The 72,089-nt window shown below is 35.4% G+C and overlaps 3 protein-coding genes across 3 annotated transcripts; all 3 read left to right on the plus strand.

Annotated features, from left to right (window-relative positions):
- The first annotated feature begins 19,280 nt into the window (after window positions 1-19,280).
- On the plus strand, window positions 19,281-23,973 carry LOC139868381 (uncharacterized). The gene is made up of 11 exons (XM_071856715.1): window positions 19,281-19,430; window positions 19,942-20,086; window positions 20,350-20,452; window positions 20,570-20,663; window positions 20,756-20,883; window positions 20,998-21,142; window positions 21,239-21,438; window positions 21,543-21,825; window positions 21,956-22,024; window positions 22,373-22,453; window positions 23,755-23,973. The coding sequence occupies exons 1-11, from the start codon at window positions 19,281-19,283 to the stop codon at window positions 23,971-23,973; spliced, it is 1,617 nt and encodes a 538-aa protein (XP_071712816.1).
- Window positions 23,974-23,987: 14 nt separating this feature from the next.
- LOC139868382 (uncharacterized) lies at window positions 23,988-31,027 on the plus strand. The gene is made up of 13 exons (XM_071856716.1): window positions 23,988-24,092; window positions 24,257-24,377; window positions 24,891-24,962; window positions 26,327-26,578; window positions 26,895-27,017; window positions 27,105-27,338; window positions 27,523-27,669; window positions 27,773-28,217; window positions 28,344-29,284; window positions 29,383-29,540; window positions 29,721-29,827; window positions 29,924-30,567; window positions 30,945-31,027. Exons 1-13 carry the CDS (start codon window positions 23,988-23,990, stop codon window positions 31,025-31,027), a joined length of 3,432 nt encoding a protein of 1,143 aa, XP_071712817.1.
- A 14-nt stretch (window positions 31,028-31,041) lies between these two features.
- On the plus strand, window positions 31,042-32,619 carry LOC139868383 (uncharacterized). Its single transcript, XM_071856717.1, has one exon. The coding sequence runs from the start codon at window positions 31,042-31,044 to the stop codon at window positions 32,617-32,619; it is 1,578 nt and encodes a 525-aa protein (XP_071712818.1).
- The last annotated feature ends 39,470 nt before the right edge of the window (window positions 32,620-72,089 follow it).

Consider the following 72,089-nt stretch of genomic DNA (forward strand, 5'->3'; position numbering starts at 1 on the left):
AAAATAGAGTTCAATATGAAACCATAGCAATTTGATTCACTCAAAACGGATTTAAAATGAAGAAGTTATGGGTAAAACAAGATTGGATAATTTTTCTCATTTTAGCTACGTGAAAATTGGTAACAAATCTATTCCAACCATAACTTAATCAACTTGTATTGTATATTATATAATCTTGAGATACCATAGACACGTATACAATGTTTCGACCTATCATGTCGACACATCTATATATATTTTGGAACAACCATAGACACTCTATATGTGAATGTTGGAGTTAGCTATACAGGGTTGAGGTTGATTCCAAAATATATATAGTTTGAGTTGTGATCAATACTGAGATACGTATACACTGGGTCGTGGATTGATTCAAGATAATATTTATCAATTTATTTCTGTACATCTAACTGTGGACAACTAGTTGTAGGTTACTAACGAGGACAGCTGACTTAATAAACTTAAAACATCAAAATATATTAAAAGTGTTGTAAATATATTTTGGACATACTTTGATATATATGTATATATTGTTATAGGTTCGTGAATCAACCAGTGGCCAAGTCTTACTTCCCGACGAAGTAAAAATCTGTGAAAGTGAGTTATAGTCCCACTTTTAAAATCTAATATTTTTGGGATGAGAATACATGCAGGTTTTATAAATGATTTACAAAATAGACACAAGTACGTGAAACTACATTCTATGGTTGAATTATCGAAATCGAATATGCCCCTTTTTATTAAGTCTGGTAATCTAAGAATTAGGGAACAGATAGATCTATTGGGCCTAACAATCCCCATCCAAAGTACCGGATGCTTTAGTACTTCGAAATTTATATCATATCCGAAGGGTGTCCTGGAATGATGGGGATATTCTTATATATGCATCTTGTTAATGTCGGTTACCAGGTGTTCACCATATGAATGATTTTTATCTCTATGTATGGGATGTGTATTGAAATATGAAATCTTGTGGTCTATTATTATGATTTGATATATATAGGTTAAACCTATAACTCACCAACATTTTTGTTGACGTTTTAAGCATGTTTATTCTCAGGTGATTATTAAGAGCTTCCGCTGTCGCATACTTAAATAAGGACGAGATTTGGAGTCCATGCTTGTATGATATTGTGTAAAAACTGCATTCAAGAAACTTATTTTGTTGTAACATATTTGTATTGTAAACCATTATGTAATGGTCGTGTGTAAACAGGATATTTTAGATTATCATTATTTGATAATCTACGTAAAGCTTTTTAAAACCTTTATCTATGAAATAAAGGTTATGGTTTGTTTTAAAAATGAATGCAGTCTTTGAAAAACGTCTCATATAGAGGTCAAAACCTCGCAACGAAATCAATTAATATGGAACGTTTTTAATCAATAAGAACGGGACATTTCAAAGGTGCCACCCTAGGGGTTAGTGGTGCGAGGTGTTAAGTGCCCTAATGGATGTTATGAACACCGATGGCGTTTTCGCGAGCGCCGTTCCCTTGTACTATTGGTCGACCATGGTTACTTGTGTTGTAAGCATATTATATCATTTCAAGTTATATTATTATGCGGTTGTTGCTAGCTTGTGGTATTGGAGATTATAGCTTGTTAATGTGACGATAAGCTAATTGTGTTGCTAGCATGTTTGCGGTTTGTGTAAGTGTATGCAAGTAGGTATAATTATATATGTATTCGTATAATTATTGCATTCACTAAGCTTTTCTTACCCTCTTCTTGTTTACCATTTTATAGGTTCGGTTTTGGACAAGGGTAAGGGCATCGTATTGGACTAGAGATCCCGCTTGATGCTAGGAGATGCTTTTGGCTTTAGTAGCTCTTGGAGTTTGACCGGTAGTTGGGTAGTTTAATCCCAAACTCCATGCTCATTGTGTAGTTTGGAACTTAAACTTTTTGGTGGTCGAAACTCTAAACTTGTATTAAACTTGTATTTTGGGTCGTGTGGGCCTCGCTTGTAAAACATCATTTTTATGTTTGATTCGTGTTAGTTTTACATATATAAGTTTTTTGTGAAAAGCGTTCGGTCTAAAAATGTCGGGAAGTGGTCCATCTTTTTGCGTGTTAAAAACAGTTCGGACAGAAGCTGGAATGCTCTGTGCGCGCCGCGCACTACAGGGGATGCGCACCGCGCACTCCCCTGTCCAGCAACTTTTAATTTTTTTTTTTTTGGACTGTTTATGGTCGGTTATCGGGTTGGGTTGTTACAGCAGCCAACATTTGTTGAAATTGTACGGGAGTCAAAGTAACATTTGGAAGAGCGTTAGCACCATGAGTTGATTGAGCCATTGATCTTCAATACAAGAAACAGTATTAGTTGAAGAGTTATGGTGCTAGTAAATTTATAAATTTTCTAAATAAATGCGCAAGATTCACACAACGCGTAAAAGGATAAATAGGGGAAACAACGAGATGTATTAAAACACTTGAATTTCATTAAACATCACAAAGATAACTAACATCTTTTTATTAAACATGAAACGAAACAAGAATAAACACAAAATGAAACAAAGATAGTAGTTTTAGGCAAAGCCTTTACAATGAACGAAAACTAATACGAAAATAGAAAAAGAAATCCTAAGATCTAATTCCTCTTAGGAGATGGGGGTTGGGTCTTGAAATGTTCCCACAGAAGATCCTTGAAAAACTGCACCTCCTTCTCCAGTTCCTCAATCCTTTGATCTTGAAGCTCAATTTTTCTATCATGTCTCTTAGCAGTCTTTCTGAAGATGTTATACACATCATATGAGTATGTTGACAATTCCTCTTGTTGATCTTCAAGGGTACTAAAGTGACCATCAAGAAGTTCCTTTAACTTACCAAACTCTGTCTTCACTTCATGTAATTCACTCTTTACCATAGCATGTTCAACAAAGTTCGTGCAAAAAACGAGAACAGTGGTAAGATGAGGTTCTTTAGATGAACTTGAACTCTCGGGTTTTGATGTTTCTGGTTCCTTTCTTTTTAAAGAAGGAGGTAAGGCAACAGAGGGCTCGGACTTGGATTTTTCCTCAGGTTCTTCCTCAGAAGGCTCCTCCTCCACTTCTTCCTCAATCATCTCTTCCACAAACTCTTCCTCCTCATCATTCCCATCATAATTAGCATTAGTGTGGGATTCTTCCATAAGAGGGAGTGTGGTGGAGTAGCAGGAATATAATATGGGTGAGTTGGTGATAATGGTGGGGAAACGGGTCCATAAGTAGGTGTTCAGATAGATCTTTCAGAGTCGGATCCCTCGGAGTCAGAAATGATGATCGGGTTATGGCGAGACATCCTAAATGAAAAGAAAGAGAGATGATTAGGTAGGTTCTAAGGATGACGCAAAAGCACGAATAAAATGTAAGGGGAAAAAGCACTAGAAACTAAAACAGGAAAGGTTATAGACCTATAGATTGCTAAGGCACCTAACTAACACATAACGCACACATAAAATGCAATTCTGGTTCTCTATAACAACATGGATCTGATACCAATCTGTCACACCCCCTAAATGGGATCGGGGGTCACAAGTTGTAGTGACTCGAACTTTTCCATGTTCATATATATATATATATATATATATATTAAATGAAATTGTTATTTACATGATTAAGTGTTTCCAACATGTTAAGCAATCAAACTTGTTAAGACTTGATTAATTGAAATAGGTTTCATATAGACAATTGACCACCCAAGTTGACCGGTGATTCACGAACGTTAAAACTTGTAAAAACTATATGATGACATATATATGGTTATATATATAGTTAACATGATATTATGATAAGTAAACATATCATTAAGTATATTAACAATGAACTATATATGTAAAAACAAGACTACTAACTTAATGATTTTGAAACGAGACATATATGTAACGATTATCGTTGTAACGACATTTAATGTATATATATCATATTAAGAGATATTCGTACATCATAATATCATGATAATATAATAATTTAAAATCTCATTTGATATTATAAATATTGGGTTAACAACATTTAACAAGATCGTTAACCTAAAGGTTTCAAAACAACACTTACATGTAACGACTAACGATGACTTAACGACTCAGTTAAAATGTATATACATGTAGTGTTTTAATATGTATTCATACACTTTTGAAAGATTTCAAGACACTTATCAAAATACTTCTACTTAACAAAAATTCTTACAATTACATCCTCGTTCAGTTTCATCAACAATTCTACTCGTATGCACCAGTATTCGTACTCGTACAATATACAGCTTTTAGATGTATGTACTATTGGTATATACACTCCAATGATCAGCTCTTAGCAGCCCATGTGAGTCACCTAACACATGTGAGAACCATCATTTGGCAACTAGCATGAAATATCTCATAAAATTACAAAAATATGAGTAATCATTCATGACTTATTTACATGAAAACAAAATTACATATCCTTTATATCTAATCCATACACCAATGACCAAAAACACCTACAAACACTTTCATTCTTCAATTTTCTTCATCTAATTGATCTCTCTCAAGTTCTATATTCATGTTCTAAGTGTTCTTCATAAATTCTACAAGTTCTAGTTTCATAAAATCAAGAATAGTTCCAAGTTTGCTAGCTTACTTCCAATCTTGTAGAGTGATCATCCAACCTCAAGAAATCTTTATTATTTATAGTAAGATATCTTTCTAATACAAGGTAATACTCATATTCAAACTTTGATTCAATTTCTATAACTATAACAATCTTATTTCTAGTGGAAATCTTACTTGAACTTGTTTTCGTGTCATGATTCTGCTTCAAGAACTTTCAAGCCATCCAAGGATCCTTTGAAGCTAGATCCATTTTTCTTATTTCCAGTAGCTTTATCCAGAAAACTTGAGGTAGTAATGATGTTCATAACATCATTCAATTCATACATATAAAGCTATCTTATTCGAAGGTTTAAACTTGTAATCACTAGAACATAGTTTAGTTAATTCTAAACTTGTTCGCAAACAAAAGTTAATCCTTCTAACTTGACTTTGAAAATCAACTAAACACATGTTCTATATCTATATGATATGCTAACTTAATGATTTAAAACCTGGAAACACGAAGAACACTGTAAAACCGGACATACGCCGTCGTAGTAACACCGCGGGCTGTTTTGGGTTAGTTAATTAAAAACTATGATAAACTTTTGATTTAAAAGTTATTCTTCTGGGAAAATGATTTTTCTTATGAACTTGAAACTATATCCAAAAATCATGGTTAAACTCAAAGTGGAAGTATGTTTTCTAAAATGGTCATCTAGACGTCGTTCTTTCGACTGAAATGACTACCTTTACAAAAACTACTTGTAACTTATATTTCCGACTATAAACCTATACTTTTTCTGTTTAGAATCATAAAATAGAGTTCAATATGAAACCATAGCAATTTGATTCACTCAAAACGGATTTAAAATAAAGAAGTTATGGGTAAAACAAGATTGGATAATTTTTCTTGTTGTAGCAACGTGAAAATTGGTAACAAATCTATATTAATCATATCCTAGCTAACTTATATTGTATTATACATGTATTCTAATAAATTATGTAATCTTGGGATACCATAGACACGTATACAAATGTTTTGACATATCATATCGACCCATGTGTATATATTATTTGGAACAACCATAGACACTCTATATGCAGTAATGTGGGAGTTAGCTATACAGGATTGAGGTTGATTCCAAAAATATATATACTTTGAGTTGTGATCTAGCCTGAGACGTGTATACACTGGGTCGTGGATTGATTCAAGATAATATATATCATTTTTTTCTGTACATCTAAAGTTGGACAACTAGTTGTAGGTTACTAACGAGGACAGCTGACTTAATAAACTTAAAACATCAAAATGTATTAAAAGTGTTGTAAATATATTTTGAATATACTTTGATATATATGTACATATTTGTTATAGGTTCGTGAATCGACCAGTGGCCAAGTCTTACTTCCCGACGAAGTTAAAATCTGTGAAAGTGAGTTATAGTCCCACTTTTAAAATCTAATATTTTTGGGATGAGAATACATGCAAGTTTTATAAATGATTTACAAAATAGACACAAGTACGTGAAACTACATTCCATGGTTGAATTATCGAAATCGAATATGCCCCTTTTTATTAAGTCTGGTAATCTAAGAATTAGGGAACAGACACCCTAATTGACACGAATCCTAAAGATAGATCTATTGGGCCTAACAAACCCCATCCAACGTACCATATGCTTTAGTACTTTGAAATTTATATCATATCCGAAGGGTGTCCCGGAATGATGGGGATATTCTTATATATGCATCTTGTTAATGTCGGTTACCAGGTGTTCACCATATGAATGATTTTTATCTCTATGTATGGGATGTGCATTGAAATATGAAATCTTGTGGTCTATTGTTGCGATTTGATATATATAGGTTAAACCTATAACTCACCAACATTTTTTGTTGACGTTTAAATCATGTTTATTCTCAGGTGAATATTAAGAGCTTCTGCTGTTGCATACTAAAATAAGGATAAGATTTGGAGTCCATGTTTGTATGATATTGTGTAAAAACTGCATTCAAGAAACATATGTCGATGTAATATATTTCTATTGTAAACCATTATGTAATGGTCGTGTGTAAACAGTATATTTTAGATTATCATTATTTGATAATCTACGTAATGTTTTTTTTTAAACTTTTATTGATAAAATAAAGGTTATGGTTGTTTTAAAAATGAATGCAGTCTTTGAAAAACATCTCATATAGAGGTCAAAACCTCGCAACGAAATCAATTAATATGGAACGTTTATAATCAATATGAACGGGACATTTCAATTGGTATCCGAGCGTTGGTCTTAGAGAACTAGAAAATTTGCATTAGTGTGTCTTATCGAGTTTGTTAGGATGCATTAGTGAGTCTGGACTTCGACCGTGTTTTCTTTAAAAATGATTGCTTAACATTTTTGTTGGAAACTATATATTATTAACATGTAAATATTATGTGATATATTAATCTCTTAACATGTTTGATATTGTGTGATAGATGTCTACCTCTAGCACAAATCCCATTGACTCACCTAATAATAACGAAGAGTCGAATATATATTGGCAAGATAAGTTCTCGAAGAACCGGAAGAAGAAACGGAACTGGAAGAAGAGGAACCAGAAGAAGAGGAACCGGAAGAAGAAGAGGTTCCGGAGGGGGAATAGTAGGAACCACAGAAAACCGGTCAAATAAAAGAAAATCCTCAACCAATGGACCAAAGTTAATAATGGTCAATGGTGTTTCCGCTAAGGAAGCAAAATATTGGGAAAATTACCAATTTTCCGATGAATCGGATCCTGATGAGGATTTCGATGATGTTATAGAAATTACCCCGACCCAATTTAATGAGGTAAAAGAAAATAATAAGGGAAAAGGCATCAAAATAGAGAAATCTGATTCCGACCCCGATGAACTTTATATGTACCGTCAACACCCGTATTTTCAATATCGTGACAATATCCCGGGAACCTCTAAACCACCAGGTTTTTCTAAACCAATGTGGAAAACGACGACTCGTATTAGAGGAACATCATATATCCCTAAAATATTAGGAAAAAGAACCAAGTCCGAAGAAGAAGAAAGCAGTGATTCAGATTAGAGGGGTGTGAGCATGTTGTGTAATAAATGTATTGTAGTGTGCTAGTACTTTTATGTTCTATGTAAAAATTACTTGTATTGTTTGTTATTACGAATCTAATCCTTGTCTATTTTATAGTATAAAAACAAAATGGACGTTAAGGGTAGACAACCGAATATTTTAGAAGACCTACCAGAGGATATGATTGAGGAAATCTTGTCTAGAGTCGGTTAGAATTCATCAGCACATTTAGTTATGGCGAAATTAACTTGTCAAACATTTGAAAGACTTTCCAGAAATGCCTTAGTTTATAAAAGGCTTTCATTTGATAGGTGTGGTATATCACATTGGGGAGACTTTAAGTTACGCCGTGTTTTCTTTAAAGCGAAATTTTACGCTACGGGTTAAGAACCTATTTTGACTCAACATATCCCAACATAGGATTTCGTGAATTAGAAAGAGCTTCTAACATGCAACATAAAGAAGCATGTTATGCTTACGGGTTAGTGATGTTCGCTTCTTACCAAAGTGAGAACAAGAACATCGGGCTACAACTATTAAACAAAACGTTCCCATAAGTGACTGAGTCGGTAATTGGGGTAAGAAATGAGGTTTTTAGGTTATTACGAGACTATTGGTCATTACGTAACCTTCATCCTTTTGACGACATTACAACATGCTGCCTAGCCAATGGCCATAATGGTTATGTTCCACAAGACCAAGGATGGGAAGTAGTCCTAGTAAAATTAGAATGCATGACTTGTTTCTGGACGTATGAATTACGTGTATTTATTGCCTTTGCTGAATGACTTGTGTACTAGCTAGAATTATCTTCACAACTATCTTGTATCAAAGTTATTGTGTGCTATATTTCATGTTATATGTAAAATAAGTGGTATTGTAAGTTTGTAAAATATTGTGTAAAAGTTTGAACGCGAAATATTATTATAATAAGTTTTTCATATAGAATTGTAGTAGTTGAATTGTATATTAGCTACTAAGTATGAACTTAACGGGTAGGTACTACCCGAATTTAAACTTATAAAATGCTAATATGAAGAAAAAGCTTTTATAAATGAGTTCATATTATGCTACGAGATACTATTGACTACTCTTAATATTCTGTATGATTAACTTGTTTCATTTGACTATTTTGAAGGAAATGGCACCGACTACTCGACACACCTTGAATATGAGCGAAGAGAAATTTCGTACCTTTCTTGCTTCAAACATAGCCGCAGTACAGGCCGCGCTACATACCAACAATAACTCTGAATCTAGCAATACAGCTAACGGCGCAAGAAATCATGTAAGATGCTCCTACAAGGAATTCACTGCCTGCAAACCTTCAGAATTTGATGGGACCGAAGGACCAATCGGATTGAAACGGTGGACCGAGAAAGTTGAATCTGTCTTTGCCATAAGTAAGTGTGCTGAAGGAGACAAAGTTAAGTACACTACGCATACCTTCACAGGTATTGCATTAATATGGTGGAATACCTATCTAGAGCAAGTGGGACAAGATGCTGCTTACGCGCTACCGTGGTCAGCATTCAAGCACTTGATGAACGAGAAGTACCGTCCCAGAACCGAGGTCAATAAGCTCAAGTCAGAACTTAGAGGGTTACGAACACAGGGATTCGATATTACTTCGTACAAAAGACGATTCACAGAATTGTGCCTATTGTGTCCGAGAGCATTCGAAGATGAGGAAGAGAAGATCGACGCGTTTGTGAAAGGGTTACCGGAGAGAATCTAAGAAGATATAAATTCACACAAGCCTGCCTCCATACAAAAGGCATGTAGAATGGCTCACAAACTAGTGAACCAGATTGAGGAAAGAATTAAAGAACAGGCAGCTGAAGAGGCCAACGTGAAGCTAGTCAAAAGAAAGTGGGAGGAAAACGGTGATAAGAGTCACCAAAACAACAACAACTATCCCAACAATCGCAACATCAAGCGCAACTACAACAAACGGCAAAACAACAACAACAACAACTACAACAATCATTCCAACAACAATAACAACTGCAACAACAACAACAATCAGAAGCAGTTATGCCAAAGGTGTGAAAGGTATCACTCGGGGTTCTGCACCAAATTTTGCAACAAGTGTAAAAGAAATGGTCATAGTGCGGCAAAGTGTGAGGTCTACGGACCGGGGGTTAACAGAACGAAAGGAACAAATGGTGTCGGAATGAGTAATGGCGGAACAAGTAGTGTCGGGGCATGTTATGCCAATGTAGTTTGTTATAAATGTGGAAAACCGGGCCACATTATTAGAAATTGCCCGAACCAGGAGAACACGAATGGACAAGGCCGCGGAAGAGTTTTCAATATTAATGCGGTAGAGGCACAGGAAGACCCGGAGCTTGTTACGGGTACGTTTCTTATTGACAATAAATCTGCTTACGTTTTATTTTATTCGGGTGCGGATAGAAGCTATATGAGTAGAGATTTTTGTGCTAAATTAAGTTGTCCATTGACGCTGTTGGATAGTAAATTTTTACTCGAATTAGCAAACGGTAAATTAATTTCAGCAGATTATATATGCTGGAATCGAGAAATTAAACTGGGTAGCGAAATATTTAAGATTGATTTGATACCAGTAGAGTTAGGGAGTTTTGATGTAATAGTTGGCATGGACTGGCTGAAGGAGATGAAAGCAGAGATCGTATGTTACAAAAATGCAATTCGTATTGTACGAGAAGAAGGAGAACCCTTAATGGTGTACGGAGAAAAGGGCAACACGAAGCTACATCTTATTAGTAATTTGAAGGCACAAAAACTAATAAGAAAAGGTTGCTATGCTGTTCTAGCACACGTCGAGAAAGTACAAACTGAAGAAAAGAGCATCAACGATGTTCCCGTCGTAAAAGAATTTCCCGATGTATTTCCGAAAGAATTACCGGGACTACCTCCACATCGATCTATTGAATTTCAAATAGATCTTGTACCAGGAGCTGCACCAATAGCTCATGCTCCTTATAGACTCGCACCCAGCGAGATGAAAGAACTGCAAAGCCAACTGCAAGAACTATTAGAACGTAGTTTCATTCGACCAAGCACATCACCATGGGGAGCTCCTGTTTTGATTGTCAAGAAGAAGGATGGTACATTTAGGTTGTGTATTGACTACAAGGAGTTGAACAAACTTACCATCAAAAACCGTTATCCACTGCCGAGAATTGACGACTTATTTGATCAACTACAAGGCTCGTCGGTTTATTCGAAGATCGATTTACGTTCTGGATATCATCAAATGCGAGTAAAGGAGGATGATATTCCAAAAACTGCTTTTAGGACGCGTTATGGTCATTACGAGTTTATGGTTATGCCGTTTGGATGGACTAACGCACCAGCTGTGTTCATGGACCTTATGAACCGAGTGTGTAGGCCATATCTTGAAAAGTTTGTCATTGTTTTCATCGATGACATACTTATTTACTCAAAGAAAGATCAAGAGCACGAAGAACATTTGAGAAAAGTGCTAGAAGTATTGAGGAAAGAAAAACTGTACGCTAAATTTTCAAAGTGTGCATTTTGGTTGGAAGAAGTTCAATTCCTCGGTCACATAGTGAACAAAGAAGGTATCCAGGTGGACCCGGTAAAGATCGAAACCGTTGAAAAGTGGAAACCCCAAAAACTCCGAAGCATATACGTCAATTTTTAGGATTGGCTGGTTACTACAGAAGATTCATCCAAGACTTTTCCAGAATAGCAAAACCCTTGACTGCATTAACGTATAAAGGGAAGAAATTTGAATGGAATGATGAACAAGAGAAGGCGTTTCAGTTATTGAAGAAAAAGCTAACTACGGCACCTATATTGTCATTGCCTGAAGGGAATGATGATTTTGTGATTTATTGTGACGCATCAAAGCAAGGTCTCGGTTGTGTATTAATGCAACGAACGAAGGTGATTGCTTATGCCTCTAGACAATTGAAGATTCACGAGCAAAATTATATGACGCATGATTTGGAATTAGGCGCGGTTGTTTTTGCATTAAAGACTTGGAGGCACTACTTATATGGGGTCAAAAGTATTATATATACCGACCACAAAAGTCTTCAACACATATTTAATCAGAAACAACTGAATATGAGGCAGCGTAGGTGGATTGAATTGTTGAATGATTACAACTTTGAGATTCGTTACCACCCGGGGAAGGCAAATGTGGTAGCCGATGCCTTGAGCAGGAAGGACAGAGAACCCATTCGAGTAAAATCTATGAATATAATGATTCACAATAACCTTACTACTCAAATAAAGGAGGCGCAACAAGGAGTTTTAAAAGAGGAAAATTTAAAGGATGAAATACCCAAAGGATCGGAGAAGCATCTTAATATTCGGGAAGACGGAACCCGGTATAGGGCTGAAAGGATTTGGGTACCAAAATTTGGAGATATGAGAGAAATGGTACTTAGAGAAGCTCATAAAACCAGATACTCAATACATCCTGGAACGGGGAAGATGTACAAGGATCTCAAGAAACATTTTTGGTGGCCGGGTATGAAAGCCGATGTTGCTAAATACGTAGGAGAATGTTTGACGTGTTCTAAGGTCAAAGCTGAGCATCAGAAACCATCAGGTCTACTACAACAACCTGAAATCCCGAAATGAAAATGGGAAAATATTACTATGGATTTCATCACTAAATTGCCAAGGACTGCAAGTGGTTTTGATATTATTTGGGTAATAGTTGATCGTCTCACCAAATCAGTACACTTTCTGCCAATAAGAGAAGATGACAAGATGGAGAAGTTAGCACGACTGTATTTGAAAGAAGTCGTCTCCAGACATGGAATACCAATCTCTATTATCTCTGATAGGGATGGCAGATTTATTTCAAGATTCTGGCAGACATTACAGCAAGCATTAGGAACTCGTCTTGACATGAGTACTGCCTATCATCCAAAAACTGATGGGCAGAGCGAAAGGACGATACAAACGCTTGAAGACATGCTACGAGCATGTGTTATTGATTTCGAAAACAGTTGGGATCGACATCTACCGTTAGCAGAATTTTCCTATAACAACAGCTACCATTCAAGCATTGAGATGGCGCCGTTTGAAGCACTTTATGGTAGAAAGTGCAGGTCTCCGATTTGTTGGAGTGAAGTAGGGGATAGACAGATTACGGGTCCGGAGATTATACAAGAAACTACCGAGAAGATCATCCAAATTCAACAACGGTTGAAAACAGCCCAAAGTCGACAAAAGAGCTACGCTGACATTAAAAGAAAAGATATAGAATTTGAAATTGGAGAGATGGTCAGGCTTAAAGTTGCACCTTGGAAAGGCGTTGTTCGATTTGGTAAACGAGGGAAATTAAATCCAAGGTATATCGGACCATTCAAGATTATTGATCGTGTCGGACCAGTAGCTTACCGACTTGAGTTACCTCAACAACTCGTGGCTGTACATAACACTTTTCACGTCTCGAATTTGAAGAAATGTTTTACTAAAGAAGATCTCACTATTCCGTTAGATGAAATCTAAATCAACGAAAAACTTCAATTCATCGAAGAACCCGTCGAAATAATGGATCGTGAGGTTAAAAGACTTAAGCAAAACAAGATACCAATTGTTAAGGTTCGATGGAATGCTCATAGAGGACCCGAGTTCACCTGGGAACGAGAAGATCAGATGAAGAATAAATACCCGCATTTATTTCCAGAAGATACGTCAACACCTCCAACTGCTTAAAATTTCGGGACGAAATTTATTTAACGGGTAGGTACTGTAATGACCCGAACTTTTCCATGTTTATATATATATTAAATGAAATTTTTATTTACATGATTAAGTGTTTCCAACATGTTAAGCAATCAAACTTGTTAAGACTTGATTAATTGAAATAGGTTTCAAGTAGACAATTGACCACCCAAGTTGACCGGTGATTCACGAACGTTAAAACTTGTAAAAATTATATGATGACATATATATGGTTATATATATAGTTAACTAGATATTATGATAAGTAAACATATCATTAAGTATATTAACAATGAACTACATATGTAAAAACAAGACTACTAACTTAATGATTTTGAAACGAGACATATATGTAACGATTATCGTTGTAACGACATTTAATGTATATATATATATATCATATTAAGAGATATTCGTACATCATAATATCATGATAATATAATAATTTAAAATCTCATTTGATATTATAAACATTGGGTTAACAACATTTAACAAGATCGTTAACCTAAAGGTTTCAAAACAACACTTACATGTAACGACTAACGATGACTTAACGACTCAGTTAAAATGTATATACATGTAGTGTTTTAATATGTATTCATACACTTTTAAAAGAATTCAAGACACTTATCAAAATACTTCTACTTAACAAAAATGCTTACAATTACATCCTCGTTCAGTTTCATCAACAATTCTACTCGTATGCACCCGTATTCGTACTCGTACAATACACAGCTTTTAGATGTATGTACTATTGGTATATACAATCCAATGATCAGCTCTTAGCAGCCCATGTGAGTCACCTAACACATGTGGGAACCATCATTTAGCAACTAGCTTGAAATATCTCATAAAATTACAAAAATATGAGTAATCATTCATGACTTATTTACATGAAAACAAAATTACATATCCTTTATATCTAATCCTTACACCAACGACCAAAAACACCTACAAACACTTTAATTCTTCAATTTTCTTCATCTAATTGATCTCTCTCAAGTTCTATCTTCAAGTTCTAAGTGTTCATCATAAATTCTACAAGTTCTAATTTCATAAAATCAAGAATACTTCCAAGTTTGCTAGCTTACTTCCAATCTTGTAGAGTGATCATCCAACCTCAAGAAATATTTCTTATTTATAGTAAGATATCTTTCTAATACAAGGTAATACTCATATTCAAACTTTGATTCAATTTCTATAACTATAACAATCTTATTTCGAGTGGAAATCTTACTTGAACTTGTTTTCGTGTCATGATTCTGCTTCAAGAACTTTCAAGCCATCCAAGGATCCTTTGAAGCTAGATCCATTTTTCTCATTTCCAGTAGCTTTATCCAGAAAACTTGAGGTAGTAATGATGTTCATAACATCATTCGATTCATACATATAAAGCTATCTTATTCGAAGGTTTAAACTTGTAATCACTAGAACATAGTTTAGTTAATTCTAAACTTGTTCGCAAACAAAAGTTAATCCTTCTAACTTGACTTTTAAAATCAACTAAACACATGTTCTATATCTATATGATATGCTAACTTAATGATTTAAAACCTGGAAACACGAAGAACACTGTAAAACCGGACATACGCCGTCGTAGTAACACCGCGGGTTGTTTTGGGTTAGTTAATTAAAAACTATGATAAACTTTGATTTAAAAGTTGTTCTTCTGAGAAAATGATTTTTCTTATGAACATGAAACTATATCCAAAAATCATGGTTAAACTCAAAGTGAAAGTATGTTTTCTAAAATGGTCATCTAGACGTCGTTCTTTCGACTGAAATGACTACCTTTACAAAAACTACTTGTAACTTATATTTCTGACTATAAACCTATACTTTTTCTGTTTAGATTCATAAAATAGAGTTCAATGTGAAACCATAGCAATTTGATTCACTCAAAACGGATTTAAAATGAAGAAGTTATGGGTAAAACAAGATTGGATAATTTTTCTTGTTGTAGCAACGTGAAAATTGGAAACAAATCTATATTAATCATATCCTAGATAACTTATATTGTATTATACATATATTCTAATATATTATGTAATCTTGGGATACCATAGACACGTATGCAAATGTTTTGACATATCATATCGACCCATGTGTATATATTATTTGGAACAACCATAGACACTCTATATGCAGTAATGTGGGAGTTAGCTATACAGGGTTAAGGTTGATTCCAAAAATATATATACTTTGAGTTGTGATCTAGCCTGAGACGTGTATACACTGGGTCGTGGATTGATTCAAGATACTATATATCAATTTTTTTTTTCTGTACATCTAACGTTGGACAACTAGTTGTAGGTTACTAACGAGGACATCTGACTTAATAAACTTAAAACATAAAAATGTATTAAAAGTGTTGTAAATATATTTTGAATATACTTTGATATATATGTACATATTTGTTATAGGTTCGTGAATCGACCATTGGCCAAGTCTTACGTCCCGACGAAGTAAAAATCTGTGAAAGTGAGTTATAGTCCCACTTTTAAAATCTAATATTTTTGGGATGAGAATACATGCAGGTTTTATAAATGATTTACAAAATAGACACAAGTACGTGAAACTACATTCTATGGTTGAATTATAGAAATCGAATATGCCCCTTTTTATTAAGTCTGGTAATCTAAGAATTAGGGAACAGACACCCTAATTGACACGAATCCTAATGATAGATCTATTGGGCCTACCAAACCCCATCCAACGTACCGGATGCTTTAGTACTTCGAAATTTATATCATATCCGAAGGGTGTCCCAGAATGATGGGGATATTCTTATATATGCATCTTGTTAATGTTGGTTACCAGATGTTCACCATATGAATGATTTTTATCTCTATGTATGGGATGTGTATTGAAATATGAAATCTTGTGGTCTATTGTTACGATTTGATATATATAGGTTAAACCTATAACTCACCAACATTTTTTGTTGACGTTTAAAGCATGTTTATTCTCAGGTGAATATTAAGAGCTTCCGCTGTTGCATACTAAAATAAGGACAAGATTTGGAGTCCATGTTTGTATGATATTGTGTAAAAACTGCATTCAAGAAACATATGTCGATGTAATATATTTCTATTGTAAACCATTATGTAATGGTCGTGTGTAAACAGTATATTTTAGATTATCATTATTTGATAATCTACGTAATGTTTTTTTTAAAACTTTTATTGATAAAATAAAGGTTATGGTTGTTTTAAAAATGAATGCAGTCTTTGAAAAACGTCTCATATAGAGGTCAAAACCTCGTAACGAAATCAATTAATATGGAACGTTTATAATCAATATGAACGGGACATTTCACATTTGACTAACCAATATCATAACACAAGTGTAAAGCGAGAATGACTCTAAATGAGACGTTTTAATTAAACCAATGTATTAAAGCAGCGGAAAGTATAAGTCATTACAAATAAATCCTAAAAAATGTAAATGTAAATTCAAATGTTTTAATGCAATAATATGAATAATAAAATGCGGACTCCAAAAGCAGCAAAGTCCAAATAGCACACAATCTTTAGCAATCTTCACCTGAGACAAAACATGCTTAAAGTGTCAACCAAAAATGGTTGAGTGAACAACATAGGTTTATAATAGTTTTTAGACCACAAGATGTAGTTATAAAGTTTAATCAGTTCATTAGTAGTGCTGAGGTGTATGATATCGAGACAAAACAAAGTTACCCCGTGACACTTTGAACTGTCGGTGTCGTTTAATCATTATTATGTAACCAAAGACCAACGGTCAACTAGTTAGAGACGTCGCTCTCAGTAGGCCTACTCACAATAAATAAGTTTGCGTTTTAAAGTAGCAACTATCAATATCATGGCAGGGATTTAGCATGAAACAAAGCATGTCATAGCACAGTTTGAACTAATCAAGATAAAGTTTTCGAGTACTTGTGTCTAAGCGTAAAATAGTTTGAAAACAAGCATGTGTCTCACCCCAAAAGTTCAAAACAAGTATATAAAGCAAGTTTAAAAATGGGGCTATGAAGTTCACCTTAGTAGCAAGTAAGTAATTCCACTCAAGATGTAAGAACGGTGTATGTGTTCGGAGATCTCAACCTAGAGATATAACCTTTGATTAGTTAATGTCTAATAGACATAAAGTTTGTTTATTAATATAAAAACTATATTAACAGTGACGGTTTTTGAGAAAAATTCCTATTTCTCAAAAGTTTCTATTTTTGGAAACCTACTATTTATGGAAAGCTTCCACTTATAGTAAGCTTCTAGTTTAAGAAGTTCGGGTTATAATTATTAACAAAGATGTTGTACAATCTCTCTCAAACTTCGTTGCTAACATGCAAGTCACTCGAATGATCAGTTGTTACCGGGCGCCCAGTATTCTTGACCAAAATCTAAGTCATGGCATTCGAAATCCACAAGCGGTTCCCATAAGGCAACAAGGATCACCCTAGGCCACAAGTAGCGGTGATGTTTGTAGTCTTTGTACACTATCTTTAATTATAACCTTCACGTTATAGGTGTATACACATAACACGTTATTAATATACTTATTAGTTATATATATATATATATATATATATATATATATATATATATATATATATATATATATATATATATATATATATATATATATACACGTGATAATATACTTAGTGTAACTTATGGTGTTACTATATAGTTAGGTGTATAAGTTATACTAATAATAGTATTATTCTTGAATTAATCAACTATTACATAATCTTATCATTATATGTTACATATATAAATATACCCCTATGTGATACACATATATATATTCTTTATTATTGTCATCATGTATGTATTTATAACTATATGATATATGTATATATTCTATGTATCCCTACCCCTTACAAATCATGTGGCTTATTGCCACATGGCACACTACCAATGATTCAGTCCACACAAAGCCAAATGTAATAATTTAATTGGTCACATTTTTACACCTGTTCCATCCCTTCTATTTGCCACGTGTCCCCATTTACAATCCAAAAAAAAAAAATCGGAAGTGCTAAAAAAAACACACATTACGATTATCAAAAAAAAAAAACCAAAAAAAAACGCCGGTTACGATTATCCAAAAAAAAATAATGCCGGACAATCTCCGGCCGCCGCTTGCCCTTTTATCGCCATCAACAACGACGCCTTCCATAATATGCGATTCAATAATGGTGCGGTTCAATCGTCCGTATATCTTAGGGTTCTGTTAAACCGGCATCATCATCGTGTGTTTTCAAATAAAATCAACACAGGTTCGTTAGTTTCTTTTTTTCTTTCCAATTAGGGTTTGTTAACAATTATGTTTTGAAAAATTAGCACATATCCAAAAACTTATTATTTTACAATATTATCATCTCGGTTCATGATTGTTCTCACTCGATTTTGTTCTGTAACGCATTATTTAGTGTCAGATTTTCAGTCATTTTTTACATTTTTGTAATTAAATTATGATACAAATATTCATCGAATTGTGTTAAAAAGCTAATTTAGGTTACAAATTTTGATAACAATTTTGGATGTTGATATCGTCCATCATTTCCAGATATCACTGGGTTAAATGTATTCAATTTTATTTAGAATCAAGAACTATATGACCTAATATTATTTTGAAGATATCTCCATCAATTCCAGAAATCATTTGATTTTTTATTTACCATCATATTTTTTATTTTTTTCATTATCTTTTTTTATTAAAATAAAATAATTAAGATGAAATGGATAACTATCAACATTAAGTTTAAAATATACGGTTACTTAAATTAAGAAAGACACTCACCCACGAATTAGCACTTTTAGGAAACTAATTCCCTACAAATAAGCACCAAAAAAATCGACTCCAAATATAACTGCCAATTAGTTTTTTTAAACCACGCCTACATATACCCTTGATGTCATATAATTTTCTATACATTCACCACTTGAGTTCAATCATTTTCCTACTTAACAATGGAGCTAAAACTAACACCCTTTGCAGCCATCACCACTAAGAAACCAAACATCAACATCCGTTGCAAGTTGCTGAGTATTGAAACTTTCTCTAAACCCAATGTTGACAATGGTGCACCATATCTCGAAGTCATAGCTATTAATGAAAAGGTATCTTCATTGATTCAATATTATATGTTGTCGTTTACCTTTGATCATTAATCTTTCATTACAGTATGACTGCGCATACATTTTTTGGTATTCTATATAGCTACGTTAGTTGATTTTTAATTGTTAATGCATTCTTTACATGTCTGAAGTTTTATTATTAATTTTTGATGATATTTATCCACTCATGTTTTATAATTCTCCATTCTAACAAATATGAAATGATATATAGTTGTTATGTTAATTTTTATGTAAATATCACAACGCTATTCATATTTTTGGTGTCATTTGTTTCCTATGGCAGATTATTTGTAGATACATCATTCCTATATGATTAAAGTTGTTTGAATGCGTATTACTGCTATTATACTTACTTTTGTTGATTGTATGTGAAAACAAATTTAGATGTCTCACACTGTTTTCATATTTAGTCGTGTTGTTTTTTACTATGACATCATATGTTAAAACATGAATTTATTAGTATCTGATATTTCTTAACCCATAATATAAACAGGGAGATCGTATTTGTATCACACTAAAAAATCATATGAAAAAGAAACATGAAAATCTTCTGAAAGAACAAGAAGCTTATATTGTTCAGAACATTTACGTCCAAAACAATTTCAACATCAATAAGCTAAATCATTGGGTTCACAGTTGTAGATTGATGATCATTAACAAATCTTCTGTCCTACCTGTCCCTTTGAATGAATGAAGTGGCAACAATGGTTTCAGGTTCATTCCTTATGCTGATCTTTTAACATGTGCACTACCGGAAAAACATACTGCAGGTATCATATTTATTATTAAACCAACAACTAAATTGCATATCATGGTTCTTATTTAATTTCATCGGTCGGAGCCTATATAACTTACTAATCAATGTTTTTATAATTTCTGTCAACTTTAATTTTTGTTACAGATGTGATAGGAAAGGTTCAGTACTATTATCGGGAGCCCAAATCATATGGGTCCAATACCGATGAAAAGTCGAAATATATAAATCTTGAATTGAAGGACCTAGAGTAACATATTTTTTATTTCATTTTTTATTTTAGTCTACTATCTATTTATTACATTGCAATTTGTATTTTTCAAAAATGACCTGCTAAAAAAAAATTCATATGTATTTAAATTTATAGAGGTTCGGTTATTCGGTGTACTCTGTTTAGAGATTACATGGTTAAATTTCTCGGACATATGAAGATTGTTAAGGATGATGAGTGTGTTATATTGGTTATCTAGTTTGGCCGCACTAACAAATTCGGTAATGAGCTATTCTATACTATAATCAAGCTTGGTTTTATACCTCAACTATGTTTATAAAGTTTTATACTGAAATACAATTTCCAAACTCTAATGTTATTGTAGGGCACCTAACTGTGAGTACAGACTGGAATTTCACCAGGATATTCATCGACTCCGACTTATCCTGTATCGCTGATTTCAGAACTAGGTGATCTATTACTCATTAAATGATTCTTTACTTTAAAACAATATTATATACTGTTAACACATTATTTCACAATATCACCATTTCTAAATATTACACAACAAACCTTAATTACAGCATATTAGCAAACCACAACAATGAAGATTCAGAAGTTTCACTTGCACCTTCGATGATACCGTCTCTGACACACCCAACTAAGGATATTGACGAGTGGTTTGCTAAATCCACCTGTGTTACTTGTGATGACTTATCATTTGAAAGTGTAATTCCTACTCCCTTATATACTTGTTTAAGAATATGTGATTACACTCACACTCTAAACTTTAACAGAATTTATTAAGTTCTATTAACTTTGTAGCCTGGCTTTTATGTCATTTTGGCGGAAATCATTACGATAGAACCTGATATGCCATGGTGTTACATTTCGTGTAAGAAATGCCACAAGACAGCCAAACCAGTGTCAAAGGAAGTTGATTTGACTCTTGACATTGACCAACAGCTTGCATTGAAGCTTACGTGCTCTGGAACGTGTGGTGATAATCCCCAAGTTGCACTTAGGTTTGTCAAATAAATGTTTATATTACAACGATCATCATTAATATTCATGTAGTGTTACATCCTTACACTTTCACTGATATGACCTTATTTTCACTTATTAATAGATTTAAAGTCATTGTGCGTGTGGCCGATGACTATGACACTGCAACCTTGACTATTTTCGAGACGGTGGTGAATAAGTATGTGACAAAGTCAGCATATCTGCTTAAAAAGTCTCTCAAGGAAGATGATGATCAACCTGAAGAATTGGAAGCTCTATTAGGAAACACTCTTCTTTTCAGGTTGGAAATTACCGGGTATAATAAGAAGTACACTACATCAAACTACATTCTTAAAGATGTCACTACTGATGAGTCTTTCATTCAGAAGTACAAAGAACTGAACTTGGTAACTAATTAAACCCTCTAAACCGGCATTAATTATTAATTACTTAGGAAACAAGCATAAATATTGATGTAGCATATGTAGACATAAATTCATCATTGAAACAAACCCCATACAAATTTGTTACATGCAGATCCAGAAAGCCAAAAATGCATCCATAAGTGGTGTAGCTTCAACGTCGGATCAGTCACCTTCTGTGAAGGTATATGCTATCAATATAACACTTTTTATATTTTTTTGAACGTCAACTTGACAATGGTATATATTTTCATGTCAGACCGAGTCAACTCCAGATGCTTTCGATCAACGTCATGCGGTGGATCTTACAAGCAATACTGGATTTACTCCACCCTAGAAGGTTATCAAAAAAGAATTCAAGGAAAGCCCTCTTTCAGTGAAATCATCCTCCACGAAGCCTAAAAAACTTCAGATGGCGAACGATGAGTCTTAAGCTTTTACCACTTTAGGGTGGTTTTAGAATTTTTATGTTATTCAATAAATTTGCACCAAACATTATTCTGGATTTGTGGTTTGTTTGTTTTTTTTTCAGTTGGTGTTTCAACAGTTATTTGAAAACTGTGTTTTTTTTAAGATTTCAGATTCAACAATCTTCAATTGTGACTTCACTTTGGCATTATCATTTTTCAATGGTTTAATTTCTTTAAGTTGGTATGTCTACTTAATTTTACATTAAAAGTTTTCCCCTCCAAATACTTTAATATTCCTATTTAAATTAAATTAATAAATCGAAGTATTTGTTACACCCTCCACATAGAAATTTATTTTTTTCTCATTAAAAAGTAATATCTAATATTTATTACTATACGTATATTTTAGTTGTTTTTAAAAAAAAAAAAATTACAACACATTAAATTTTTTCAAAGGGACTTAAAAAATCAAACAGACAAACCAATATCAATTACTTAGTACTAAAATTTAAAACAACTTTCTATCCTCTATTTTAATTTTCACCAAAAAAAACATGTATTCTAATACTTTCCTTTTATTGACCTGTTTCATGAACTCAAAAAACATAACATATTAGTCGATAAGCCCGAATTTGTTTTTGATCCATTTATTAGGCCCAACAACTAAAAAAGAAAACCACTCATTTGCTTCGTTTGGACCCAATACCACTTTATACATTTACTCAAAACCACCTAGATCAACTACAAAATACATCCGATATCTTCTTCAACACACACACGCTACACAGAACCTGGAGATATCTTCAATCGAGGTATGAACATACTTTTTTTAGTTTATTTTTTTTTGTATTTTTTTGTTCTTTTGATTTTTTGTTCATCGGTTGCGAATGTATGTGTTGATCTTCTAAATCCTCGATTTAAAAATACACTTCTAACGCATGCAAACAACTGAATATGTTGATATTTATAACTGAAAATACTGATTAGGGTTTGTATTGCATCTATATAAAACTTACATAAACCGATTCTGTTGGTATTTACAACTGAATACTCTTTAGGGTTTGTATAACTATTCTGTTAACATTAGTTGTAACTTGTATTTTATTAGTAGAATCCGATTAGTAATTTGATAAATGCAGACATGTATGCAAGTTGTTTACTCTCAATTCAATTTATATTTGTTTTATTTGACAGATTTTCTAAATTTTTTATACCTGATGTAATACAAAACCTAATTACTATGCTTCCACATCAATTTATACCAACATACTCAACACGTTTACTGGTATCACATTTAAAACAAAGATTTAGCAAACATGTAATGTAGATGCTGTGAAATAACAAACGCTTAATTTCTGGCTTTAGACATATGCATTCCATTTTTCATCATTGTTATATACCCTTTATTACTGAAATTTTTTTGTGGATATATATACAACATATTATATTTACTTAATTTCATCTATAGCATGAATTTAACTACGAAAAGTTTATATCTATACAGATTATGCATACTACCAAACATTCTGGACCTCATACTAACAACATCAACAAACTGAAAGGAATTGCAGCTATGCCGATTACTAACAATGTTTCAACTGAAATGAAGAAAGGGACAACCTCAAAATCTCCACCCAACAAAAAAATAGAATGTGCTTCTGATAATCAATCCGATCAAAGTTCCAAGTCCAAGAAATTACTGCTGATGAGTACAACTAAATAGTCGATGCTTATTACATGGGAAATGTTAAAAAAGAAGATACTGATGATGATAGCAGTGACGACTCTGGAGAAGCCAAATTAGTTACCAAATGGGTCAAAGTCCCTGCCGGAAATACTTGGGTATGCTATTTAATTAAAAGCATTATTTCACTAATTGAATGTGATTTTATACTTCTTAATACTTAACTGTACAAGTACTTTTAATAATGTATACGAATGATAACTTATATACTTTACTATGGTGCAACGATTTTTATAACATAATTTTTTTACTTTGAATGTAGCGACTTCCAAAAGAATTTGTTCAGATTCCAAAATTGAAACCTGGAGGCAAATACAAATGTTGGGATGCTGATGATGATGTCTACATCTTTGGGTTAAGGAAGGACAAACATAAGAAGAAACGTAACTTATTTGTGTCCTCCGGGTGGACAAAGTTTATTCGAGAAAATGGCTATGAGTTTGGAGACGAAGTGTTGATGTCATTCAAATGAGATGAACGTGTCTTTGTTGTTCTACTTGAAAAATTCCACCACATACCGTTTCATCCGCACCTCGCAGCCTAATCACCAGCTTAAGTCAGGTTATGCATCCATGTTTTTTGAGTTACCTTTTGGGAATGGTAGTGTTGAATAAATCAGTGTCTTTTGTGTTAACTCATGTTATCTGATATGTATGTAATTGGCTACTATTATGTAATGCTGGTCTTTGTTAGTAAGAAAGTCAAACTATTTGTATTTGTATGCAAATTATGTAAATCTCTAATGTTTTTAATATGCATGATCTATATTACAAATGTTATTTCTGTTATAAATTTGTTAAAATTCTGTAACTTTACTTATATATCTATCTATATTTAAATCATACTGAAATTTATAGGTTATTTGTAATAATACTTATCTTTTTATGTTCTGACAGACCGTAAGGACGTGAAAGAAGTTGGTTGCATAGATAAAAAAATGTTAATTCGCCATCAACTAATTAACGATGGTTACAAAAAATATAATTATTTTTATGTATCATCCTTATATATACTTTTAACTTTTATAACCTTACATTGTACACATTAATGAAGATGAGTTAAATGTTGCTCATTACACATGTAATACCCATTTATGAGAAACATTTGCTAAAAATTTATGTGTATACAAACAATATGCACTTCTTCCTAATTTGGAATTGTGTATTGCTGGCCATATCCATCATACATTTAATCAATAATTAAATTTTTCCTTTTTTAAAAAATATGTTTTTTTTAGATTTATTCAAGTTTGTATGTTTAGAATCAACATACCATTGACACCAAGCCCACACTATTTGTCCCGTTAACATTCACAGCCCACCAGAATATACTTTTAAGATACAACTGCCGACCATTTTTCACAACTTCCAAATATTTGTGAATCGTATTTTTTGAATCACTTACTATTTGACCGCGTTTTGCAATATCATTCAAGATCCAGAATTTGATATATCGACCACAAACAACACAGGTAAAATTGGTCGAATCTTATAGTTTTATTGTGCAATTTTGTATATATGTCATAGAAGAATACATTTGTTGAAGATGAATTGCATTGCTGTTTATTAACTTTACATAATATTACTGAAACACATGTTTCTTTCAAATCACATAAGTTGATAACCCTAATTTTATTACAGCAACGACAAGAAAGTAGATCACTAACAATTTCGTTTTGCTCAAGATATAAAACAAGAAAGCAAACCATAATCTTAGCAGTTACATTTTTTTGTATTCGAAAATAAAATATCCACCTATATTTTTAACCTATTGAACCGAAATTGTTTAATCATCATGTTTGATATTCCATTCTACTTAAATGATATAAACACATACCATACATACTCATTCTGCTTTAACATTTCCATATAAATACCAATCAACTAAATAAAAAGTTTGCTTACAATGGTGCACAAAACTTTAGTTCAACACAAGCTAATAAATATGAACATACAATTCCCATACTATGAAATATTTACCAGTTCTAATTTATTATTCATTTTTGTATACGTATGTTCTGTTGCTAATAATCTGTTCCATTAAGTTTTTCATGGATCCTATAATATCAAACTTAAGTGGTATTTGTAATCAATTACAGCCAACAATGTGAAACAATTCTTCTGGGAAAGGGCATACAAGTAAAAGAGTGCCCCTCGCAGAAATTGATACTAATCAACCTTGTGTCGGAATCCAAAATGAAAGTGAAGGTACGATAATATGTTATTTTTTACTTTCTATTTTTCTCTTAACATGCTTTTGAATTATATATGATTATCAAAACTTGACTAGACAATGAATGTCTTTTTAATAAGTAACTTCACATTTGTCACAGTAATTGACCCCAAAGAAGCAAGGAAACGAAGGAAGGAAATTATCAACGATCGGAAAAGGCGTAGAAATTCTAATGTTGGTTTATATAAACAAGACACTTTTAAAAGAAACACATCAATTGTCAAAGGTAAGAAAACCATTGACTCCAACATCACAGCTCAAACAGGATCATCATATACGCCACCATCATTCTTATCAACTGCAAGTAAAGAAAATTTTCGCCCCTGTTTTCCTGTCAACATTGGTAATGCAAGTAATAACATGCATACCATCTTTCAACCGTTTACATCATCACCCATTCCCTTTCAATTATACCATAGTAAGTATTAAATTACATTACATTGTACAAATAATTTCATTGTTGTTAATGTTGAATTATGTTTACAGTTTTTTTTTTTACGCCATAACATCAATGAAATTTAAAATCATTAATGTAGCTCATTACCATAACATCTATTCATCACCGTATCCTGCTACATTCTAGAATTATAGTCAAGGTAAATTAAATGACATTAGTTATTTTATATTAACAAGGATTCACTTATTAACACCATCCTATTTCCTTTCAGGTAACAGTAATCAAACCACTCCACTGATAGAAAGAAAAAATATTAACAACCCATTGAGATATGAGTCAGCTTCAAATTATGCTAATAGAAGAACAAAAAAGGTTACAACAACCTCTATACAAGGTAAGGTTCTTTATGAGTTGACACCAGTTTTTTTTAATTGCATACTCATATACTATTTTTTTAATCTGTTATGTCATGAACATGCAGAATCATACATACGACAAAGTAAAACGAAGTCATCTATTTTACTTAAAGACTCTTCAACAGCATCAGCATCATCATCACAACCACTTCAGTATATGCCTAACTTGGAATCAACATCTCCTCTACTTTCAGTGACATCTGATGTTCTACAACCATCCACACCAGCTACCCAAAGAATTCATCCATTACGAGATATTTCTAATTCTTCCCCAACACCAGCTGCAATTAAATCTAAGAGTAAGTGTCTATGGTGGTCATAAATGATTTATTCTCAAACATATTATAAAAATCTCAATTATTTGGGTAATTGCTCATAATTAAACGTATCCAGCTACTAATTTATCTAAAAAAAAAAAAAATTTATTGTTTTATAATACACAATTCTATTTGTATATTAATTGATTATATCTGTTTTTAACAGCCGATCGATCTATAAGAATTGCAATAATGAAACAAAAGAAAACAAATAACTGTACTGGTCAGTTTAGACATGCACCTATACCATTTGATATGAACGATGAAGGTACATCCGGTGTTTCACAACCAAGAATACAAGGGATATCAAAAGGTTTGCAAATCATTTTTATATGCATTATCTAATTACGGTATCAAAATATTTTAATTATTAAATGTCATCAGTTCCTTCTCTGATATATGTCCTCTTTCCTCAGCATACTACGATGAAGGTGATTTATCTTTCACTTGCTCAGCTTGTGGAGCAAAATTATGGAAGAAAGAAACGAAACGCGGTGAAAATACTAAAGGTCTACGTGGTGCATTTTCCATGTGCTGTCTAAAAGGCAGGATTGAACTACCAGAATTCACAAAGTCACCACCTCAACTTTTAATGGATTTATACACCAATAAACATCCAAAGAGCAAACACTTTATAGAAAATGCCAGACAATACAATATGGTGTTTGCATTCACATCAATGGGTGAGAAGGTGGACAAAAGTATAAATAAAGGCAAAGGTCCATACGTCTTTCGGATTAAAGGTCAGAATTGTCATACAATGGGTGGTTTGGTTCCTTCTACCGGAAGGCCACCTAAATACTCACAACTGTATATCTATGACACAGCAAATGAAGCCCAAAACCGGACAAAAGCAATTGGGTAAAAATCAATATCGTATCTTTTTAACCTCGATTTAGTTTTTAAAATCTTTTTTCCTATTTTAAAATTTCGTATCATTATCAACATGATTTACTTTCATTAATGAACAATTTATTTCCACATTAGGGGCAAGGACAATAACCAACCATCAACGGCAAAAAATCAGCTTGACCCGCAACTTATACAAGAATTGATGGACCTTCTTGATGAGTGCAATCCTCTTGTGAAAGTTTATCGCATGGCGCGCGATCGCTTTGAGCAAACAAAAACTCCCAACTTTAAAATAAAGCTAATAGCCAGGCGAAGCACAGACGGTCGAAACTATAATCTACTAACAGTAGACAAGGTAGCCGCTTTGATAGTTGGAGATATAGACTTGAATTTTGATAAAAGGGATATAGTTGTGGACAGTCAATCAGAAGGTTTGCAAAGAATAAGTGAGCTCCACCCAAAGTATTTGGCATTACAGTATGCTCTTCTATTTGCTTATGCTGAAGATGGTTACCGGCCAAACATATACCATAGAGAAGTTGATGGTACAGAGTCAAGAAAGAGGAAAAAAGTCACCATGAGAGAATTTTTCGCATACAAAATTCAAGAAAGATCCGTGCCAACTTTGGTTCATATGGCAAGAAAGTTGCAACAACAACTATTGGTCGATGCGTACACAATGGTTGAGTCGCAAAGAATCTGGTACATTAGAAATGACAAACGAATTCAAAGGTCTGATACTTTCTCGAATTTGACACATGCTACACTTAATGGTGATGTTATAAATAGTATGTTGGGTACCAGATACAAATTTCCTGCCTCATTTACTGGAAGTGCACGATATATGATTAAAAACTATCGTGATGCTATGGCTTTGTGCCGTGTTTACGGTTATCTAGACCTCTTCATCACTTTCACATGTAACTCCAAATGGCCCGAGATCAGAAGAGCTTCGGAAGGTACATCCTTCAATCCTGAAGATAAACCTGCGTACCAAGCACGAGTTTTTAATATGAAACTTGATCGCTTGATTGAGGATATAAGGCGCAATAAAATTTTTGGAAGGGTAAAAGCTGGTAAGTAATTAATAATTTTTTATTACTTCACCTTTAAAATCATTATTTGTAATATTAATCACCTGTGTTGACTTACATTTGTTTCATACTTTTAACAGAACTTTATACTGTCGAGTTTCAAAAACGTGGATTACCACACATACATTTATGTCTTTTCTTTGATGAACGAGACAAACTTCCAGAACCGGAAGACATAGATGAATATATTTCAGCTGAAATACCTGATAAAGACGAAGATCCAGAACTTTATCAACTGGTGTCAGAATTAATGATACATGGTCCCTGTGGTGAAAATAATCCTAAACAAGTGTGCACTAACGATGACAAGAAATGCACGAAAAAATTTCCAAAGCCTTTTGCTAACAAAACGAGTGTTGACACTAATGGTTATCCTATTTATAGACGATGAGACAATGGCATAAAAGTTACTAAACAGGGTCATGATTTGGACAACGGATATGTTATCCCATATAATGCAAAGCTTGTTAAAAAATATCAAGCACACATCAACGTAGAATGGTGCAACCAAGTGGGAGCCATCAGGTATTTATTTAAATACATCCATAAGGGTAACGATAAGGTTACAACAGGAGTATGCAATGAAGATACGGATGAAATAAAACAATACTATGACTGCAGATACGTTTCATCATGTGAGGCTGTTTGGAGAATTTTGTCTTTTGATATAAACCATCGAAATCCTACAGTCATACGTTTACCTTTTCACTTGCCAGACCAGCATTCCATTATATTTGATAAAAACGATTTGATCGAAACCGTACTGGATGAGCCATCAGTTAACACATCTCAGTTTCTCGAATGGATGAAGTGTAATCAAGTCAACGAATACGCCAGACAGTTGACTTATGTCGAATCTCCTACCAAGTTTGTTTGGAACAAAGATACAAGACTATGGACAACAAGGAAAAGAGATACAAGTTCAATAGGTCGTATTCACCACGTATCGCCTTCGACCGGTGAACTTTTTTACCTCAGAATTTTACTGAATAAAGTTAAAAGTAAAAAGTGTTACGAAGATATAAGGACGGTAAATGGTGTGCTTTGTCCAAATTTTAAAGCTACTTGCTATGAAATGGGATTGTTAGACGACGATCAAGAATACATCGATGCCATCAAAGACACAAGTACTTGGGGATCAGGGGTTTTTGTTCGTAATTTTTTTGCTCAACTACTACTTTCAGAAAGTTTAAGTAGACCAGAATACGTGATCGAACAAACATTTGAATATTTGTCTGCAGATATCATTCACCAAAGCATATCAGGTAATCCATTATTTAATTAACATTAGTGGTTGCATTACAATTGTTAAAAGATTTTTATTTAAAGCTATGCTACACCTTTAATTTTTCTGTTTTAATCTTCTACATAATAACCACACTACAAACAAACAAACTAACCAAAAAAAGGCAACAATCTATATCACATGTATTAGGAAACGAAGTAAAAAAAATGATTGCAAAAAAAAAAATAAAAAAAAATAGAACTTGTATATCTCAGAAACTTTTTAAAATCAATTTACCATCATGTATTATTATTGGCCATATTTCTTAATATGTACATGTTACATCAATTTCTTCAGATGTTTTAGGTGTTTCCTTTATATTCTTTCTAATCAATACAAATTTGTAATATACTGCAGCTGTTCAACCAACAACAGAGATGCTTCAAAACATAATATTGGATGACATAGAAAAACATCTTCAGCATAACGGTAAGGTTTAAAGAACTACTCTTCAATGCCGATGCCTACCGGTACAAATTTAAATTTGTCTGGTAACCAGCTCATCATAGATGAACTATCGTACAATATGCCAGCACTGGAAGCCAAACATTTGGAGCTTATTGCTAAACTAAATGTAGACCAGAAGAACGCATATGATACGATAAAAAATGCAGTAGAAGCTGAAAATGGGGGTGTTTTCTTTTTATACGGATACGGTGGAACTGGAAAAACTTTCTTATGGAAAACTTTGTCAGCTGCTTTTAGAAGTAAAGGTCAAATTGTCATCAATGTTGCTTCCAGTGGTATAGCCGCTTTATTGTTAACTGGTGGAAGAACTGCACATTCTCGGTTTGCAATTCTTATTGATCCAACCGATGAATCTTTTTGTCGCATCTTGCCCAACAGTAACCTCGCTGCATTGATAAGAAGGGCTAAGTTGATTATATGGGATGAAGCACCAATGGTTAAAAGGATTTGTGTTGAAACTATGGATTGTTCATTTCGTGACATATGCAGAACTATTAATCCAGATAACATTGACAAACCGTTCGGAGGTAAGGTTGTCGTCTTTGGTGGTGATTTCAGACAAGTATTACCTGTTATAACTCAAGGCAAAAGAGAGGATATTGTGAACGCATCACTTAACTCATCGTACATATGGGATCATGTAACTGTTCTGAAGCTAACAATTAATATGCGTCTTTCATCAGTTCCTTTAGGTACTTCTCGAGAACAGAAAAAAATGGAAGATATAAGAAAGTTCGCAAACTGGTTGCTAAACATTGGTGATGGTAATGTTAATCCAACAGATGATGGAATTTCTGATGTGGAAATGCCCGAAGATGTATTAATAAATAATGTCCACGATCCAATTGGATCAATTATAGCTTCTATCTATCCAGATTATCTTCAAAACCTTGGAAATCCAACCTACTACCAAGAACGTGCTATTCTTGCTCCAACACACGAATACGTTAATGTCATAAACGATAGGATGATGGAATCACTGGATGGCGAAGCACGGACATATTTAAGCTCGGACAACATATGTCATTCTTCTAGAGATGCAGACTTTAATAGGGAGTTGTATACAATAGACTATTTGAACAGCATCAGAATTGGTGGATTACCTAAACATGCTCTAACACTGAAAGTTGGAGTACCTGTTACGCTTCTTAGGAACATTGATCAATCGGGTGGACTGTGCAACGCCACCAGGTTGCAGGTCATTGAACTATGTGACAAGGTTATTAAAGCTAAAATTTTGACAGGTACACATGTTGGGAAACTTACAGCTATTTCAAGGATGTTAATTGTACCTTCAGACAAACGAATTCCGTTTAGATTTCAAAGGAGGCAGTTTCCGGTAGCGGTATGCTTTGCTATGACTATCAACAAGAGCCAAGGACAATCATTATCGAATGTTGGTTTATTCCTACCGAAACCGATATTCAGTCATGGTCAATTATATGTTGCTTTGTCGAGGGTGACTTCCAAAGAGGGTTTAAAGGTCTTAATTTTGAACAAAGACAACGAGTTATCGAATACAACAAAAAACGTAGTATTCAAAGAGGTGTTGCAGCACCTATAAAGGCAAGTCATCAATTTATTAAAATTAGTGTTCATATTTGCAGATTCCATTACTGTGTGTTTGTTTGTAATTTTTAATTTTGTACTCTTTTTTTTATATATATTTTGCAGACTGGAATGCATTACGAAAGTGAAGACTGTAGAACATTATTGGTTGACATACACTTATGAAAGTGATTTCCTTACTGTTTTTGGTTTATCAATTTCAACTTCATCTTTTAAATGAGTTTGTATTTAAAACAAAGTTCTGAGATTAAAGACTTAAGTTTATTTACATGTTTATCACACTTTCTCTTTACATTATTTTGTTGTCATCATTTTAACGATTTTGTATATTTACCTTTCATTTTCTATTTATCATTTTCTATTAACGATGCTTTCTGTTTATCTCATTCTGTGTTAATAATTACAACAATTTTGTGTTCATCATTATCATGATATTGAATTTATCATGCTTTCTGATTACATCCTTTTTTATTACTCATTTTAATGTTTTTATTATCAGATTCTAAATTTGTTTATCAACTTCAAGTTCATCACCTAATTGATTATTTAGTCAATAGTAAGTTATGAAATTTAATACTGAAGTGTAGTTACATGTTTACAAACCTTCAGATTAGAAAATGGTCCATTACATAACTAAAATGTAATTAAGCTACAAGTGTCCATTATTTAAAATTGTTAGCCCAACAACCTAATTCGGCCTAATCATCAAAAAAACAACTTACTTTATGAACCGCCTCATTAAAACAAATACCTATTCAGCAAAAAAACCCTAATAACGCTAGGCAGTTCAATCGACTGTAAACCTTCCTGTTATGTAAAACCGTCATCGTCCTCTACAGTATTCTGTTAAGCGCCATCGTCTACATACGTACTAAACAAACTGATCAAAATCGACAACACTCGGTAACAATAACCTGTCATATTTTAGTCAAGTATGTTTTATTCATTCCTTTAAAGTTATCTATTTATGTACAAATTGTTTGAACTTCCATGTATAAATGATTTTAATTCACAAAGTAATCCACTAAACTGATTACCTATAATTATTGTGAACTACAAACAACCGAAAATAATCATAATTATATGAATATGTAAGACTTATCATTATGTTTGTTCAATATTATGTATTTAGTTGTTAGATGTTATACTTTTTATGTTTCAGTATCTTCAATTTGAATTTACAAAAGCATCTTTAATTTGAATTTACAAAAACATATAAACATATATGCTATGAATATAACACTTTTTTATTTTTTTGTGAACCCCAGTTTATTTCACTTTACTATTTATATTTATAAATTACTTATCAAATGATTGAGTTAATCTTCTAATAATGTAAAATCTGTAAAACTGTTACACATCAATTCTTTGTTTCTGTTAAAAAAATGAAATTCTATTAAAAATGCGAGTACTTCTTAATACACAAAACTTCAATAAATTCAGTTTATTAACATTATTTCTTTTATTATACATGTATGTTAGAACAACATATTCAAACAATTCAACTAATGTAAAACAGATACATGGCCCAAAAATGTACATTTTATTAATGCTGCACCTTAACCAATTAGCAAATTTTACAGATTCAATGTCGAACGAGCAAAGCAAGCTGCATCGCCCGTCATTCATCCACACATTCTCCCATTTAGATGATATATTAGTGGTATTGTTAATGTTGAATCTTTACATTTTTATTATACCGTATTTATTTATTGTTCAGTGTCATATACAATTGTCTTTTAATACAAAAAATGTCTTTTTTATACAGCCTCTGCCATTATCTTGGTTTCGCGAATATTATCATGAGACATTACCTACACAAAACGTTTGGCTCCACACTTTACAAGGCTATAATTCTGAAGTGGCTTTCAGCATACACGATCTCACTTTATTTCTCAGTGAAGGATTCGGCAAAATCATTACCGATCTTAAAATTAAAATGTCTGACATTCTCTGTATTACAGCTATTGACATATTCAATTATGAGTTAGTTATCTATTCGAAAAGAACAATGGCTCCAAAGAACTGGTTCAATATCACCAAAAATTGGGTAAAAGTTACAGAATTGCAGCTAAAATTGTTCGAAAACGCCCATTACAGGAGATTCCCGTCATTTATGCAGATTGTAGATGGATCCAACGTTAACGTTCTGGTATGTACTTTATTGATAAATACGTAAATTCACATACAAAAAATTTAAAAATCAATTTTTAAATTTTGCATTCACATATATAATATTAATATTGTAATAGACTATTTAAAAATATTACCATCATTTCTGTGTTTCTATACATTGTTTGTTTTTAAAATTGTGTATTATTTTTAACAATAAACTAACATATTATTATTTAACAGACTATGGCTAAAAAATTTAAATCTGCATATAAGGGAAGGAAAAGCCCACAAGATCATGTGTGGATTCACTATAACCGTACGTACAAAAAATGTTTACCTATGTCTATGATTCAAGAAAAATTGATATTTCGTGAAGGCTGGCAAGAGTTAATTTCTGACTTACAATTAAATCGGGGAGATAGAGTTATTTTATATGCACTTACTTTTCGGAATATAGAATTAATCATTTATAATGAAGTTAGCGATGAAAAGAAAAACATATCAACTGCACTTCTTGGGGAAATGTACAATCCTGACTTCTTACAATCTGAGGTTAAAACTTATGATTGCAACATTACGGTACCACGAGGTCGTGTATTAGTAAGTCCACTATTACATCTATTTCATATTGCAAAATTCTACATAATTAATAAACCAATTATTCTTACAAATAATTTAACAAACATTACTTATATTACAGTTTCATTTTCTTATGTATGATATTAAATAAAAGTTGCTTTTTTTAAGCGTCTTCTAAAAGAGTTGATGTTACTACCTGGACTACGAAATGGAAAAAGTGTTTCATGTTATAATTTAGCAAGGAAGAAATACAAATGGTGGCTGAAACAAGAAAATTCAAGGCCAAAGCCAAACATCTCAGTTACATACGGTTTTCATCAGTTCTGTAAAGAAAATCATTTAAAATATGGAACAACCTGGATATTCACCTACAATTTTGACGAACACGCTTTCTACCTATATTGATGTTTAGTAAAATCATTCAAAAATGTTTTTGCATTTGATTTGTTCAATAACTATGTTTGGTATTCATAGTTACTGTTATGTTTTATTTAAAATGTTTTTTACATACAAGCATCAATACTTAATGTATTAACACTAAACAGGCTCTAGCCAACCGTGCAATGCACGAGCTCTTAAAGGCTAGTGTGTTACATATACATAAGTGTAAGATGATACATATATATATATACACTTATTACTTTTCTTTTTATATTTACTAACCTTGTATACTTACACAATACACACTCATACATACATACACACGTACATATACATACATATATACACATACATATACACATATGTATATACTTACATATACACACACACATATATCTACAATGTATACATGTACATACATACGTAAGCATGCATGCATGTATATCATTATCATTATTACCTATTAATCAACTTATGCACATAAAATCATAATCTTAATAATTATTCATAACCTAGTAACTTATTAATCTAATACTTTTAAATTGACAATCTTATTAATCATCATCATAACCTTCATTTTATCTTTTAATCATAATCTTTATCTATTTTAATTAGCTTCATATCATAAATCATGATCATAACATAATCCTACTACTTGTAATTTAACATACTTAATCCCATTAACATAATAACTAATCAACAATTTATTAATACTTCATAATAAAGATCATACTTCATATTCATACCATGAATATACTAACTAATTCATAACCTAAATACTTTTAACCTTTTTCATCATCATTAACTTATTCATAATGCTTATAATTATTCATACAAGATTCACTTTTATTAATTCATAATACTTAACATAATACTTAATACATAACACTTATAAATAACTTAAAAGTTATTGATTTAAATGCATGATTAAACTAGGGTTTAAGGATACCTTTAGAGGTTAAAATCAAGAAAAAGAGAAGGTTGTTGATGGTGGTGACTCTCGACAGCAGCAGCAGTAGAACACGACCCAATTGAAAGGTTTTGGGCCTGTTTTGGTTCGCCAGAAACAGCAAAACAGCTTCAACAAATCACGAATCCAAATAGCTTGTTTCTTGGGCTGTTTTGGCTCGCAAACAAGCAGGAAACACAGTAGGAAAAATGCAGAAATAGGAGCACTTTTTGGGACTGTTTATGTGGCGACTTACAGTAAGAAAAAGCTGTAAACAGATGATGAAACAAGAGGTTGTTTGGGGTGTAAAAGGGTGGCGGATGAAGGCTGCAGATGATCATATACATAGCATTATATATGTATATTTTGTTTGCTACAGGCCAAGAGCAGAATTGCGCGGACTTTAAAGCCAAGATATGCAATATTCGCTGAAAATAAAGTGCAGCAGTTATGTTTCCGCGTTAATAAGAGACTGCGGTTAAATCCGCTGAGTTTCCGTGGACGGTTAGGTAATTCGCAGACAGCGGATATCTTAAATACTATAAATAGGGAGCTTGGTCTCTCATTTATGGGTTGTTGATTCTCTGCCATTTTGCCTAAGCCTTTGTAATTTCCACTTGTGATCTTGCCCAAGGGATTTTTACATCGCGCAAAGGTGAATTATGCTAATTAACAATCAAGACCGGGTCGGGGTGGTTGATCAATTGATAGTTAAAGTGAAAGACGATCATCGGGCCCAAAATAATCATCAAACATTTCATCCTCCATTATAATCTTATTGCACTCAATCCGTAATTAAGTAACATCGCTAATTAAGGATTGATCAATTGGCGCCATCCGTGGGACGCGTTTTACAAATTAAACTGCAAATTTTTTGTTTCGAGCCATCAAACAACTAATTCGTCGGTTTAATTTCAATCGTGTTTTTGTTGTGATGATTTACAGGTAATTTTTGAATACGAAATCAGTTGATCTGCTTGACAGTCACGATGACAAATGCAAAGCAAACTGGCAATTCTGCGAATGCTGATGAACTGCCCGGCGATTCACCGAACGTCGTGATATTTCCGTTGCAAACAAATGCTAGTATAACCGCGGGAAAATCGGTTCAGGAACCGATTGCTAAAACATCCACTGTAAACAACGCTAGTGATTCGTAGCCAGAAATCGCTGCTGAGAAAATGATTGCGCGCAGAACTTTGCTGCAAAATCGCGATGAAACAATTACTGAAGGAAAGCGAATGAGGGCTTTGGCTGGAAAATCTAGTCTGCGAACTGAAAAAATTGGTGGCACCGCCATTGAACAGGCTAAGAAAGATGCTAAATGTAGTCGCGAGTCCCGCATACCGCGAACTTACCTATGGCCGTTAAATGATTTAGGATCACAGGTCGATCGCCTAGTTATTGAGCGAAACGATAGTGATAGTGATAATGCAGAAGAGCGCGTTAATTTGAATTATGCATATAACTCAAAAATGGCTAAGGCGCCAAGAGAGGAAAGCGAATTTTCTGATGATTCGGATAGTGTGGAAGAATTTGTTAAAGTTCCACATATTAAGCGAAAATGCCCACCAACACCTTTCCCTCGTTATGGGGAAGAAGGTGAAGCATATGATGCTGCCCGCAGAGAAAATGCTCAAAATTTTTTGGCGGATGCTTTAAGAAGCATTGCGCCAAAATCAATGCAACATAAGTTTGATCAGCCAAATTTTTTGCAAGACATGATTACCAAGTTTTGTGCGGAGAATGCAGATACTCGCACAAAAAAGGCAACAGAAATCATTACTGCTGCGAACATGTTTTCCCAGCATATTTCTGACTATCCAATTGTTTCTTCGCCGATCGTGCCGGCAACTCTGGGAGTCTATTCGGGTTTAACCGATCCCTTAGATTTTCTGCAACGCTTTGAAGGTGCGGTAAGCACCTATAACTGGGATGAACCAGTTGCGTGTAGAGTGTTTCCCATGGCTTTGCAAGGGTCAGCAAGGGAGTGGTTTCGTAGTCTGCAATCTCGCAGTATTATTGGCTTTGTTGATCTTCGCGAAAAATTCTTGTTACAATTCCAGAATCTACTACCGCAGAAAAAGACGCATATCGAATGTCACAATATTAAACAAGGCAATAAGGAAACCTTGAATGCGTTACTTACGCGGTACATCTACGAATGTCAAAAGATTCCAAGCCTGCATGAAGATCAAAAAATCTCTGGATTTTTGCATGCTATTAATCCGCAGCGACATCCAACTCTGGTGCGAAGGCTGCGAAGAGATGTCCCGCACACTTTTGCTAACGTTCAATAGGAAACATATGATTATCTCCTCGGTGGAGAGGATAGCACTATAACCCCTGCATGTGGGTGGGGTAGAGACAAAAGTTGGCGAGATGACAATGATTCTTTTCGTGATGGTAACAGTGACAATTATCGTGGACCAAGTTTTCCGCGCAGAAACAGCGGCGGTGCATACCCGCGAAATGACAGGTTCAAGGGCAAAATGATAACCATGGGTATGGCTGTCGTGATTGCTATTCTACGCGAAAGTGGAATAACGAATCTTTCAATATCATTCAGATGCTAACAAAAACGCCTAAGGAAATTTTGTTACAAGAAAGAGTCGCTAAGTCTTTCCCTGATCCGCAGCCTTTGGGAGAGAATAGCAGGCGCGATCGGTCAAAGTTTTGTGTTTTCCATGACGATTATGGTCATGACACTAATCGCTGTAGAGATTTGGCGGAATTAATTGCAGAAGCATACGAGCAAGGCAAGCTGGACCATTTAATCACACAGAACACTGCAAATGTGATTATAATGCCTACAGAAGCTAACACCTCAAATGCATCAAATGCGGTTGAGCGAAAGGCTCCCGCAGTGAGAAATCTGGGGGTAAAGATGGTGAATAAGAAAGAAAATCAGCGCGGAATTCAAGTAATTAATGTGGTAGAAGTGCAGGGCGAACTGTCAGTACTTCAAATTTCTGAGCAGATTGTAAGTTAGAGGTGCCCCTCCATTACTTTTCCTCCTGCAAGCTTGACCGCGGATGTTGATAAACCTGTGGTGGTTTCATGCCGCATTGCGAACACTGGTATAATGATAATGAAGGTACATGTGGATACTGGTAGCAGTGTCGATGTCATGTACGAACAATGTTTTAGCAAGCTGCCCGCAAACATTCAAGCTTTGATGAAACCTACTGCGGTTTCACTTTTTGGGTTCTCAGGAGAGTCATCCTGGCCTGTTGGCCAGTTGGAATTGCAAATGGAGCTAGTTGATGACAACGATGAGTCGCTAAGGTGCCAAGCTTTATTGAATCTGTACATAATGCGAAATCAATCGCGATTCAATATGATACTGGGGCGCACTGCTCTGCGCATGTTTGGCGCTATTTCTTCTACTATACATGGCATGATTAAATTTTCTGCAAATAAAGGAATTGGCACGCTAATTTCTGCAGAGATGGAGCCATTCTGCGCTATGATCATGGCAAATGCGAATATGGGTCTTGAAGGACATTCAGTTAATCCTGAATAAGTGCGAAATCTTAAAAGTTATAATGAGATGCTGAGGCAAACTTCATCAATGTATAATATAATAATGCGAATATGATTGTTGCGTTTATTTTTGAACCTTGTAATGCGAAACAATAATGAATGAGGCAAAGTTAATTTCAGTGTTAGTAGTTGTTTCTTTAACAAAGCGAATGCATTGCGTGTGGCCACACGTAGTGATAATTTCGCAGAATACAATTACTTATCTTTTATAACACTAAGTTAATGTTTGTTCTGCGGATACTTTAAGAAAAGTGGCATGGTCTTCGCTGAACATGGCCTACTTAAATGTTATAATAATGCAAAAATGCATTGTGAAATAATTTGTTAAAAACAAAGTGATGAAATTGCCCACTTGTGTTAATAATTGCGAAAGGTTAAAATTTCCTAAGTATTTGATCTTGCCAATACTTAGATGCTTCGCAATGTTAAATTTGCCTAAGGATCGATTTGTCGGACTTAGAAGATTAATAATGATTAAAAGATTGTTTCGCATAAAGTACGCTTTGTTATGTGCACAATAACGAATGCGGAAATTGCAAAGGGCAAGTCTGAATTATGAATATACGATAATGTAAAGCGCTATATAAATAAAAGAAGTTGCAACTGCGAATTGTTAGTAAGTCATTAATATTAAGCGTGTAAACAATGCGGGTCATTACAAATAACGCAATTCAAGATTGCGAGAATACATTCAAAAGCTAGCTAAGCCAAATTTAAAGCTCTAATGTCGCCGACTAAGTTCCTCCAGGGCAGGCATGCTAACTTTCTCGACCTCCTTCTTCGCTCTCTCGAGTGCTTCGCGAGCATCATCTGTGGTGCATATTTCTTTCGCCATGTCAGAAGGTAGAGGTTGAGAAAGATCGCCAAGCTTGCATAATAAATCGTACCACTCACAGCGGGTGGCAAGTTTTGCTGCTTGGGCATACGCTTGAAATTTTTCAGTGACTGGATTGGAGTCCATCACTTTATCTGCGAAAGTTGGGAGATACTTGACCAGCTGTGCGAAATTTTGTTCCGCAGTTTCCGCCCTCTTTTTGAGAATGGCGTTCTCTTCTGCAGCCTTTTTTAACCGTGCCTCAGCCCTTTGTGCTTTTCTCTCGCTAGCATTGGCAATCTTCACAACATTATCATATTCATCCGACATCTCGGTGTAACGCTCCATACTGTCTACAGTGAGACAAATTGCGTGGTAGCAATTATGCAATCGTTGCCTTGCAGCTTCAGGATATGATAAATTGCAGTATTGCTCTTTTGTATCCTTTGGGATAAATTTGTAAAGTTTGTGGTATAGTTGATTGGCCAGTTCTGCTGCTGTGGTTTCTTCCGCATCATCTTCTCCTTCCTCTTCTCGATTAGATGCTTCTGCATCCGAAGGAAGTGATAAATTTTCACGATCAGGCTCTTCAAGAACATCTGTAGGGATGCTCCCTCTGTTGTTGTAGAGTGGAGTGGTTTCAACGGATGACTCTGAAAGAACAACTATAACCAGATAAACAAATGTAGTAAATGTATGCGAAAATAAAAAAGCGCATAATGAATGAATACTGCGAACTTAGCAATCGCTTACTTGTCTCTTGTTCAGAAAGAGACCGTAGTCGTATTTTGCGTGGAGTGGGGGCACCTTCCGCAACTTTTCGTTTGCCGCGGTCCTCGCCACCAGTAATATAACATGTATTGATGATTGGCTCATCAATAAGTATAATCTCGCCGTCGCCATTTTTTAGGCGACGAGCAGGGCTGATCCTGCTGATATCGGCAGACCTCATGATAAGGTCAAGAGCAATCACTGCGAAAATATAAACATATAGTGTTATGTGAAGCAAAAATATACTTGAAAAGTATGAAAAGTGTTATGCGATAAGTTTAAGCAAAATACCATTTTTTGCCTGGTCAACCAAAAGCGCGTCATAGTCGCTCCATGGCCATTGAATTGAAACTCTGCCGATGTACAGCGGTACATTCGAATAAGCTCGCAGAATTAGGCCTGCGTTTTTGAGTGTCTTGAGAATATCATGCTCAAGATCATCTAGTACAGGTTTCTCATTGAGATTGGGATCAAGTTCTGTACACCATGTTTTTGGTATGTTGCTGTTCACATTAGCGGTGTCGTTAATATAAAAGAAAGAACCGCGCCAGTTGCCGATGGAGTCTTTTGGCGAAATCATTGTACCCAGTTTGCTGCGGAATGAAAACCATCCCACATCGTATAAAATCAGACTGTTACACGTGCGAAACACGTTTAGCAGCGGTTGTACGTTGGTGGCATTGCAATACATCTCGAACAACACAATTTTATTAACCGCATTCGGATGCAATTGTGCCACAATAATCTTATAATACTCACATACACTGCGGAAGAATTGAGTCAGTGGAAACCGTAGGTTGCCCTGTGAGATGGCAGCCTCATAAACGGAAATCATCCCCTTAGGGGGAGTGTCAGCTCGTTGTTCTGCCGCGGGTGCGGTAGGAACAAATTGGGCAAGTGGCGGATACCACTCTTGTAGGGTTCGGAGTTTTGATTCCATCATATAGGAAACATAACCCCCGGAAGTATGCATAGATGAAGACGACGCCATTTGTAATAAGGAAAATAAATCAGAAGTTGGAATTGAAGAAATTAAAGGTTGGATTCGTTAATTGCTTGGTACGATTGTGATTAGATGAATTTGATTGAAAATAAAATCAAGCGAGAAAGCGTAAAGTTTTTATGCGGAATATTCAGCTATTTATAATTGGAATTAGGGCGAGCAAGTGAAAAAGGTAATCATTACATTTAAACGGCTGAAATTACCGCAACGTGTAAACGGTAAATTTCTAACCGTTACAGCGTACTGATTTGACAGAATAGCGAAAGTTACCGTTGTAATTATGCGTTGAGCCTAATAAAAACAACGGTAATAAATGGACGGTAAAAATTATAAAATATTTCTTGTGAGATATTTTAAATAAGCACTTCTTTATTTTTAGAGTTTATCATGATACATTTGCTTCGCGAAAATGTATCATAATAAACTGGGGGGACTTGATCATATACATAGCATTGTATATGTATATTTTGTTTGCTACAGGCCAAGAGCAGAATTGCGTGGACTTTAAAGCCAAGATATGCAATATTCGCTGAAAATAAAGTGCAGCAGTTATGTTTCCGCGTTAATAAGAGACTGCGGTTAAATCCGCTGAGTTTCCGCGAACGGTTAGGTAATTCGCAGACCGCGGATATTTTGAATACTATAAATAGGGAGCTTGGCCTCTCATTTATGGGTTGTTGACTCTCTGCCATTTTGCCTAAGCCTTTGTAATTTCCACTTGTGATCTTGCCCAAGGGATTTTTACATCGCGCAAAGGTGAATTATGCTAATTAACAATCAAGACTGGGTCGGGGTGGTTGATCACTTGATCGGGGCCCAAAATAATCATCAAACATTTCATCCTCCATTATAATCTTATTGCACTCAATTCGTAATTAAGTAACATCGCTAATTAAGGATTGATCAGCAGAATATGGCGACAGTGGGCTATTTGATGGAGGTTTGGATGTCGACTGCAAGAGCTGCAGAGGGTGTCGACTTGCAGGCTGTTGAGATGGCGAATGGTGGTGATTCTTGGTGATGATTAGTTGACACAGGTGGTGCTGTGGAGCTGCCTTTGGTCGACAAAAATAGAGGGAAGAAGGGCTGCAGAAAGTCGACTAAATACAAAGGAATGAGAGAGATTTGTGATTAAATTTGTGGTTCAAATTATGGAATAACATGAGCCTATTTATAGATGAGTTTACCAAGTTGTAATCACACTAGGATTCTAGGAATTACTTGATGATCAAGGATTAATGTAGAAGTATTAGGATTAGATTATGATTAGTGGTTAGCCTAGTGATCAAGTTTTTCCTCTCTTTTTTTTTTTTTTTTTTTTTTTTAACTTGGCCGCCATTTTTCATTATATATACATATTATTATATATATATTTTTTTATTATTATTAAGGTTACATTTATTTAAATTACATTGTATTTATTAATTTACTTATTAATCCATGTCTTTATAAATTTTTACTTTAGTACTAATTAGTTTTTAATTTATATTAATATCACACTTAAACTAATACATATAGTTTATATAATATAAATCACACAAAACATAAACTTTATATAAACAGGAATTATTGATCAAATATATTATTTAATCAAAGTTTGGTAAACAAAGTTTATGATTACAAACAGTCCTAATAATGGAACAGTAGAAACAGAAATGGAAAACTGAGGGTCGTCATAATTTTATTCATGGATATATGGCTTATATCTTTCGTTTTTTCCGGCTAGATTGAATTTCATCTCTTTTTGTGTTTTTAGCTCGTCTCTTTTTCTAGGTTTGATTTGCTTTAGTGTTGTTTGTTGTAAGCTTAGTTTGGTTGTTCGTTTTGTAATTTAGCTCGGTAGTTCAGTTTCTTCGTTTGAGGAGGTTTCATCTTTTGATGAATCTCCTTTTGTCATAAAAGTTACTTGCTTTTTTGCATAAAAAAATATTTTTTTTCCATTAAAGTTGATACGCGTGAGACCTTTCAAGCAGGCCTGGCCCAAAAGGATGCAAGATGATAATTTGCACAGGACTCAATTTTGATAGGGGCCCAATATTCGTTATACACCAACCAAATTATTAATAGACAGAAAGTCTTTTATCTAGGCCCATCTTTATCCAACTTGTGATATAGCAAAAGGTTTTTGATTTTATAGTCTTTTTTGTTTCTTGGTTACCGATGTTGGATGAATATAATATTAGATTTAGGTACTTGTTTTTTGTCCTTTACACATTAGATAGATGATGTGAATGACCAGTAGCTATGTAGAACTGAATGTAACCCAATGAAATACAAATATATAACATGTTTTTTATATAAATATATAACAATGCAAGTGTAGTGCTAGTGTAGCGATTTTGAAACAAAACATTAATCTCGTAAACTCCTTGTTATAGGGTCGATGATTCTATTCCTTTTTCTATTTATATATTTTCTTTTGTAGTTGTATGGATTAAATATAGTTTGTGCAATTGTCTCCATTTAAATATAGTTTTATCAAATACATTTTAACACTTCATTTTGAATCCCACTCTTTGTCTATCCAATGTTAGCTTAATTATATAAATGTTGTGCTTATATTTTGAATAAATAGTACTCCGTATCCGTGTTAATATGTTTTGAAAAAAGAAACTAAAGTAACTAAAGTTTTTTTATTTTATGCTTAGAATGAAGATTGAGTCATTTACACGGCGTAATCGGAGTAATTCTTGCAAATTACTACAATTCTCCGCTAAATTTCTAACACGTAAAGGACTTATATTATTCGTTAGAGTTTAAGGGCCTTTTTTCGCCTCGCTCGAGGCACTCGAATTCTTGGAACCAGCCCTGCTTTTTTTTTTGGGTAAGCGAGGAAACCCTTCTATGAACGAGCACATTGGCTACCCCATAGAAGGTAAAACCTCGGGTAATCAAGCCTCCCGAGCGCGAGACCTGGTACCGGGTGAATTGCGCATTATGCGCACCCTCTAGTCACACTCCCTTTTTGGACAATTTGGCATGGCCATGAATTGAATCCGGGTGGTGTGCTTCATTGGGCAACTCGGTGGCCACGGCAAGCCTGAATGGTTAACCAGCCCTGCTTTTAAGGATTAATTCATGGGACTCCGAACTAAACACGTGGGACTCCTAACATAATATGTGGAAAAGAATTTTGTAACTATCTAATAGAAGATGACACATGTAAATATATTTATAAGTAGTTTTTTTTCTTCTTTGATTTTGGTTCTAAACGTGCACATGTGAATGTTCATCGATTGTGGCTTTAGATCTAGATGAACCTAAACATGCACGTGTGGATAGCTCTTATATACTATCAAATTTCCCTATGAAGTCTCGCTTTGATGTTATTTATATATATTTTTTATATTTTAAAAAAAAGGTTTTTTTGTGGTCTTTGTGGTTTATTTCAAATTTCATGTCGCATTCCTTTATTTTTTTCGACATGGGTGATCACCGTAATTTTAAAATGTTGTGTATGTAGGTGATCCCTATTAATTTCTCCATTGTAACCATACACGTTAAACACACTCAAATACTCTGTCAAAGCTCTTGGTCTGAACCACCGCCAACAACGAACAAGATAACGACATCAATGATTCATCCGATTGCGTCAGAGAAGGTGAAAAAAAGTTTGCAAATCGTGGTTGTCTTTGTCCGTTAATGTTTCATTGGATTCATCCGTCTATGTTACCCAATTGTCACTAACAAATAAGGTGTATTAGCTCAATTATTGACTTGTCTAATTATTCCGACACCGCAAGGGAAAACGAAACCGGAAATGGCAAATATAGGGTTGGATGATTTGATAATAATGGATGAAATTAGTAAATGAAGAAATCAATTTTAGTTAAATTTTGGTTTTAATGAGGTTTAAGGGCACTCGCGCGTTGTTGCGAGTGTGGTGTTATGTTTTTTATAAAGCTTTTTTTGGTTGCGTTTGTGATCTTGTTAGCATATTTAACTTAAATTATCCGTGTTTTGTAGTATTAATTGGTCATTGCTTTAACATTATATGTTTGCGTTTTGCAGTTAAAATTCGTTTCGAGCAAAAATGTTCACTATTATTTTAATAATTTAAAATTACAATACACATATCAATTATTGATATAAAACTTAACACTTATCTTTTCTTAAATTTTTTATAAAAAGAGAAAAATCGCAAGCATAATATAACTAAAAGAAGAAATGAAAAAATTAAAATGAAAAAATAACGATAAGATTATTGTTAAAGAAAATGTTATTTATTTGTTTGAAAATAATAATGAAAAAAAATGAGAAAAAAGAGCAATAAAGAAAGATAAATAAAAAAGGTGAAAAAGAAAAATAAGAATTTTGTTAAAGAAAATGTTATTTATTTATTTTGAAAATAATAATGAAAAAAAGAGAAATAAAGAAGGTGGAAAATAATATACTTTATAAAAAAAAAGAAAAAGAAAAAAGCTGGCGTAGTTGGGATATGAACTCGTGATAATCCGGAAAGAAACATAGCAACCAACCAGCTACGTTGGTATCTCATATATTTTTAGTTACGCAAATATTTTTATCTTTATATAACGTGTAAAAATGCCGGAAACTTTTTACCAGTGCTTATGAACAGTACTTTATGTTTTATAAGGTTAATTTGAATTTGATTTTTATTTGATGAAATTGTTTGAAGGTTTAAAAATCAGGGTTTCTGAATTTGAGTAAGGATGAAGATGGAGAGATGAACGAGAATGATTCGGGGATGAAATTATCCTCATGTGCAATGCACATGTCATAATTTAACGGAGCTTTTTAACACTCATTTGGACAGGAATCATTCACGCGACATTTTTATTTTTATTTTTTATTTTTGGAAAAACAGAGATCACTCAGGCAATATTTTAAAAGTATGGTGACCACCCACGTAAGAAAAAAAAAATATATTTACAGGGACACAACATAAAATTTACGGTAAACCCCATGGGCCACCTACATAATTTTTCTATTGTTATGTTATTATATTAGCACAACAAATGTCTCGATCATTTGCATATATTTTGTTTATAGGTGTGAACTTATCATTACATATGTAGTAAATCTTTTGACCTGTGTGAACGTATGAACATTATCATTATCATTAATCTAATATGCATATGTGAACAACGCAATACATGTGAACAATGCAATACATGTGAGAGCAAAACATTTGTAGAATTTTTTGAGTATAAACCATTACAATTTATATGTGCCCATATGGACTATATGAACAATCATATGTAACATCCCGCATTTTTCCGTTAAAATATGTTAATACCCGTCTTTTTATTTTATATAATACTCTTCGTATCTAGATTCGTATCTTCCGTTAGCTAGCATTCTTAATATTTTTGTTATTTAATTATAACATCTCTCGTTTATTCTAGCGTTTTAAAATAATTCGTTTGGTTAATTCACGCACCTGCTTTAAGCTCGAGGGACCAAAGTTGCCAAGGGGCCTAACTAGTTGACTAGGTCAACTAGTCAAACCCCACCTTCCACCACTCATTCATTTCATCTTCAACCTCCCTTTTTCTCTCTAGCTACCAAAACTCCATTTTCATCATCATCACTAAATCATCATCTAAATCATTTCTAGGAAGCTTGCTACAAAACAAATTATATATTTGGAATCCTTGCAACTTCCTCTTCGATTCCATACCAACTTTATCTTGTTTGGGTAACTTTCTAAAAACACTAAATTTCTTGTTCTTGATCTTTTAAACTTAAAAGTGTGTTAATTAGTGTCTATGGCTCAAGTCTAACATGAATATATGATTTGTATGCTCGATCTTGTTGTTTTAGCGTAACTAGCTTGAACTTGAAAATGGGTGTGTTTAATCTTGAGTTTTAGATGCTTAAATGTTGTTAGATGTTAAAAGTGCATGTATTAAATGTGTTACTAACATCACTAGCTTCAATTTAATTTGGTATGTAGGTTGACTTAGAAAGACTCCAATAACATGATTGATGAGTTTATTATTTTTGGTTAGGCTTTGGTAGCCTTAAATGTAAATTTTGATGCATTAAATGCTTTGTGATGTTGTTTGTAAGTGTTTAGTAGTATTGTATGCATAATTACCTACGAAGTATTATATGTGTGTGTTAAGTTCCCGGATTATCAATTGCATTTATGAACTTGAAACATTAAATGGTGAGCATTAAATGATCATTCGACGAGAATTTAGTTATCGTAAATGTTGGATTTGGTTGAATAAATGTGTTTAATTGTATTCCTCGTTAAATTACCTTTTCAACGATATAAGATGCGTGTTTTGAGTGTTTACGGTTCATAAATTGTGTTTGAATGAAGTTTGGTTCGAGTTGAATACTTGAAAACAGCCCAAAATTTCTGTCAGGCATACGGAGCGGCGCACAGATTCCTGAGCGGAGCGCCGAATGCCTACAAAGTGGTGCCGAGGCTTTGCCTTGAAATGGAGCGGCGCGCCACGAATCTGAGTGGCGCGCCCTTTGCCTGTTGTCCAAAAAGTCTCATTTACGTTTAATTCTAACTATGCTACGCACCTCCGATTAACATGAAACTTGGCCAACATGCTTATATATGATTTCTCATCATGGAAAAATTGTCGGATACCCGACCCGACCCCGTTGACTTTGACTTTGACCAAGTTTGACTTTTAGTCAAACTTAACCAAACACTTATGCAATCATTCTAACGTGCTTTTATACTTGTATCTTGCATGAAACTTGACAAAGTGATTCACATGCTATATAATTGAGTCGTAACGAGCCATAGGACTAATTGAACAACTTTGACCAACCGTGTTTACCGTTATTGATACAACCTACTTGTTTAGGTCAAGACTAGCAGTCGTTCTTGCACACGTTTACTTGTGAAGTACTTTTATATTCTTGCACTTAAGGTGAGATCATAGTCCTACTTTTACTCTTTTAAACTTACATTTGGGATGAGAAAACATAAACGTTTTGTTTTACAAGGTGAACACAGTACGAAAATAAACATTCTACGTGCGAGTTAGAACAAAAATCCTCAATTCGATTATCATTAGTTACATTTGCCGGGTGTAAGCGAAAACTTATGTTGTATGGCCATATGGGTTTGACAAAACCTCATTCGGACGGTTCGCTACCGTTATTCGGATGAAATATATTTTCGAGAATAAAGTGTAGGTTCTAACACTATGTGATGGGGTAACGTTAGTTAAGCCTTGATAATTGGGTGCTCGTGATAACAATTTTTAGAATGATTTTACTATTACTTCAACGTTATAAATCTCGTGGTTCAACTTACTTACTTACTTACGTACTCACTTACTAAACCTATGATTTCACCAACATTTTCGTTGACAGATTTTCTATGTTTTTCTCAGGTCCTTGAACGATATGTGTTACATGCTTCCGCACTCTATTTTTGATACTTGCTTGGATGTCGAGTATACTTGCATACATGGAGCGTCTTTTGACTTTACATTAAATTGTGTCGTATAGGTTTCATTTGTACTTAAAAACGTTGTATCGTATTAGTTGTTGAACTACTTTTTAAACTTTGAAACATCTTTACATATAAAATGAATGCGACATATTTTGGTCAAACGTTTTTTAAAGACTTATGACCACGTAACGGGACCTAAGTAGACGGTGCCGTCAATGACGATTTTTTCGGGTCGCTACATATGGTATCAGAGTGTTGGTTGTAGGGATTTAGAGTTCATTGGTATCAACCCCGAGTCATAGGGTACATTAGTGAGTCTAGACTACAACCGGCATATAGACTTGAAGTAGGACTTGCTTGACTACTTGTACATTTATACTTGAACTCTCCTATTCGTATCTAACTCTTATTTTGTCTTAATCTCATGTTGGTTAATTTGATTGACACGCCATCTTGACCTTATGAGATAATGTCGAATGCACACATGAATTAGGGTAATATAATTTCCGGGATTATATTACGTTAACTCATATGGACGTTCCGACATTATAACATAAAGAATTTAGGACGAGTCAAGGAAAAATTTTCTTTCTATCTTTATTCCATATCACGATTAGTATTATTGAGAATACTAATCAATGATATTCTTACGTTTTCAAGGAACAATGGCTCACCGAGGTCAACACAACACTCCTCCCGAAACTCTCGAACGAGCTCTTCAACGAATGATAGCCACCGGCGAGGATGCAGCCATGGCCGGTCACTCCTCCAACAACAATAACAACAACACTAACCGTGGAGCCAATAATTCAAACGAGGGGTGCTCCTACAAGAACTTCATGTGGTGCAAACGTCCCACTTTCGATGGAACCAGGGGACTGGTTTCTCTCACCCGATGGTTTGAACAAATGGAAGCCATTTTTAGCATAAGCGGTTGTCGGGACCAAGATAAGGTTAAGTTTTCCACCCTCACTTTCGCCGGTATTGTTCTCTCATGGTGGAACACGTATGTACAATCTGTGGGTACCGATGAAGCCCACAAACTCTCTTGGACCGAATTAAGAGAAAGAATAATCAACGAATACTTCCCGCGCGAAGAGACTCGTAGGCTCGAACAGGGACTAAGAAATTTAAAAACGGTTCGGAATGACCTCGAAGCTTACAATCAACGGTTTGCTGAACTAGCGTTAATATGTCCAAACCTCATGACTCCCGAGTCCCTAAGAGTTGAACTTTACATGGATGGCCTCCCTAAGAGCATTCGACACGGGGTAATGTCATCCAAACCTGCTAACCTACAAGAGGCTTTAACGATGGCCCACAAATTTATAGAAACGGTGGATGAAATTGAAGCGCCGGCCAAGGTTGGAGATCTCGGATCTCGGGAAGATCTCGTTTGGACATTTTTTGGGAGATCTCGGCATCTCGAAAATATCTCGGAGAGATCTCGGATGTTGACTTACGTTGACTTTTTAGTATATGACCCAAATATTTGTTGTGTACATAAACGTAATTAAGATACTTGAAGTGGGGTTTTGTTGTACATATTCAAAAAGGGGACAGATTCTGATCTGGGGGATCTGCGCGCCGCACAGGTATATGGCGCGCCGCGCAATTTGCTGTGACAGCTCACCCTTCTCTTTTAAATTAGATATTTTGAGGGCAATTTTGTAAAATCACTTGGGATCCGACTTTAAGGCTTTGGATCAGTTTTTGGAGCCTCATTAACTCCATTTCCATCTACCTCAACCTCATCCATTCAATTTTTGGAAAGAGAGAGTTTTCTAGAGTGAGAGAGCTCAAAACAAAGAAGAAGAAGGTTGAATCGGGTCTAAGTGCAAGCATTAAAGTTGTTCATCTTTCCTTTAGCTACGTTTTGGTGGTAGTGGTATGCTCTAATCTTGATTTCTTGATTTTAATTTGATTAAGGGGTAGGGTTTGGGGAAAGTGATGAACTTAAAACCCATTTGTTAGTAAATTGGGTGTTTTTGGGTGAATTTGGGTCATGAAGACCTAAAGATGACTAACCTAGGGTTTTCAAGTATTAATTGATGTTTGAGAGCTTAAATTTGTTAGTTAGTTACTAGCACACCTATATCTAAGTAAATGGGTGTTGTGTGGGTTAGCGGATGACCCAAAATGGGTATGTTGACTTTAAAATGGTCAAATGGGTCATAATGGACCTAAGTTGGTTAATGGTTGTGAAAGATGCATAAACTTTGTATTGAAATGTGTTTTAAACCTATCTTGGCTAATTTTAGGGTTTTGGTGTAAGATAACCCAATTTTAGGGTTAAGGGTGCAAATGGGTCGAAATTGCACCTTGGGTCAAAATGGCACTAGAATGAAGTTAGTGGTTGACCACCTTGAATGAATGATTGATATGTGCATAATGTAATAGGTGCGTTACATTGAAGTTGAAAGCTCGGTTATCTCTCACCAAGACTTTGAGGTGAGTGGAATATCTATATATGTATGTATATGATTTACGTGCCGTATTAATGGTGTCACATAGCCGTTTTGTGACCATAGTTGTGAGACATAGCCGTTTTTGTCCACGTTTAATATGTATGCACATAACCGTGTTTGTGCATATAGTGGCGAGTAATAGCCGTGTTTTACTCCCACGATGTTATCCGTATTATTTGTGTACATAGCCGTGTTTGTGTACATGATTGTGAGTAATAGCCGTGTTTTACTCACATATTGATCAAGTGATGCCATAGCCGTTTTTGGAACACCTCGGGGGTTAGTATACCATAGCCGTGTTTGGGAGCTAACGGTTGTTATGAACATCGATGACTTGTTTCGCGAAGTCATTTCCTTGCGAAGAACTTGGTTAACCATGGTTTATAGTTGTTGACGTTAGCATTTAATTATTATTATGAATATTATCCTATTGATGTTGCTAGTTGTACGAATTGACGATACTAGCTTGTTTATTGAGAAGTTATGCGTTTGTATGCGTTATATGATATCGTAGATGCGAGTAGGTAAGTCTTATATGCATGTATATATTCATTCTACTCATTAAGCGTTATCTTACCCTCTCGTTGTTTACTATTTTATAGGTTCCGGCGTGGATAAGGGTAAGGGCATATGGTTGGATTAGAGATCCCGCTTATTGTTAGGGGACGTTTTTGGAATTGATAGCTTTTGGAGTTTGACCAAGACTTGGGTAGTTTAATCCCAAACACCATGCTCATCATGTCGTTTGGTACTTAAACTTTTTGGTGGTCAAAACTCATGTTTTGTATTAAACTTGTAATTTGGGTCATGTGGGCCCCGCTTCGTAAAACTTATTTTATTAATGGAATGTGTTAGTTTTACATATATGAATATGTTGTGAAAAACGTTTTGCCTAAATACATCAGGAAGTGGTCAAACATTTTCGCGTTTTTGACTTCTGGGGACAGCAGGCTGCCCAGGTCATTCTGCGCGCCGCGCAAATGCCTGGCGCGCCGCGCCATAAGCTGTTCCAACAAAATTTTTTTATGATATTTTTAGGCGGGTTGTTCATGGTTTGGTTTGGGTTGTTACAAGTGGTATCAGAGCATGGTGTAAGGGATTTAGGCGACTTGAGATAGGTGCCTAGACTTAGACTTTATTGTGTGTGCGCTTTATGCGGGACTTGTAGGACTTTGGGTTGGAACGGGAATTGCTAGTGCAAGTGTTTATGTGAATTAACCTTGCACTAACTGTTTTGTGTTGTTTTAGCAATAATCAAGCGAGATAGACGTTGTACTAGCGAATTAATGCGACGTGATCGCGTAACAATGATTAGCTACCATTGTTACGAGTTCAAATCGTGTCGAACAAGCGATGTACGAAGATTGTTGAGCGAGATGAGGCGGTGTGGTGTATATGTATATATATGTGTCATGTCTTTTGTTCCGTTGTTTAATCTTTTCCGTTTTATAGAATGAAGATGAGAAACGGACACGACACTGAACATGATAACGGAGGTACGAGTGAGGACGCCGAGTTCACGGCCAAGGTTGAGGCCATCTTTAAAAAGCATAAGGCGGAATTTCTTGTGGATGTCCGAAAGGTCTTCCAAGATTCGGTCGATGGGCAAGTGACCGATTTGATAAATGAACGAATGAAGGCTACTATCGAAGAAACACTTGATGCTAGAAATATTTATCCTCGTGGTGAAGGAGGTGAAGGAAGGCGGGACTTCCATTATAAAAATTTCAAGGATGCTCAACCCCCGATGTTTAATGGGGTGCGAGATCCTTTAAAGAGTACATGTTGGATCTCCGATATAGAGGGAGCTTTCCGTACCGCGGAATGTCCTCTCGAGAAGAAGGCGAGGTATGGTTCTAGTATGTTGCGGGAAGAAGCTAAGTTGTGGTGGGATGATAAAATCAACTTATATGGTGAAGAGCAATGCATGAGTTTGACGTGGGAGGAGTTTAAGAAGGAATTTTTCAAAGAATACCGAACTTCGAAGCTAAGTTGTGGTGGGATGATAAAATCAACTTATATGGTGAAGAGCAATGCATGAGTTTGACGTGGGAGGAGTTTAAGAAGGAATTTTTCAAAGAATACCGAACTTCTTCCGATCTCGATAGAATCCGGGACGAGTTGCACCATTTACAACAAGGTTCAATGGACTTGGTTACTCTCAAGTCTACCTTCTTGGCAAAGACTCGTTTTTGCCCGGAATATGTTGGTGATGATCACAAGCTAATGAAGGATTTCTACCGTACTTTGAATGATGAGTTCAAGGGTAAGATTAGTCGGGGTATGGCTAAGTTCTTTGAAGAGTTATTTGAATTGGCTCGGGGTTTTGAGCCGGAGGTTCCAAGAAAGAGTGATTTCACTTTTTCCAAAAGAAAGTTTGAAGGTTCTAGTCATTCTAACTTTTCAAACAAGAAAAACAAGAACAAGAAGGGGTCCGAAAGCGTCGAAAGTGTGAAGAAGGGTGGTTCAAATACTTTTACGCCTACTTGTTATAGTTGTGGGAAGCCGGGTCATTACGCCCGTGATTGTTTGACCAAGTCAGTCACGTGTTTTAATTGTGGTAAAGAGGGGCACAAGAGGCCGGAATGTCCCGATTTGAATAACGATCATGTCAAGAAGTTAGAAAAGGAGGGGGGCACGGCTAGGGGTCGCAACTACTTGATGACCAATGATGAAGCAAAACAATCCAACGAAGTCGTGTCAGGTACTTTTATGGTTAACTCTAATCCGGCAAGGATTCTTTTTGATAGCGGTGCAAATTTGTCGTTTGTGTCTCCAAAATTTGTGCCTAAACTTAATAGACCGTTAGCTAAGTTAAGTCGTCCGGTAGAAGACGAAATAGCGGACGGCAAGACGGTGCTAGTGGTTGATGTGTGTAAGAATTGTGATGTTGTGTTTGGTGCCGAAAACTTTAAAATTGATCTCATCCCTATGACTTTGGGTGATTTTGATATCGTTGTTGGTATGGATTGGCTCGATCGTAATAGAGCCGATATTGCATGCCATGAAAAATCTATCCGTGTGAAGACCCCTAGTGGGGGAGAGTTAATTATTCATGGCGATAAGCGTAGGAGACTTGTGCTGATATGTTCTTTTGCACGGGCACGTCGTTTCCTTGTTAGTGGTGACATGGCTTTTCTTGCTCATGTTGTTGATAATCGTGATGAGCCACCACCCATTCGTGAAATTCCGGTGGTAAGTGAATTCGAAGACATTTTTTCGGACGAGTTACCGGGTGTTCCGGCGGAGAGACAAGTAGAATTTCGCATTGAGTTGGTTCCGGGAGCTACTCCCATTGCTAAAACTCCTTATCGTTTAGCACCGACGGAAATGCAAGAGTTGTTAAATCAAACCCAAGAGTTACTTGAAAAGGGTTTTATTCGACCGAGTGCTTCGCCATGGGGCGCACCGTTTTTATTCGTAAAGAAGAAAGATGGTAGCATGCGGATGTGCATCGATTATCGGGAGTTGAATAAAGTGACGATCAAGAATCGTTATCCATTGCCTCGGATTGACGATTTGTTTGACCAACTCCAAGGTGCGACGCATTTCTCAAAGATTGACCTACGGTCCGGCTATCACCAAATGCGGGTCCGTGAGGAAGATATCTAGAAAACGGCTTTTCGAACGCGTTATGGGCATTTTGAATTCGTAGTTATGCCTTTTGGTCTTACGAATGCACCGGAGGCGTTCATGGATCTTATGAACCGAGTGTGCTAACCTATGTTGGACAAGTCGGTAATTGTATTCATCGACGATATACTTGTCTATTTGAAGAGTATGAACGAACATGAACGTCATTTGCGTGAAGTATTGAAGACGTTACGAAAGGAGAAGTTGTATGCTAAGTTCTCCAAATGTGAATTTTGGCTAAGGGAGGTTCAATTCCTTGGCCACATTGTGAACAAAGACGGTATTCAAGTAGATCCGGGGAAGATAGAAACGGTGAAGAGTTGGAGACAACCGACTACGCTTACAGAGGTTCGAAGTTTTCTCGAATTGGCCGGTTATTATCGTCGGTTTATCTAAGACTTTTCTAAGATCGCTTCTTCATTGACGAAGTTGACAAGGAAGAACGCGAGATTTATGTGGGAGAACGAGCAAGAAATTGCTTTTCAATTGTTAAAAGAGAATTTGTGTCAAGCTCCGGTGTTAGTTTTGCCGGAAGGGGTGGAAGACATGACGGTTTATTGTGATGCTTCGCTAAATGGGCTCGAGTGTGTTCTAATGCAAAGAGGTAAAGTCATCGCTTATGCCTCTCGAAAATTAAAGGAACATTAAACGAGATATCCGACTCACGATCTTGAGTTGGCGGCGGTGGTGCATGCGTTGAAAATTTGGCGCCATTACTTGTATGGTGTCAAGAGTACAATTTATTCGGATCATAAGAGTTTGAAACATCTCTTTAATCAACGAGATTTGAATTATCGTCAACGTAGGTGGATGGATGTGGTGAAAGATTATGATTGTGAAATACTTTATCATCCGGGCAAGGCGAATGTGGTCGCGGATGCGTTAAGTCGAAAGAGTCATCACCCGGCGTTACGATTGAGATTGTTACGTATGATTATTACTAACGATTTTCTTGAAAAACTCGGGGTGACTCAAATAGAGGCATACGTTCACAACAAATATGTGGAATGAATTGTGTCGCAATCGGAATTCATTACTATGGGTTCGCGTGGGTTATTGTCTTTTCAAGGAAGGGTGTGGGTGCCTAAGATGGGTGATTATCGGTGGGTGCTACTTGATGAAGCACCTAAGTCAAAGTATTCCATTCATCTGGGCGCGACAAAAATGTACCATGATTTGAGGAAAGATTATGGGTGGCCGGGCACGAAACGTGATGTTGTGAAGTATGTTGAGCAATGCGTCACGTGTTTGCAAGTAAAAGCCGAACACCAAAAGCCGTATGGTAAGTTGCAACCATTGGAAATTCTGAAGTGGAAATGGGAGCACATTACCATGAATTTCATTACAAAGTTGTCTAAAACAGCGAGAACCCAATTTGATTCGATTTGGGTGATAGTTGATAGATTCACGAAAAGTGCTTTGTTTCTTCCCATTCGGGAAGCGATATCGTCGGAGACCTTGGCTAAGTTGTTCATCAAGGAAGTCGTCTCGACACGGTGTTCCTATATCTATTATTTCGGATCGAGATACCCGCTTTACATCTCGGTTTTGGGAAAAGTTTCACGAAGATATGGGTACACAATTGAAATTGAGCACGGCGTATCATCCTCAAACGGACGATCAAACCGAATGTACGAATCAAACATCGGAGGATATGTTACGGGCGTGTATTATTGATTTTGGTGGTACTTGTGAAGAGCACTTACCTTTGGTGAAATTCTCGTACAATAATAGTTATCATACTAGTATCGGGATGCCATCTTACGAGATGCTTTATGGGCGGAGGTGCCGAACTCCGATTTTTTGGGTTAAAATTGGTCAAAGAGAAATCGGGGGTACCGATTTAGTTTTAGAGACGAATAGCAAGATTGATATGATTTGGGATCATTTGAAAAAGGCTCAAGATAGACAAAAGTCGTATGCCGATAAACGTAGGCGAATGATCGAATTTCAAGATGGTGACATGGTGATGCTTAAGGTAAGGCATTATTCGGTTTCAGAAACGGGGAAAGTTAGCTCCCCGGTTTATTGGGCCATTTAAGGTTTTAGCTCGTGTTGGTGAAGTCGCGTATCGTTTGGAATTACCCGAAGAGCTTGCGGGGATCCATAATACATTCCATGTTTCCCATCTCCGCAAGTGTCTTGCGGATGATTCATCTTGGGTACCATTAGAGGAAATTGAGCTAAACAACAAGTTAGAATATATTGAGGAGCCGATTTCCATACTCGATGAGAAGGTCAAAAGGTTGAGAAATAAAGAAGTGAGGACTTTTAAAGTTCAATGGCGTCGGAGTAAAGGGTCCGAGTTTACGTGAGAGCCCAAAGAATTCGTTTTAGTTCATCTTCCTTCTTGTCATGCGGCTTGGATCGCGAGGACGCGCTCCGATTCAAGTGGGGGAGAGTTGTAAGACCCAAATATTTGTTGTGTACATAAGCGTAATTAAGATACTTGAAGTGGGGTTTTGTTGTACATATTCAAAAAGGGGACAAATTCTGATCTGGGAGATCTACGCTCCGCGCAGGTATATGGCGCGCCGCGCCATTTGCTGTGACAGCTCACCCTTCTCTTTTAAATTAGATATTTTTAGGGCAATTTGGTAAAATCACTTGGGATCCGACTTTAAGGCTTTGGATCAGTTGTTGGAGCCTCATTAACTCCATTTCCATCTACCTCAACCTCATCCATTCAATTTTTGGAGAGAGAGAGTTTTCTAGAGTGAGAGAGCTCAAAACAAAGAAGAAGAAGGTTGAATCGGGTCTAAGTGCAAGCATTAAAGTTGTTCATCTTTCCTCTAGCTACGTTTTGGTGGTAGTGGTATGCTCTAATCTTGATTTCTTGATTTTAATTTGATTAAGGGGTAGGGTTTGGGGAAAGTGATGAACTTAAAACCCATTTGTTAGTAAATTGGGTGTTTTTGGGTGAATTTGCGTCATGAAGACCCAAAGATGACTAACCTAGGGTTTTCAAGTATTAATTGATGTTTGAGAGCTTAAATTTGTTAGTTAGTTACTAGCACACCTATATCTAAGTAAATGGGTGTTGTGTGGGTTAGTGGATGACCCAAAATGGTTATGTTGACTTTAAAATGGTCAAATGGGTCATAATGGACCTAAGTTGGTTAATGGTTGTGAAAGATGCATAAACTTTGTATTGAAATGTGTTTTAAACCTATCTTGGCTAATTTTAGGGTTTTGGTGTAAGATAACCCAATTTTAGGGTTAAGGGTGCAAATGGGTCGAAATTGCACCTTGGGTCAAAATGGCACTAGAATGAAGTTAGTGGTTGACTACCTTGAATGAATGATTGATATGTGCATAATGTAATAGGTGCGTTACATTGAAGTTGAAAGCTCGGTTATCTCTCACCAAGACTTTGAGGTGAGTGGAATATCTATATATGTATGTATATGATTTACGTGCCGTATTAATGGTGTCACATAGCTGTTTTGTGACCATAGTTGTGAGACATAGCCGTTTTTGTCCACGTTTAATATGTATGCACATAGTCGTGTTTGTGCATATAGTGGCGAGTAATAGCCGTGTTTTACTCCCACGATGTTATCCGTATTATTTGTGCACATAGCCGTGTTTGTGTACATGATTGTGAGTAATAGCCGTGTTTTACTCACACATTGATCAAGTGATGCCATAGCCATTTTTGGAACACTTGGGGGTGATGCCATAGCCGTTTTTGGAACACCTCGGGAGTTAGTATACCATAGCCATGTTTGGGAGCTAACGGTTGTTATGAACATCGATGACTTGTTTCGCGAAGTCATTCCCTTGCGAAGAACTTGGTTAACATGGTTTATAGTTGTTGACGTTAGCATTTAATTATCATTATGAATATTATGCTATTGATGTTGCTAGTTGTACGAATTGACGATACTAGCTTGTTTATTGAAAAGTTATGCGTTTATATGCGTTATATGATATCGTGGATGCTAGTAGGTAAGTCTTATATGCATGTATATATTCATTCTACTCACTAAGCGTTAGCTTACCCTCTCGTTGTTTACCATTTTATAGGTTCCGGCGTGGACAACGGTAAGGGCATACGGTTGGATTAAAGATCCCGCTTATTGTTAGGGGACGTTTTTGGAATTGATAGCTTTTGGAGTTTGACCAAGACTTGGGTAGTTTAATCCCAAACACCATGCTCATCGTGTCGTTTGGTACTTAAACTTTTTGGTGGTCGAAACTCATGTTTTGTATTAAACTTGTAATTTGGGTCGTGTGGGCCCCGCTTCGTAAAACTTATTTTATTAATGGAATGTGTTAGTTTTACATATATGAATATGTTGTGAAAAGCGTTTTGCCTAAATACGTCGGGAAGTGGTCAAACATTTTCGCGTTTTTGACTTCCGGGGACAGTAGGCTGCCCAGGTCATTCTGCGCGTCGCGCAAATGCCTGGCGCGCCGCGCCATAAGCTGTACCAACAAAAAAAATTTTTATGATATTTTTACGCGGGTTGTTCGTGGTTTGGTTTGCGTTGTTACATTTAGTTTTTATAATATAAATTAATAAAAATAAATAAATATATGTATATGTATCTTCATTTTTACGAGATTTTACAAGAAAATTCAAGAAATGAAAGAGAAAATCCGAAACATTACGAGATTTATGAGAAAATTCGGTAAATGAGCGAGAAAAATCAAGAACTCGTGGCTTTGACCAAGTTTGACCCCGTTGACCGTGAAATCTCAGGAGATGGACATCTCGTCTCGGCAGCCTTCCTAAAACGAGATCTCGGAGAGATCTCGGGGAGAAATAAGGAGATTTACAACACTGGCGCCGGCACCAACGGTCGAGGATCAATCGGGTGGAAACAAAAGAAAATGGGAAGCCTCCCAATCAAGCAACTACAACAACAACTTCACCAAGAAGCCTTTCACCTCCGATGGCAAGAAGAGTTACGTCGGAAATCTACCTTTTTATGACACGTGCCACAAGCATCATTTTGGTGAGTGTGGCAAACCTTTTTGCAGCAAGTGTCGAAGAAGTGGCCATTTGGCCAAATATTGTAAAAGTACCACCCCGTCGCTCCAAAGGTGTCCAATGCACACCGAATGGGTGTTTGTTTCGAATGTGGCCAGCCGGGTCATTTTAAGAATGCGTGCCCAAAGAAGAAAGCCAACCCCAATGCACGCGACCAAGCTCTCAACATCGACACCAAGGGTGCCCGAGATGACAATGAACTAGTCACGGGTACGTTTCTCCTCAACAACTCTTATGTTTCTTGTTTATTCGATTCGGGTGCCGATAAGAGTTTTGTATCCAAGGCTTTGACTCATGCCTTTTGCGTTTCACCACTCCCCCTAGATACTACTCATACTATTCAAGTGACCAACGAAAAACTATTACGTGCCGACAAATTTTATTGGGGATATAAGTTAAACTTATTAGGTAAAGAGTTTGAATTTGACTTGATAACTATAGAACTAAGGAGCTCCAATCCTATCTGTTAAAAAGAAAATGACTTCCTACATGTGTATCGATTATCGTGAACTAAATAAATTTCCGATTAAGAACCGACAACCTTTTCCTCGTATCAATAATCTCTTGATAAATTACAGGGATCTCGTGTATATTTCAAAATCGACCTCCAATCCGTTATCATATTCATAGATGATGTCTTAAACTATTCAAGCGAGGAAGAAAACGAACAACATCTCCATCTTACGCTCGAACTCTAGAGAAGGAACAACTCTATGCCAAATTCTCAAAGTGTGAATTTTGGTTAATGAAGTCCAAATTTTAGACAATGTTATTAGTAGTCAAGGTATTAAAGTCGATCCCGCAGAAATCAAAGCCATACGTAATTGGAAAACCCCCACGACTCCGACTCATATTCGTAAATTTGTGGATCTCGCCGGTTATTACCGAAGATTCATTTCCTTTCCCGTATTACTCGTCCTTCAACCTCGTTAACTCACGAAATGAAGGAAATAAGTTTGGTCCGTCGAACAGGAATTGACATTTCGCATCTTTAAGAAGAAGTTAACCACCGCACCTATCTTCTCTCTTCCCGAAGGCACTGATGATTTTGTTGCATGTTGTGACGCCTCCAAACAAGGTTTTGGATGTGTGTTAATACCATGAAGGGAAGTTATTGCCTACTCTCCTCGACAATTGAAATCTCACGAACGAAACTATTTGACACACGAACTTGAATTAAGAATCGATGTCTTTGCACTTAAGATGTGGAGACACTATATTTGTGGGACCAAAGGTACCATCCTCACCAACCACCAAAAAAGCCTCCAGCACCTTTTGGATCAAAAACAACTCAACACGAGACAATGACGGTGGACCGAAACATTAAATGATTAAGATTGTGAACTTCGTTACCATCCGGGCAAGATAAATGTTGTAGTCGATGCCTTGAGCCGAAAGGAAAGAATTAAACCTCTCTGTGTCCGAACTTTGAACGTGATTATCCACCAACCTCGCTAGCCAAATTAGTGTAGCAAAAGATGGAACTCAAATATGAAAATATTTCTAAGTGAACACCTGAAAGACCTTCTCTCTCGACTCGAGATCAAAGAGACTGAAATTCATTGTTTTGCCAGAAGAATTTGGATACTTAATTATGGGGCTCGATCAACCTTCTCATCACCATGTACCACGTCACATAACTCTGTTACTTCACTGTTGCCATCTGATATTACCGGGACCCAAGACAACACACAATCCAGGGATACCTCTTTCTTCATTGACTCATCTTTCTTATGCTTCTGATAAATTGCCAACTACTATTCAACTCCAAAACATATATAACTATGTGTACTATCACGTCTCCACCAAGTCTCAACATTTGACCACAAAGTGCGCGATGCGACTGTATTTAAATGAAAACTCCTCCTAACATTACGCTCATACTTCTGTATAAGGAAACTTATCATCAAATATTTCAATGGAGAGAGACCCCACACACTATACCAGTATTCACCACGAAGGGGGAATAATTTTATCTAACGTATTCAGAAACCAACGGGATGGGAAAATCTTGCACAATCATTCGTCGAAGAAATTCTATTCCAACACGGTGTGCCATCGTCAATTATCTTAGATCGAGATGCTCGTCTTACTTCTAGATTTACAAGAAGCCTTGGGAACACGTTTAGACATGAGTGCCGCGTATCACCCAAACCAACAGATCAAGCGAACATACGATTCAAACATCGGAAGCCATAATACGAGTTTGTGTTATCAATTTCAAACGTGCTTGGGAAAAGTATTTGCCTTTAGTATAATTCTCTTACTACAATAGTTATCACTCGAGTATTAGCGCCGCACATTTTGAAACATATATGGCCGCAAATGTCATTATCCTAATTCTTGGGCCGAAGTAGGCGACTAGCAAATCACCGAACTTGAACTCATTCATGAAATAACCGTTAAAACCGCTCAAACCCAAGAAAGGCTCAAGACGGGCCGTAGTCGACAAAGAGCTATGACGATGTTAGACGTAAACCTCTCAAATCCCAAGTGGGTAACCGTGTAATGTTAAGAGTCACACCTTGGAAAGTTGTAATCCATTCCAGGAAACGTTGAAAGCTAAATCCGCGTAATATTGATCCTTTTGAAAGCTTAGGGCTTATTGGACTCGCTACATACCGTTTAGATCTTTCGACTCAATTAAATTTCCGTTTATCCTACATTCCAGATATCAAACTTAGAGAAGTGTCCTACGGAACAGGAACTTGTTACTCTTTTAGATGATCTTACTATTGACGATAAACTCCACTTCATAGGAGAACCGGTTGAAATTATGGATCGTAAAACCAAACCTTAAGACAACGTAAAATCCCAACTGTCAAAGTTCGTCGGAATGCCCAAGGAAGTACCTTCACTTATTCGTAGAATTGACAACGCGAGGTCTCGAGGAAGAGACATTGTGATGATCGTTCCAAATCCATATGGACAATACGTCATTCATTGATTTCATTGTGAGGTATTTGACCTCTATATGATACGTTTTGTAAACATTGCATTCTTTTGAAAAGGCACACCATAAATGAATATTTAAATAAAAGGTTTTCGACATATGATGATTTCTACATATAGACAATCACTGTAAATAATAGTTTACAATAGTACTTCCATTGACAATGCAGTCAAAATAAGATACATGGTGATGATTTGGTGAATGCAACGTTTCCTTGAAAAATATGCCATGTATGACTCCATGCACATAGCTTGTCTAACATATAAGAAAACAGCCGAAGACTTCTAGGGAACCTGAGAATAAACATGCTAACAAGTGTCAACACAAAGGTTGGTGAGTTCATAGTTTTTGTGTTTCGCATAATCTGTATATAAAAGTGGATCACAAGATTTCAGTTGTTTCATCCAGAAACGTTTATCAATAGATTATATAAAAGTGGATCACAAGATTTTAGTTGTTTCATCCAGAAACGTTTATCAATAGATTCTACATAACAGAGCACCCTGGTAACGAAACTTTAATGTTATAATGATAAATACCCCATTCGTTTTAATACACGCAAACCAACGTGTCCTAAACTCAAATAACACACGTCCGTTAAAAGGCTAGTGCTCTAGCTCGGACGGGGATGTCAAGCCCTATGGATCCATATACTGTTATTCGCGCCCACCAGTCCATATCCTATGTACTGGCAGTTACTAGTTACCAAAGCTAAGGGATTTTCGGTTTAAACTCAGCATAGAATTTAGTATGTACTTGTATCCATTGCGTTTAAAAATAAATTGCATGTATTCTCAGCCCAAAAATATATATTGCAAAAGCAATTAAAAAGGGATCATATGAAACTCACCTTAGCAGCACATAAATTTGTTCATCGTAATGTGACCGAAACTCGGAATATCAAATAATCGTAGATCTCAACATATCAATATTGAGATTCAATATTGTAGGAAAGTACGTAGACGCAATGGAGATGATAAACACTAGGTTTGATTCACAAATATAACCCCGAACATTACCCATAATCTCCTTGGCAATAACCCATAATTTCCTTAGCTCTATCCCGCTTGAAAACCATTTTGAAAGTGACACGCTCATGACCTCGTCGTAGTATTTTATGTATAATACTAATAATATTACTAATAAAAATAATAAGATTAATAATAATAATATTAATCTTAATAATATATATATATATATATATATATATATATATATATATATATATATATATATATATATATATATATATATATATATATATATATATATATATATATATATATATATATATATATATAATTTTTTTTTTTTGAGAGACAAAGAAATTTTAGAAGAAAAAAGTAAATAAATTCGAACAAAACTGCAAGCTTTATAGACCTGGCCTGGTTCCCACTGCCATGCGATCGCATGGCTGGGTAGAAGGATTCTCATGCGATCGCATGGGGTCCTTTTCCAGCTCACAGAACTTTTGTCTCAACGTTTGTCGACATATTTTTATATTAATATATAATATATAATTTATATAATTAATTATATATTATATTAAATTCACGTGCATAGTTAACTTGAAATTTTTGTTCCGATAAGTCGTACGTCATTACTCGACTTATGTCCCGGTTCCGGTTTTTCGAACGTCCTTTCGTACACTGAGAAAACTGGCACTTGACCTTTCGTGACTCGTACATTTTTATTGTAGCAATTCACTGTAGCAAAGTCAATTTTTACTGTAGCAAAATGTGATTTTCGAAAACACTGTAGCATTTTGGGTACTGTAGCAATTCGAAAATACTGTAGCAAATTAGTGTTTTACTTGTTTATTTTAAACATTTTAGTTCACTAATCTAAATATCAATCGAATTAACAAACGAATGTTACTATCGTTTACTAAATAACTAGAAATCATATATATATATATATATATATATATATATATATATATATATATATATATATATATGCACATTAAGTTATATATATATATATATATATATATATATATATATATATATATATATGCACATTAAGTTATATATATATATATATATATATATATATTGTTCGTGAATCATAGAGAACAGTCAAAGAATAATTGATTATATGAATATAGTTCCAAAACTATAGTGACTCAATATTACAGACTTTTCTTATCGTGTCGAAAATGTTAATCATACAAAGATTAAGTTTAAATTTGGTCAGAAATTTTCGGGTCATCACAGTACCTACCCGTTAAAGAAATTTAGTCCCGAAATTTGAGTGAGGTCGTCATGGCTAACAATAAAAATGTTTTAATGACGAATATGAGTTGATAATAGAGTTTTATCTATGTTTGAATAATATGGATAAAATAATCCTATTACTCGAAGTGTATGAGAGAAGTTATCGTAATCAAGTGAAATGGAGAATAGAGATACGTTTTATCTCTTGATGTAGTAACGATTGATTTCCGGATTTTAAGGAATAAAAAATCTTCATAATTTAAATAAGATTTGATTTTTCAGAATTTGCGGAAATTAGGATTTTCTTTGATTAAATGCGTAATCTGCCTCTATTACTGCGTCCGATATTTTGCTATAAATTGACCTCTTCCGTTTCATTATTTTCACTACTCCTACATCTTTTTCCTCATTTCATACTTTCAAAAGATTGTGAAATGCTTTATCCAGTTCTGATTCTTGATATACTCCTAACTTTCATATCTGTCATTCTTCTTTTTCATCTACCACTAGAGGAAGTTATTTTCATCTACCACTACCTTGGGGTTATAGTATTTTTCATTCTCCCGTGTCTTTATATTGCTATATGCATTGATATACACGGTTTGTAATATATGTGTTGTTGTCAGGCTTTATATTTTCCCTTATATTTAGGAGCTCCATGCTTTCATTTTTCCTTCCCGACTTCAAGTCAAGCGAATAATGGTCCAGAATTCATAGGTATGGAGTTTTGGATGAACATAGTTAATGTTCTGAGAAGGTAATCGTAATGGCACGATCTTGATTTGTCAAATTTCCAGAATATCCGGAAAAGACCGAATCATTAAGAAAAATATTTTCTTGATATGTTTAGAGGTTAAATAGAATTAAAGAGTTATGTAACATGGGTCATGATGAGGGTGTGATCTGTGAACATTTATCAAGTTCCATTAGAAACTCAGCATGACTTACTGTAATATAATCACGTTGATCAAGTGTCATTATATTATACTAACTCATGCTTCAGCTCCCAACACCACTTCAAAAATATTCATATTTTAAACTCGAAGTTTTCAAAATTTAGAAACTAAAATAGTTTCTTTTATGATGTTACACAGATATCGCAAGGAGAAAATTGATTTCCGATAAGAATGACTATGGAATTATCTCCAGAAATATGGAAGATATTTATAATGAAAGATACGATGATATCTTAGAATTTCTAATATCAGAGGATGATGAAGAATATTGTCTGCAAGGGTTTAGATTCAGAGGCAAGGTATTCGTTAATGGCTTCAGCAGATACTGAATCATTTGGATTCTTTGAAGGCAGGTTTATTCTTTGTGATTTATCCACAGCCTCCTTCATACTTTGCTCAATCCGTTTTTCAGTTCCAAACCTTCTATTTTTCTCATCTTTACCACCATACTATTCTTTTTCATCAAACTTTTGACTGTTAAGGTCGTTTATAGTTTTTGCTGCTTCATCAACATTTTTATGAAATTCGGAGAACTAGTTTAGTAGTTTGGGGTGTTTTTCGGAAATTTCACATTCGAAGTATGTAAGTCCAGGAGGTAGACGTTATATGAACACATATAACTGTTGGCGTAGACGTGCTGCAAGATTTCAAAATACTGCTTGTTAATTCTCGATAGTTGGTATGGCAATTGCTGTTACAAGATGTTGATGAGTACATGATACGGTTTCAATGAGTATAAGGATTTTTCGGAAGGTCAAAGATCAATGAAGTTGTTGGTAAATTTACTGCTAATGTGGTGGAACATGAAAGATTCCCCGATAACAAAAACGTATATGCCAAAGTTACAAGTCTGAAAGGTCGTCGTTGACTGGTTGAACGGTTGATAATACTGGATACTTTGAAAAGAAATTGCAAGGTTATTTTCAGTAATAACAATGCTAAAGGATCTTTCACATTTTTGAAGTCAAAGTATAGCTTTGAAAGATGTAGAGATCTAAAAATGATGTCACCCGTTAAATCTTGACTTGGATTCTGATCCATCAATATCAGTATATGTAATTGAATTTGTATGGAAACGATTGTATATCGCTGTGAGCATAGTTAATAATTTTTGAATCAAAGTTGAAGAATGTACAGTATAACATATTAATTGTGAACTTATATATTTCCCGGGAATTACCTACCCGTTAAAGATTTCACAAGTAATATTTTGTACAAAAGAATTTTTATTACCGTCTTTATGAAAATATATGTATGTATATTTTCTTCAGATGTAATACAGATTTGATGAGTTAAAATCATATTCAGCTCATTTGATTTTTGACTTGAATTAGAAATGACTAATCTCTAAAACATTAAAGATTTAATAATCTTTACGGAGTATTTCACCAATGTAATCAATACTCAGTTTTATTGATATTTTCCCAGTGAATTCCATCTCCATCTTTTGTATGAATTCCATCTCCATCTTTTGTATTTCGGTTCTCGGACAATACTCCTCAATCATGGCACACTTAAATGCTTCCCATGGCGTAGCATACGCCTCATCAATGCCTTGTGCCTGTGCCATTGTGTTCCACCACGTGAGCGCGCCGTCAGATAGCGTGCAAGAAGCAAATTTGGTTTTGCTGTCCTCCGAACAGTTGCTAACTCAGAAAACTGATTCAAGTTTCTCGAACCATCTGGTGAGACCAACCGGTCCCTCGGTTCCACTGAAGTTATGTGGTTTGCAGCTCTAGAATTCCTTGTAAGTACACCCATTTCGAACAGGTGGGATAACCGGTGGTGGTGGCGGTGGAGCTTGGAGGTTTCTTTCTGCTAGGGCTGCGGCTACACGTTCTTGGATCATCTCTTCAATTTGAGCAGCAGTAGGTGTGGATCGACCGTTAGCCATGATGTTCTAAACAAAATTTTTGACTCAAGTCAAAATCCAGTATGCAAGTAGTAATAATACAGTATATAGTAACCAACATGGAATCAAAACATCACATGTTATTAAATAACGCATCTAGGTACAAATACCACAGAATCATCATACAGTAATGTAAATAGAACATCGTGCAAGAATTTAAATAACGCAAAGTTCCATTAATAATAATAAGTTTCATACATCTGAATAAGTTCGTACAATACATAAATAATACAAGAAGCTACAACTAGATTACATCATGAAATCTAAATACAAAAGCCCTACGGTGAAGGTGGGTGTAGGATGTCCAAAACCTGAGCCATCTGCTCCTCAAGCTCAGCTACCCGAGCTCGGAGGATCTCCACCTCCCTTGTCAATTCTTCGACAGTGGGAGATGGTGGAGCAGGCGGTGCTGGTGGTGTCGGTGGTGCGAGTGGTGCAGGTGTTGTGGGTGGTGCGGGTGGTGCTGGTGGAGCGGGTGGTGCAGACCGCACGAAACGGGGTGCAGATGTCCCGGCTCCAGAAATAGTCAGCACGTAACGAGGTGCCTTACGTATGAGTGGGTCGGTAGGGTACGGCACAAGCCGCTTACGGGCAGTAACCCTCCGATGCCGACCGAAAGCATCAGTGAAAGCACGACCTCCATTTACCCCTGGAATGACGGTGCCATCAGGACGGTACCACTTCTTTGGCGGGGTGGAGGGTGCCTGTATAGGTATATCAGTAGGGTCCTCGTCGTCACTGGAGTCTGATGAAGAATCATCTGATGAAGAATCGGCGGATGATGAGTCATCTGAATCATGTGATGGTGACACGGGTGGCTGAACTGGTAGTCCGAAGGCGGCCAACATCTCTCTGTGTCTGAATGGCGGAATCGGCACTAAACATCCATCTGGAGTGCGTCGGCACGACATGCGCATATGGTTATGGAATGGCCCTTCCCCGAACTCCGCGGGGATCACAACACCACCAATGCGGGGCTGTGACTCCGGGGGTCCGGGAGCAGACGGAGCTGGAATCTCCGCAGGGTCCACGTGTCCATCGATAGTAGCCACTGGTGCAGGCGGCTGGCTGCTAGTCTCGGAAGATGAAGCGCCGGGGTCACTCGTGTGTATCGGGATCGGTGTATCGGCAACGGTGGTAGGTGGAGTAGCTGAAGAGTCTAAACTGCCCAAAATGCTAGCAGGTGGTACATCCGACATCTGAACAAGGAAAATAAATTTTTCATGTCAGTAAGTCATAAAGCAAGCACGTATTAGGCCAACAGTTTAAATCATGTATAACAATAAGTAGCATGGCAATAATAACGTATCGTACAGAAGTAGCATGCAATCGAAAGCAAGTAATATCATACATTAGTGAAATCATGTAGTAGCATACGACATATAGCAGTAACAGTAAGCAGCAGCATGCAGTAAGTTCAGCGGAAACAAGTAAACTAGCAAGTTGTAGATTAGTCCTATTAGTGAATCCTACTCGAGTCGGTCTTAGACTCACTAATGCAACCTAATTTCCTACAACCATTGCTCTAATACCAAATGTGATGCCCCGTACAAAACCATCGTGTACGAATCATCAACAACAGGATCATTACAAGGTTAAGTACTATATGCGTTTTCAAAAAGAGTTTGCATTCATTAATTAAGTGATGTCTAAACCAACATCGAATGTTTTACAATCCAAAAGCATGCTTCACTAAGTAGAAGCAAATAATAAGTGTATGTGACCACAATGGTCGTTACAAGTAATAGTTCAAAAGTACTAAAGTTTGAATGCAAGGTAAAGTAGTTCATACGACGACAACTCTAAGCAGCGGGTGTCTACAACACGACTAGTACACAGCGGAAGCTAACCTCAAGCACCTGAGAAAAACATGCTTAAAAATGTCAACACAAAGGTTGGTGAGCTATAGTTTAAGTATAACAGTATGTAAGGTTGGCCATGAGATTTCAGTGCTACAAAGAGCGTTTCAAAACAGTATGATAAGTATATGTTAACCGTGGGCACTTGGTAACTAACTTAACGTTTATACCCCCTGAAAGTACAATTGGCAAGTGCGTATATTTACGAAGTATTAAACACTCGTTAAATGCTAGCGCTACTAGCCCGAGTGGGGATGTCAAACCCTATGGATCCATATCTAAGATTCGCGTTCACCGGTTCAAAAACCAATGATTAAACGTTACCGAGCTAAAGGGAATGTTTATGCCGTTGTATAACCCACACATATATAAGTTTAAGTACTCGTGCCTAGTATGTAAAAACGTAAAATGCGCATGTATTCTCAGTTCCGAAAATAGTTAAAGTAAAAAGGGAATGCTATAACTCACAATGATAAAGTAGTCGTAAAGTCGAGTCGGAAAAAGTGTGCAAGTAATCGGTCCGAAAATCCTCAACCTAAGTCAAATAGTACTAAGTCAGTAAATCGTCTTAATAGGTTTAAAAGTATGTAAATAAGGTCTTAAGGGTCATCATCATTCATCATCAAACAAAAGGCGTAAAGTAAGTTTCGTTTATGAAAGTAGTTTAAAACAAAGACTGATTTCAGTCAGTCACCACAGCCTCTACCCTTACTGAAATAAGGTGAGACCAGTGGCCATGGCTCCGTATATTAGTCCCTTAAGTGTGGTAAAATTTACAGAAGCAAACTCGTCTTTGTTTGACCGTGGAGACGGTCTAAGTGCGAGTAGGTCAGAAATTTCTGCACAACGTTAAAGGACATAGTGACGATCGGAGGGCCATAAATCCTAAACCGTAACTCGGATTAAGACGAG

The sequence above is a fragment of the Rutidosis leptorrhynchoides genome, chromosome 9 (genome assembly GCF_046630445.1).
Source record: "Rutidosis leptorrhynchoides isolate AG116_Rl617_1_P2 chromosome 9, CSIRO_AGI_Rlap_v1, whole genome shotgun sequence".
NCBI lineage: Eukaryota > Viridiplantae > Streptophyta > Magnoliopsida > Asterales > Asteraceae > Rutidosis > Rutidosis leptorrhynchoides.

Bases quoted from the DNA above. Each gene is read 5' to 3' on its own strand.
- LOC139868381 (XM_071856715.1), top strand. From the start codon at position 19,281: ATGGAGCTAAAACTAACACCCTTTGCAGCCATCACCACTAAGAAACCA. The intron at 20,453-20,569 runs GTAACATATTTT...TTAAATTTATAG, and splicing joins CTTGAATTGAAGGACCTAGA to AGGTTCGGTTATTCGGTGTA. The intron at 21,826-21,955 runs GTAACTAATTAA...TGTTACATGCAG, and splicing joins AGTACAAAGAACTGAACTTG to ATCCAGAAAGCCAAAAATGC.
- LOC139868383 (XM_071856717.1), top strand. From the start codon at position 31,042: ATGCCGATGCCTACCGGTACAAATTTAAATTTGTCTGGTAACCAGCTC.
- LOC139868382 (XM_071856716.1), top strand. From the start codon at position 23,988: ATGGGAAATGTTAAAAAAGAAGATACTGATGATGATAGCAGTGACGAC. The intron at 24,093-24,256 runs GTATGCTATTTA...CTTTGAATGTAG, and splicing joins TCCCTGCCGGAAATACTTGG to CGACTTCCAAAAGAATTTGT. The intron at 29,285-29,382 runs GTAAGTAATTAA...TACTTTTAACAG, and splicing joins TTTTGGAAGGGTAAAAGCTG to AACTTTATACTGTCGAGTTT.